The sequence below is a fragment of the Globicephala melas genome, chromosome 1 (genome assembly GCF_963455315.2).
Source record: "Globicephala melas chromosome 1, mGloMel1.2, whole genome shotgun sequence".
In the NCBI taxonomy this organism is placed as follows: domain Eukaryota; kingdom Metazoa; phylum Chordata; class Mammalia; order Artiodactyla; family Delphinidae; genus Globicephala; species Globicephala melas.
In genome coordinates, this window is record NC_083314.1 from 42,176,593 (window position 1) to 42,238,157 (window position 61,565).

The 61,565-nt window shown below is 40.1% G+C and overlaps 1 long non-coding RNA gene across 1 annotated transcript; it reads right to left on the bottom strand.

Annotated features, from left to right (window-relative positions):
• Positions 1 to 31,266: 31,266 nt before the first annotated feature.
• Positions 31,267 to 60,300, bottom strand: LOC138842814 (uncharacterized). Its single transcript, XR_011377716.1, has 3 exons — positions 60,163 to 60,300; positions 55,603 to 55,702; positions 31,267 to 31,489 (listed from the first exon to the last, which is right to left on the bottom strand). It is a non-coding gene; the product is annotated as an uncharacterized lncRNA (long non-coding RNA).
• Between the last annotated feature and the right edge of the window lie 1,265 nt (positions 60,301 to 61,565).

Genomic DNA, 61,565 nt, shown 5'->3' on the forward strand with positions numbered 1-61,565 from the left:
AAGATCTGAAAGAGTGATAGATTCCTTGGCCAATCAGCCCCTTCATGTCTGAAATCCTTAAAAGAGATCTACCTAAAAAAAATATTTTAGTTGAGTTCTCTGAGGACCTCCATGAAATGCATTTAAATAACAAACCCAGTTTAAACCAAGCCCTCCAAACTGTCTGATATCACTTAGTGCTCATCCGTGCAGTTGACTTTCCACTTGGACATAAGGAAGAGGACAGGAACCATATCTTCCCTGCACTCCCAGCCCTCTGTGTATCCCATAGTAGGTACTCAATAAGCATTTGTTGAATGAATATTGAAAGTCATCAGAGAGTCTCATTTGGCCTCCAGGAATAAAGTATACTGAGTAATAGAGGATAACAGAATAAAGGCACCCATGTGGTCCCTGGCTGTCAGTGGAGCTAAGCTCTTAGTACCTAATAAAAAGTAACAGGGCTCATTTGCAGCTACATGGATGGACTTAGAAATTATCATGCTAAGCGAAGTAAGTCAGAAAAAGAAAGACAAATATCATATGATATCACTTATCTGTGGTGTCTAAAATATGACACAAATAAACTTATCTATGAAACAGAAATAGATTCACAGACATAGAAAGTAGACTTGTGGTTGCCAAGGGAGAAGGAGACTGGGGGAAGGTGGATTGGGAGGTTGGGATTAGCAGATGCAAAGTATTATATATAGGATGGATAAAAAACAAGGTCCTATTGTGTAGCGCAGGGACTTATATTCAATATCCTGTAATAAAGCATAATGGAAAAGAAAAAAGAATGATTAAAAAAAAGTAACAGGGCTCTTCTGACGGGACCCTTTGGCTTCTTGACAATTACAAGTGAATTTTGGGAATAAATATTTTGACATCTAGACCCGAAGCACTAGTCATTTGAGGACAAGTGAGATTGACAATCTATGATGGGACAGCAGAAATTAGGAACTTGGCATTAGGTTGTGAGAATGCAGTTCGGTAGGAGTTGGATGAGGCATGGAAGCCAGAAGACCAGCTTCAGACAAGAACCTTTCTTCCAAGTCTCACCAAAATCAGCCTTCAGCATGTAGCTCCAGTGCACATGGGCTGAGGGTGAGCCTTGCTCCTCAGTGTAGTTGCTTTATTCCCCTTCGTGTACATCTTGGCCTGGCAAAGTCCCCAGCTCTACCCGGTCCCGTTGAAACCTAGTCCCAGCTCTACCATCCCATTTCTGTGGGGCAAGTCACTCAATTCCTCATCTATAGAATGGGCACAATTCATATCTGCTGTACTTGACTCAGTGTTCCTGAGGGAAATCATATGAGATTATTCATTCATCCTCTCAACAAATATTTATTGAGCAGTTGCTAAATGACATCATACTGTGAGTGAGATTGTGAGAGACACAATGATGAATCAGACTGGCTCTTTCCCTCGGGGATCCAGGCAATGTGCGTGGCAAGGCAGGTCTATATTCCAAGGTGGAAATCATTAGTCCAAGAGAGGTCTCGATTCTGGGCTATGGGAGCTCAGAGGGAAGATGGATTATTCCAGAAGGAGGTATGAAGGAAGGCTTCAGAATGGAAGCTGCAGCTTTTGAGCTGAGTCTCAAGAGTTAAAATGGAAGCAGTTTGGAAACAAAATTCCTATGCAAACATTGGGCATAGGTTATAAATAATAACTAATTTATGAAATTCACTGTGTTCCAAAGTAACACCTGACTAAACTTACGCAGACTTCAAGCAAATGATAGATAGCTTTTATCTAGAGCTTGCGAGGCACCAGTTACTGTATCCTTTACATTTGAGAGCTCATGTCGTTTGAGCCAAAACCCTGTGGAGCAAGGTCTAGTATTATCCCCACGTTACAAACAAGGAAGCTGCGGCTCTGAGAAGTTGAGTTCCTTGCCCATGGTCACACAGACGATAAATCGTAGAGCCAAGGTTTAAACTCAGGTGGTCAGAATTCAAATATTGCCTCTCCGACAAAGGAAAAGAAATATCAAGGTGACTGCTCAGATAATTCAGTCCCCTCAGAACTGTGATTTTGAGAGATATGCATGTTGGATCCTGGTGAATTACAGCACAACCTATCCGGGAAATTACATTTCAGACTGGGAAGGTACAGGAAGAAAACGTCCTTCCTCATGGGTATAATCTCAAGGAACCCCGGAGTAATTTGCACTGTGGCCAGTAGATGGCAGAAAGTGACAAGAAAAGGACTGGAAACCACAGCGGGACACCCAGCTGGCTCCCAGTTTACACCACAAAATGTATTTTGCCTACAGTACGGTTTGTTTAAAGTAACAATTTTTTTCCTCAGAGCGAGCTAGCTCCCGAGTACAAACTGTAATTGATTGAAACTCTCCAGTCACGGAGTCCCAGTACCATGAGGAGGGACTACCTCAGCAGCTTCCTCTATAAAACTTTCATCCACCTCTGGTCAGTGCTGACCAAGCCACCCCGGGCATCATCCCCAGCCTCTTTTTTTCCTGCAGGAAATCTTGGGGCTGTGCAAGTGATAATGCCTGGAAAGTACTTGGCAACATCTGAAGAGTTTTATGCCTGCTGAGTTAAGACAAAAGCCAGCGGCGTATTCCTTCAACAAGGTGTGTTAAGCCCCTATTGCGGGCCAGGCTCTAGGTTCAACCCAAAGCTTGCGGTTGCTATATATCTCCTCCTGGTTCCGCAGCTGCTCACTATTGCAAAATGAGCTAGGAAGGTCAGTGCTGTGGATTCATTTCCTGAGTAGCTCTGCCACAAAACTAGGAGAAACCAAAGATATCCTGGAAACTTGAAAAGAATTACAAGATATCTGATTGTCATCTTAGAGGATAGAAGACCTAATTATTAAAAAAAATTAGCATTCAGAAGCTATAAAGGAAAGTATACTATTAAACTTGATTACATAAACATTTTAATCTTCGGAACTGCAAAAAGCATTTTGAAAGTTGAAAGAAAAAGACTGCAAAACATATGACAAAGAACTAATATTCTTAAATACAAATATGCTAAGAACTCATAAATTAATCAAATTTGTATATCAGTAACCCTTCTAAAATCAGTAATATGGGAAAAGGCAGGCAGGTCACAGGATTTTTTTAAAATGAGAAAACAGCCAATAAAACGTTGGAAATTGGCTCAATTTCATTTATAACTAAATAAATGCACATTTAAATAGCTTACTTTTGGGTGTAGCCCTCTCTCAGGCTATTGATAAGTATAAATTAGCAAAACTTTTCCAAGAGCAATTTGACAGCATTTAGAAACATGTCTGCATGGCCTTGACTCAGAAATCTCAGTTTTCTCTGCTTCCCTCTCTCCCTGGGTGCACTCACCCAGTCCCATATTTTTAAACATGTCCTATAAGCCAATGATGCCCAAACTAGCCAGCCCTGACCACTCCTCTGCCCCAGGCTCCTTTCTGAACCGGTCCCCCAGCTGTGTGATAGACACAGAAAACCTCAGTCCACACAGGGACTCTTCTTCCCTGCCCCACCTCCTCAAACTTGTCCTTCCTGTCCCCCCTCTCCCACCCCTTCTCAAGTAAGTAAGCATTTTAGCAAAGTCTCCAGACCCAGGAGTCATCCTTGATACTCCTTTCTCTCTTTGACCATGCCAGAAACATTTTCATCTTGGGACCTTTGCGCTTGCTGTTCTAGAATGTTCTCTCCCTTGCTGTGTGATGGAAGCTCAGATGTTCAGCCCAATGTTCAGGTCTCTCATCAGAGAAGCCTTCCCTGACCACTCTCTCTGAAACAGCAACGCTATTGCTCTCCACTTCCTCGCCCTGCTTTGTCATTCTTAGCACACATTTTGACATATATATGCCTATTTATTATCTTTCTATCCACTAGCAGGTAAATACCATTAAAACAGGACCCTTATCTGTCTGCAACACAGTGTTCCTAGTACCTAGAACATTTCCTGGCACATAGCAAGCTCTCAAAAATAGGTGTGGAATAAGTGAATCTAGGACTTTATCCTATAGATGCTCATTGCAGACTATATATATATATATATATAAAATATTTATAAATAATCTGTGATAATATTTAATATGTATTCAATTAAATGTGCCTTAATAGGGACTAGTTAACAATTAAATGAATTATAGTTTTTTTTAAAAAAACTTCAATTTCCTCATATGGAATATAGAGGGGATAGAAGTTCCTACCTCCTGTGGTTTTTATGAGACTAAAATAAAATGATGCCCAGTAGTTGGTACATAGACACACCCAATAAATGCCAGTCACTGCTTAGCAGACATTTTCTTTAAATGAGTGAAATCAAATGTTCTGATGTGGAAGACGTCCACAGCATGTCGTTAAATAAAAAGACTAAAGTTGCAAAGCAGTCTGAATACTAATATGATGCTAGAAAAAAGCCCAGAAAATATCTGGGAACCACCCCTCAAGCCGATGATGACTGTGGCAGCTACCTATTGCAAATAAAGTTCTCAGAGAAAGACCTGGGGAAGAGAGCAGGAACCAGGCACATTACTGTTTTATTTAAATATACTTCTGTATTGTTTGAATGTTTTGCAAAACATATTTACTACTTTTACAATACATTTTTTTTAGTTTTGAAAGAAGATGGTACATGGAAACCAGAGGAGTGAGAGCTTCTCAGAGAACCACTCCATTGTTAGGCTGCAAGAGGGAAATGCGTTGACCTTCCGGAGAGCTGAAGTCAGCCAGTAAAGGGATTTTGACCCCAACCTGACTTGCATTTTCAGAGATGAAATCTGATACTATACTAAAAGTTTGAGACAAATGCATTCCACTCAAGGCTGGTGAGAAAATTTTAATTGTTAGATTTGAATTTTAAGCAAGCTCACAGGATGACGATGAGGATTAAATGAACTAACAAGTTTGAAACACAGAGCCTTGTATATAATGAATGTCCATTAAACACCAGCTGAGTCAGAATCTGATGCAGAGAGGAACATGTGTAAGGACCGGAGAGAGTTATTAAACTACATTTACCGTTTGCTTCTTTCACTGACCAAATGATAATTGAGCATCTACTATGTACAAGGCACTGGGGCAGGTATAGGATAGAGCAGACAGACTTCTTCTTTGCCCTCTGGAGAATGCCTTCTCTTAGTTCTTACACAGCTGCAGGGCTCCTGGGGTTAGCCAGGACTTGGGGAAGCTTGGTTATTCACGTATCATGCTCTATTTTTTTGTCTACAATTAAGTATATAAAGCGATAGAAACTCAATGGCTATCTTTAAGCTTAGAAATTTAATCTGTGTCACAAGTGCGTTCTTGAGCAATGAAATGGCATGAAAGTTGTCCCTAAACAGCAGTATTTCAGAAGGGTAATTTGGATGAAATAACATACTTCACAAATGTCAACAGGTTTATTGAACCGTTCATGTAGCAGAAATGGCAGCTATGAGGGCTCTAAGGAGACAGGTCCACACTTTTGGTGCAAAGTAACCCATTACCTAAGGAGGGGACTCCCTACAAGTAAAATTGAAACTCACGTTGCTACACTCATGTACGAGAGTCAAGGTTCCCATGGACCCTTCTGGAACATTGTTTACTTGAAGAGGCCCACGCATCCCAAACACCAGCCCAGGGAGGAGGCATCGATGGAGGGAGGCAGATTGGGATACAATTTCAACATAACCTCCCTGAGCAGCTTCCCAGGTCCAAACTTGGGGGACTCTCCCAGAAAGAGCGTAGTCCGCACAAAAATTCATACACATTTGCAACTGTCTGCTTACATGAGTTTGTTGCGTTGGCCATCCATCCATTCATTTCACAAGAATTTCTTTAGAATCACTGCCATTCACCTTTTTTTTTTTTTTTTTTTTTTTTTTTGCGGTATGCGGGCCTCTCACTGTTGTGGCCTCTCCCATTGCGGAGCACAGGCCCCGGACGCGCAGGCTCAGCGGCCATGGCCCACGGGCCCAGCCGCTCGGCGGCACGTGGGATCCTCCCAGACCAGGGCACGAACCCGTGTCCCCTGCATCGGCAGGCGGACTCTCAACCACTGCGCCACCAGGGAAGCCCCATTCACCTTTTTGACTCCTCTCATGGGGAACAATCCAGCACCATGCTCAGAGAGGATGCTCCCCAAACCATCTGTAGATGTTCGGAACAAAAACAAGTGGGCTTGAAAAAGATTTAGATAACTCCTTTGAACAGAAAACATTCTAGAGCTTTTCTCTGTGTTTCCTCCACACTACCTTGTGCTCAAGCAAAGCACTGAACGGAGGACACGGCAATAGCAAGGTTGGCCATGTTATTGATATTTGTGGAAGGGGGCTGAGCAAGACTAAATTGAAGGCCATTGAGACTCACAATTCTGGGATGGCTTCCATGGAAGCAGGAGACAGGAAGAAGCTAGTTCTGGTTGCCCAGTTTTGGTGACGCTTCAGAACTAACCTAATTCCATCAGCTGCTGCTCCTTATGGGGTGTCCTTTCTACCTTTGGTTTAAACTAAACCAGATCTCACCAAAAGCTGGTTTTGTTTTAAATCTTCTCCCTCCTTTTAAATAATGAGCTAAGTCCATATCACCTGATGTAGGAAGTTGGCCCCAAAGACACTTGGTAAAACTCAACAATAAGAAAATAAACAACCCAATTAAAAGATATACACCCATTTGGTGTATGCTTTCACCAAAGAAGACATAAAGATGGAGTACGAAAATATACTCTATGTCATATGCATCGGGGAAATGCAAATTAAAACAACAATTTTACACACCTATTAAAATGGCTAAAATCACTGACAACACCAACTGCTGGCAAAGATGTGGAGCAACAGGAACTCTCATTCATCGCTGGTAGGAATGCAAAGTAGTACAGCCACTTTGGAGGTCAGTTCGACAAGTTTTTTACAAAATTAAACATGCTCTTACCATAAGATCAAGCAATTGCACTCCTTGGTATTTACCCAAAGGAGTTGAAAACTTATATCCACAGAAAAAAAAAAAAAACCTGCACATGGATGTTTATAGGAGCTTTATTTATAATTGCTAAAACTTTCAAGCAACCAAGATATAACCTTCAGTAGGGGAAAAGATAAACTGTGGTATACCCAGACAATTGAATATTATTCAGCACTAAAAAGAAGTGAACTATCAAGCCATGAAAAGACCTGGGGGGAACTTAAATGTATATCACTAAGTGAAAGAAGTCAATCTGAAAAAGCTACATGTTCCATGCATGACTCCAACTACATGACATTCTGGAAAAGGCAAAACTCTGGTACGATATTGTGACTCATAAGAAAAATATATATTTGGTAGTTCAGATGACAAAAAGATATTTCTCATATATATTTGGGCTTTGGCCATGGTTCTTGGCTCATAGGTCCCAAAACCTTTAGAATTTCCTAAATGCTGAGAGTGTTCAAGGTGCCTTTTTTATGTTAATGAGGTGACTTTGGGGGGATGGTAAGCATCTAAGGATGGGGGCTGATTGCTAGTGGAACCAATTCTGTGATTAGAGGGTTGGAACTTGCAGTCCCACACTCCTGACCTCCAGGGAGGGAAAGGAGGTGGACTTTGAATCAGTTCCAAATGACCAATGGTTTAATCCCTCATGCCTACATAATGAAACCTCCATAAAAACCCAGAAGGATGGGATGCAGAGAGTTTCCAGGTTGGTGGAAATGTGAAGAGAGCATGCCCAGAGAGGGTGTGGAAGCTCTGCACCCTTTCCTCATACCTTGTCCTCTGCATCTCTCTCATCTGACTGTTCCTGGGTTATATCTTTTTATAATAAACCAGTAATCTAGTAAATAAAATGTTTTTCTGAGTTCTATGAGTTTCTCTAGCAGATTATTTGAACCAAAGGAGGGGGTCATGGGAACCTCTGATTGATAGGCAGTTGAGTAGGAGCGCAGTTGATTAGAAGCCGGGGTTTGCGATGGGCTTCTAAGTACTGGGTGGGGGACAAGTTTGTAGGACTGAACCCTTAATCTGTGGAATCTGATGCTATCTGTGGGTGGATAGTGTCAGAAATGAGTTGAATCGTAAGACACCTAGCTGGTGTCTCAAGAATTGCTTGTTGATGTGGGAATCCCCACCCCTACATTGGAAATTGGGTCCAGGATTCCATTTATATGGATACAGTAAAAAAAAAAAAAAAAAAAAAAAAGTCAGTTGTTGTCAGGAGTTACAGGGGGAAAGGATGAATAGGCGGAGCATAGAGGATTCTTAGTGCAGCGAAACTATTCTGTTTCATACTATAATGGTGAATTCATGCCACTATAACTTTGTCCAAAGCCATAGAATGTACAGCACCAAGAGTGAACCCTAATATAAACTATGGACTTTGGGTGACTCTGATGTATCGCTGTAGGTTCATCAGTTGTAACAAATGTACTGCTCTGGCGGGGGATGTTGAGGATGGAGGAGGCTCTGCATTTGTGGGGCAAAGAGTATATGGGAAATCTCTGTGTCTTCTCCTCAATTTTGCTGTGAACCTAAAATTGCTCTAAAGAAGTAAAGTCTAATTTTTTTTTTTGTAAAGTTTGTGGTTGGTGAAGGGGACCCAAGGAGAAGAGAATGGGAGACAAGTCCTTGGCTATTTCCTTAGACATTAAAGAATACTTTTCAAAGTCAAGCCTGCTGTTCATTTACAGAAAAGTATGCCCAGATCCCAAAATTCTTTAGAAACATTTCTGTTCATTTCCTCCCAGATGTCTTACTTATTACTAATTCTAAAATTAAGTGCAGAACTTTGAGGGTGAGAATGATATTTCTGTTCATTTTTTAAAGAAGATATTTGAATATTCCTCTTCTCTATAACCATATACGTTTCAAACGTAAATCTTGAGTTAAAAGATAAACTACCCCTCATAAGCATCCCAAAGGATTTCCATTTAAATTAAGCAATTCCTGCATTTAACCTTCATTTCTTTGGATTTTCCCGACAGGTCTGCACATCATTTCCGGCCCTACCCTCAACTCAAGTCTCTCCCAGCCATCTGTATCTGTCTTAGCAGGCAGTTCTTTCTAAGGGCAGGTCAGACAGGAAAAGCTTGCATCAACTCAGCAGGAAACTGGTGGACTCATGTTCTACCTCCTTCCTTGACCACCACTTTCTCCCCTGCCCCCAGCATGGAAAATTCAGCATAATTGTGGGAAGAGATAGAGAAGGATGAGTTAGCTGTGGAGGAATACTTCACGGGAAAGTTATGGGAGGTCTGGGAGCATTCATATTACGAGGTAGTCAGTCATTCTACAATCTGCCTTTACAGAAGCCTTAGATGGAATAAGGGGTCATCAACTGAGTTAGTCACTCAATACTCTGATCATCTATCTTGTGCCTTTGCTGATGCATGTGAGAAGTATCATCACAGATTTTTTTTTTTTTTTTTTTTTGCGGTATGCGGGCCTCTCACTGTTGTGGCCTCTCCCGTTGTGGAGCACAGGCTCCGGACACGCAGGCTCAGCGGCCACAGCTCATGGGCCCAGCCACTCCGTGGCATGTGGGACCTTCCCGGACCGGGGCACGAACCTGTGTCCCTTGCATTGGCAGGCGGACTCTCAACCACTGCGCCACCAGGGAAGCCCCATCACAGATTTAAATTGGAAGACTTAAACTTTGCAAGAAGCTTATTTCAATTGGATTCATTTTACTACAATTGTTGAGTACCATTTTAGCAAACGCCTAGTGCTATTGCTAAAGTGCTGGCAGTGTAAAGATGAATTTAAACAAAAAGTTTTTGGTTTTTTTTTTTGCCTTATGGAAACTAAGAAACTCCAGGCTACTGTTCTGAAAAACAGTCTCTTCCGGAGGAAATCATCATAGAAATAATTTAGAAAATTTAGGACAGTAGAAGAAAATAACCAACAGGGGCTCATCCCGGTAAAATTTCAGAATACTGGGGGCTAAGAGAAGATCCTAAAAGTGTCTAGGAATGGGGGAAAACAGAGGATGTATTTATAATGTAATAATACTTATTAAGAAGGTTTAGGAATCATTGTAGGACAGTAGTATAATGCTTCAAAATTCTGAGGGAAAAATACTTCCAGCCCAGAATTCTCTACCCAGTTTGAAACTAACAAACAGATATGAGGGTAGAAGAAAGACATATTTAGACATTCAAGGTCTCAGAATTTTCCTTCCATGCACCCTTTCTCAGGAAGTATCTAGATCAAGGAAAAGGAAGATGATGGATCCATGAAGAGGGGGATCTAACTCAGGAGGGACACAAAGGGAATCCCCAAGATGTTGGTGAAAGAAAATTCCAGGATGACAGCTCTGCCCCAGCTCAGAATGCAGCAGGTCAGAGTGCCCTCAGAGAGCTGTCTCCTAGAAGAAATGGACAGAATTCCTGGTGTGTTTGAAGGAAAACCAGTAACACAAGAAAAGAAACATAATAATGATATACTATATAGCTCATGTGTGAATGCCATTCGTATAGTCAAAATAATGTAAATACTGGATGTGGATCTAACCCGAAGTGTGATTTAACTATACTGGGAAAGTGAGTGGGCAGGAAGCAATAAGTGTATGATAGAAGTGAACAGTCTTCCATGGTGAGAATTCACTGGATGATGCCTAACTGAAAATTAAGAAGTCGATGAAAGTAAGAAAGGAAAAGCCAAATAAGCTGAAAGTGGTTCACAGGGAATGGTAAATAAAGAGAGAAATGCGGAAGGCATTGGTGGCTTTTGTAATAAGCTTTGCAGAACCATTTGACTTTTACACTATGTGTGTGTATCTTTCGTTAAAAAGGTAAAAATATTTTAAAGACACATTGTCTTCTAGAGAAATTTCCATCTTCAATGGCCTAGAACCACTGCTATAGTTTTAGAAAGACCATATAAAGTAGCAATTAAAGCATGAGTTTTGAGTCAGACATAAATCTTGGACTCAAATCCTAGAGTGGCCAGCTAGTAAATTGTGACCTTAGGAAAGTTAGTTAACATTTTGAGCCACAAATTCCTCATCTGTAAAGTGAGGATATTATTATTGTCACTGATAATGAAGTGGGTAAATGAATAGAGAAGATCTAAATAATGGAAATAAAGTCTTAGCTGTGAATTAATTTATCTGACTCTCTGAAGCCTGCTACCCTTCATAATTCAGCACCTAGTACCTTGCCTGGCACAGAGGAATGGCTCAATGAGTATATGTAGAACAAATGAATGAATGAGTGAATGAATGCATACATGTATATAACTCAGCCCCAAGCCTCTCTGGATATCCTAGAACTAGTTCAACCACAGGGAGAGGAAATGCCATGAACGCTAGACTCATGGACTTAGTACCTGGGGCAGAATTCATTAGTTGCCAACAAATAATGTATCTTTCATTCCTTAATATTTGAATTTCAAGTTTTAGCCAGGCACGTGGTTGCCCTTGTGGAGATTACATTTCTCTCCTGCTGGCGTTTCTTATCTTCTGCTATTAGGACTTCCTGCAACACTGCTTCTTCTTTACCTGTTTAGTCTCCTTTTCCTGGCCTCCGAAGGCAAACTCATCCCACTATTGACTGAGCCCTGTTTTGATGTGCTGCCTTTGGCTGTCAGTACAAGTTGTGATGGGGCCAATATAGTGGGAAGATAAGCAATTCCAGGGGAAGTGGACATCTGGCTGGTGCCATTGGGGACTTCTAGATTCAGCCAAATGTTGTTGTCTATCCCAACAGATTTTAAAATGTCCTTTGGAGGTGTATGGCTAAATACAGTAATCCAGGTGACTTTTACCCAAAGTAGAACTAAATGATCTAATTCCTTCGTTGCTTTACTGGTTTGTCTATTGAAAAATCTCTATTCCTAAAATTTATTTTAAAATAGGCTAGTTGTCTAGGAAGGTTTTGAGGATTTCTCTTCCTCACACATTGAGAATACTAGGATTCAAGTTGCAGGCCAGCTCATGCACCTACCAACTCAAGCCTCTGGAACTCTTCAATATATCCATGATGGTAGAAGTAATAAAACTGATAAGAACTACAAAATGGATAGAATCCCCATGGGAAAGTGACAAAGAATCATTTTAGGTAGGAAAATCTCTTCATATAAAGCTTTCCTACATCAAATCTCAAGACAAAAACCATAGAAAGCTACTAGACCCTTCTGTGTCATTCACTAGATACCACTTTCAAAGAATAGATTCTATTTAAAACAGAAAACTTTCTTCTCCACTGTATTAGTTTCCTAGGGCTGCCATGACAAAGTACCACACACTGGGTGGCTTAAACAACATAAACTTATTTTCTCACAGTTCTGGAGGCTGGAAACCCAAGATCAAGGTGTACGCAGAGTTGTTACTTCTAGGCGTCTCCCCTTGGCTTGCAAACAGCCCCTTCTTGCTGTGTCCTCACATAGTCTTTCCTCTGTGCACTCACAACCCTGCTGTCTCTTTGCGTATGAAAATTTCCTCATCTTACAAGGACACCAATCACAATAAATTAGGACCCACCCTAACAGCCTCATTTAACCTTAACCTTAATTATCTCTATAAAGGTCTTATCTCCAGACCCACATTCTGAGATACTGGAATACCTGAGGGTTAGGGCTTCAACATTTGAACTGGGGAGGGGACACAATTCAATCCATAACATGCACTTTTCCTCACTAAGTGAATAACTGGGATCATTCACCATATGGAGAAGCAAGAAGGTCATTTCACTTACAGGAAGCAGTGAGAAAACCTTGAGCACTAGAATGTGAAATGTTGGAGTCTGTGTGACAAATGACAAGAAGTGACATGCCCAGAGTATCAGATGCCCGAAGAAGAGGAAATCATGGGAGAGAGGAGTGGTTTGTAACCAGATCCTGGAAGGTAAGGAACTGGAACATAGGTTTTTAGGCCAGGAGTGGTGAACTCAAATGTTTGTGAGGCCCAGGGAGGTTATGCAAATGAATGGAGCTGGGAAGTGATGCAGGTGCTTGTGTACAGTTAGAGTATGATGGAGACAGTGGATGCACATCACACAAAAAGGCGGTGCCCTCACTAAACAGGAAAGGACCTGCTCAGCTGCAAGCAGGCCCAGTGGCAGCCATTATCACCAGGTCTTGATATTCTCCTAAGAAGCCAAAATCCATGAGAATGTAAGTTGGGGCAGTCACTGTGGAAAACAGTATGGAGGTTCCTCAAAAAACTAAAAATAGATTTGCCATATGACCTAGCAATCCCACTCCTGAGCATATACCTAGAGAAAACCATAATTCAAAAAGATACATGCACTCCTATGTTCATAGCAGTACTATTTACAGTAGCTAAAACATGGAAACAACCTAAATGTTCATTGATAAATGAATCAATAAAGAAGATGTGATATATATATATATATATATACACACACATAAATACATACACACAATGGAATATTACTCAGCCCTAAAAAAGAACAGAATAATGTCATTTGCAGCAACATGGATGGAACTAGAGGTTATCATACTAAGTGACATAAGTCAGACAAAGACAAATACCATATGATATCACTTATATGTGGAATCTAAAATATAACACAAATGAACTTAACTATGAGACAGAAACAGACTCACAGACAGAGAACAGACTTGTGGTTGCCAAGGCGAAGGGGGAGTAGAGGAATGATGGATTGGGAGTTTGGGGTTATACTATGTAAACTATTATACATAGGATGGATAAACAACAAGGTCCTACTGTTTAGCACAGGGACCTATATTCAATATCCTGTGATAAACCATAATGGAAAAGAATATATAAAAGAATATATATATAACTGAATCATGTTGCTGTACAGCAGAAATTAACACAATATTATAAATCAACTATACTTCAATATAAAGAAGCCAAAATCTAGATTTTCATTTAAAATAAAAATCTAGATTTTTATTTTTATTTTCCAGATGTTTAAATGATAGCTTAAAATTTTTTAAAAATATTATTCAAGTCAATCAAAACTCATTTGCTGACCAAATTTGGACCACAAATCATGAGTTTTAATCTTACTCTAGATGCTTCTGAATTAGAAAGTAACATGAGGGGAAAGAATAAATACTTGTATATACCTAGCACTGTTTCAGGTACTGAAAAAAATTTATTTTAATTAAGCCTTACATTTCTAATAGGGAGGTATTATTTTCCTTTATTCTAATGGATGAGAAAACTGAAGCTCAAATAGTCAGGAGCTAAGGCTACCTGGCCAGTCAATGGAAGAACCAGATTCAAACCCAGGATGTATTGGCTACAAGGCCCTTGCACTTCCACACCATCATTCCATCTTCTATATTAGCTCTTCTCAACCCTGGCTGGCACATGGAAATCACCTGGGGAGCTTTTAAAACTCGCCATGCCCAGATCACACCTAAATCAGATAAATCAGAAGCCTTGGTAGTAGGACCCAGGCTACAGAATGTTTTCAGACCTCTTCAAGGTGATTCAAGGGGAACCAAAAACAATAATCACCTGAGATCTTGTTCAAAATGCACCCCAGATCTACTACATCAGAATCTGCATTTAACAAGAGCTCTATGCAATTTGAATGCACATTAAAATTTGGGAAAGATGGATCTAGGAGGGAAGCAATGAGAGCCTAAAGTAGGCTTCAAAAGTCTGGCTTCATCTTCAATAGTTTGCATTTATTAATTATGCAAACTTGGGGGCTGGAGGAGAGAGAGGATTGGTGGGGGAGAACAGGAAAGAGAGAAGAGGAATTTACAGTACCACAATGAGTAAAACACACCCTTGGGTCTGAATGCTATGCTTTTACTTCTAGTGAGTTCTCAGGTGCCTCGTTTCAGTTCATTTGCTTTTGCTTTTTCCTCAGATTATCAGAAGATAACTGGCCCTCTCTTCTGTGAAAGAAAAATTTATTCATGATACTAAAACAACAGGGCAGACTTTATTCAGGGAGCCTATAAGATAGATATGGGGACTATTGCATTGGGGGTTTTGCAGTAGGGGAGAGAGATGAGCTCACCTCTGAATGCAATAAGGAAAATGGAGATTTTCTAGTCAATGAGAAGGAGGTGGAACAGCGGGGAGGGGGAGGGGGAGGGGTGGAAATTTACTAAGAGGAAACATCACAGGTAAGAGGGGATTCTGGCTAAATCAACCTAACAAGGTTCTTGCTGAAGGCAGGTCAGGGTAATCAGACGTCACCTGGGGGATGGTGGGGACTAAGGGATTTGGTTAGATATCAGGGGTGATCAGATGGGGGATTCTGCTAAACCAGCTTGACAGGAAAAGTCCAGGCCTAGTTGGGAAGAGAATTCAGAGGAGCCTGTCTAAAGTTTAGTCAAGGAGAGACCGTCCCTTTCCAGCCTCAGACTCTTGTCTTGAGAATAAGAAAGCAGAGAAATGACCATCAGTTAGGTTTCAGCTAACTGTGGACCCAACTTCATACGAACAACTGGCATCCCACAGACATTCGCCACTCTCTTCGGGCCACTTAATCATCTGGGAGGCAGGTGAAAAGAGAAAAGGATAATGGCCTGTCCAGAGCAGGCAATGCGGCCCAGCTTTGCAGGCCCTTCACCTCTTCAGCCCTCTAGGTTTCCCACGTGGATGTGGCATAAATGAAGTCTGGAGCACATGTGATTCTTGGGCTCTCCTCTCCGTTACAGCCTCACTCACACGGCCCAGCATCCGCTCCTTGCTCCCCTCCTGATACCCCTGCTTGTTACCCCTCACTTCGCCCTCCTCATCCTCCTTTTCCTCCTAGTTAGGGGCCAGGAGGCCTGGCTCTGGGGAGGCACCCGTACTGTGTGTTTTCACCTCTTTAATCCTGCCATATTATCTGCTGTTCCTACCACCAAGATCTTTGACGGCTGCTTTCATTGTGTTGTCAGGTTCCCCTTTGATGCCTAAATTAATACTAATGGGAAGCCGTCTCAGGCTCTGTGAGCTGTGTGCTTACTTTCCTTTCTGCTCGGTTTCTCCCAGTTGAATATTCCTCAGTCTGTGCTGTGTGCTCATCTGTCAGCCCTTTCTTGGCTCCATTTTAAAAGAAACCTGAACGTCTTACACACACGGTTTGCCACTCTAGGGCCTGGTAATTCAGAAAGAAAATTATACTGAAACCTACCTGATTAGCCATCAGGACTCAGCCCACTTGAAACTGCAGACCCCTGGCTTTGCCCCTTTGCCTTGGATTGAATGAGTGTGTCCTCCAAACTTGCTAGTGTTTCTTATTAAAGGACTCTTCTAGGGGTCAATCCCTGTCATTTGAGGAGCTCACCAAAGGCTCACCTAACCCCAAATACTTTCTTTCGTGTCTGATAATACCTGAAATTTTACCTCTTTAGAAGATGTTCTTTTAGGGTTGTTTTTGTTTGTTTTCATTTTTGTTTTTATTTTTTTAGATTTGAACCAAAGGAATGAACACAGTCAGCATTGGGATGGTTTGCATATGAAAGTAATGCTGAGTATTTATTTGGATTGGGGGACTCTGTTGACAGATAGTGAGAGCAAGATAGAGGAAGAAGTTTTTGTTTTGTTTTTTGTTTTGCTGTACGCGGGCTTCTCACTGTTGTGGCCTCTCCCATTGCGGAGCACAGGTTCCGCACGCGCAGGCTCAGTGGCCATGGTTCACAGGCCCAGCCACTCCGCGGCATGTGGGATCTTCCCGGACCGGGGCACGAACCCGTGTCCCCTGGATCGGCAGGCGGACTCTCAACCACTGCGCCACCAGGGAAGCCCAAGGAAGAAGTTTTGAGTGCTAATGTGGGGATGGGTGAGTGGGTAAGTGGGGACCAAGTGCCACTTCACAACTTTGCCTGTGAAGGAGGCAGCTGTGACCTTAAGGAAAAATATATTAGCCTCTCCCACTCCCCAAGATCATCTCTCATGTTTTCTTTCCCTCCCCAGGCAGCCAATATTCAATAAATACACATTAAAGGCTGAAAGTTATGGCCAGAAAGTGAAGAGAAAGTGCAACAGAGGGGTGAAAGTGAGAGTAAATTGGTCACCAATCTTAAATACCTTCTAGGTTCAGAGATACGAGCCACCACAGAACACAAAGATACAGATCTTGCCTTTAAACTTACAGTTCAAGGTAGGAGGAGACACAGAAGTGAGACAGGGAGGGGAGAGCATACAAATATATATATATATATATATATATACACACACACACACACACACACATATATATACACATACACTCACATATAGTAATACATATTATATATGTATATTTCTCCTCAGATGTCTCTTCATACCTTAGACTGTAAGTTTATACACATACATACACATAGTGTTCAATACATAGAAAGTCAAAATAATCACCTCTCTATCATTACTGATCAAAGTCTGAATCTCATGGGCTAGAGGAACTGCCCATCACCCACCATCTCCTCTTAGATTCCTTCAGCAGTCTCAGCTCAGCACAACTATCTCCTATTGTTTTATTATTGATTCTCCATCTCTTCTGTTTTGCCTTATATTCCTTAGTAACACGTTAACCATCCAGGATCTGTTCTCCAAGTCTCTTATCTTTTCCCTCATGATTGTCTTTTCTGTGTTTTTGTTTTAGTTGGTTGGCTTTTATTCTTTGCTTTAAGATTTTTTTCTTCCACCTGGTCTTCCAAATTATTCATTTGAATATCAACAGTGTCCATCCTCTCCTTCAAATTGTCTACCTAGCATTTTGGCTCACAAATCACAGTTTTTAGCTGGAAATTCTCTTTTGAGCTATCCTTGAATTCCCTTAAGTGGTCTTATCTTCTTCATTAAAGTGGGTAAATATCTCCCAGGCTGCTCTGCTTTGCTTGCATTGTTCTATTTGATCTTCACTTATTTGACTGAGGGGTGCCCTTGGATGTGTTATTTTTCTTTGTCTGCTCTTTGGGACCTCTCCCAGTTGTTGGAACTCCCATGGAGACTAAGGTCTCAATTGCTCTGAGCTGCCTGCCAGTCTGGCAGCTGTTTGAATCAGGACTGACAGCTAGGTTTAGTGTTGGGAATGATGAGGAAGTGGGCTGAGGTCAGGTTGCCATCTGCCCCAAATCCCCTAGAAATCTAGGGGAACTGAGTATTTAAATCACACTCCACTGTATTTTCAAGAATCCTAAACTTACAGTCAATGATCTGGATTTGAATGCAGTGTTTTCTTCACCATCTGAGTGATCTTGAGTGTGTCCTTCAAAACACAGGGTTGCACTTCCTTATGTATAAGTTCAAGATTAACCGTACTGACCTACTTGCCTCTAAGGGTTTGTTATGAGGATCAGGTAAACTGGTAACTATCAATTGTAAACAATGATATGTCTTTGTGCTTGTTACTCTTCCCAATCCTAGCTCTTTTTTCTTCTTTGACTAAAGTAATAAGGATGGAAGAGTAAAGCACTTGAAAACAACTTGAAATGCATGCAGCTCCTAGAACTCTATGGAGAATTGCCTATGAACAGAACAATCATAACATGTTTTTCAGGGAACTACTAATTTACCTCTTTAGCACAAACTGAAGACAGGGAGAAGGCAGAAGAAAGGCAACTGCAGAAACACACCAATGCCTGCTCCCTCCCCCCTTATAAAACAGGGAGCAGGAGAGATAAGAGGAAGTGGGGGAGAGGAGACGACAGAGATTAGTATAGCAGTTTGGGGATCAGAGAGATGATCTTGCACACCAGTTACCATTTATGTGAACTTGGGCAAGCTGTTTTATCTCTCTGAACCTATTTTCTCTTTTGTAAAAAGGGCAAATAATATACTAGTATTGCCATAAGGGTTTTGTGAAAATAAAGCCAAATTCCTGACATCATTAAATTCTCCATAAATGGGATTGAATCGTATATGTATTTCCTTTTTCAGACTGCCCCCACTACATATGTTTGACTTTACAGACTGACCTTTTTTCCTTTTTTTTAACTTAAACCCTCAACCCATTAGTTGCAGTCTAAGGTGGGAGTGGGGGGTGGAGAGGATCCCTTTCTTAAGTTATAAAACGACAGCCCTTCTGTGATGGGCTTCTGTGATGAGTCTTTCCTCTGTCAAGAATAAAAATAACATGAAATGAACATTCCCATTAGCTGAATACAGGCCCCAGAGAGACTGGCATCTGTCACTACGTCATTGTGAGGACACATTGACAAGCAGGGACACAGAGTGCCTGGTGCAACACTGTAGGTCTAATTATAGAATCTTTACTTCCCTGGCCTATTTTGGTAGGGCTGGCCCCCAGCACAGATCTGTGCAGACAAATAAAGCTTCTGCATCTTAACACTTGGCTTGACAGCCACGAGGCTTACTGAACACCTGCTTAGTGCTAAGTACCGAGCATTAGAGAGATGCTTTCATTTCAAAAGAAATTAAAGAGATGGTCAGTGCCCTTGAAGAGCTTATGGTCTGCATGGTCAAATTGCTTCTATAGTCTTGCCTTAAAAAATATACACATACATATTTTTCACACAAGTTGGATTTTGCAGACGCTTATTTTAAAAACCTTAAATGTTGTTTCTCGATCCTCTCCATTTCATAGTTTAGGTAACTATGAGGCCTGCAGAGTATGTGTAGCTTGTTTATGCAAAAATTATATTATTTAAGGGACTAGAATAACTAAATGATATTTTCTGAGTACAGACCTAGTAGAGTTCTTAACAATCATATTAGCATCCTTCAGGCAGGCTGAATGGGGCCTGTGACCCAGTATTTATCACATCTTTGTTTTCCTTTGCACCACACACAGATACAGAAGAAGACTGGCTTAAAGGAAAAAAAGGAAGCCTTTTCCAAAGGTGACAGTGCGTGAGCCAGCAGCCAGCCCCTGTGGTGGTGGTGGGAGATGTGCTGACCCCTGGGGTCTCAATCAGCAGCAGCCTGGCATCCACGTCCTTCCCCACTCGTGGAAGAGCTTCATGGAGTTGCTCCATCTTTGACCCTCTGAGCAATCATCCTTGAAAGAGCAGGTAGAGGGCAAGCTCCCTGAGGAGGGGGTCTATCTTATGAACTTTTCTGGCTGAGGCATTAGAAAAAGATAATAACAATTTTTTTGCAGAAACTCATCCAAAGCCTTCAAAAGGTTTTATTTTATTTAATCCAAACATCTGTACCCACGTTAACTCCCCATCCTCAGAACTCTCCACTTTTCCTCTCACTCGGGCTATAACTAAGTACTCCAAGCAATGAGTGATGCCTGCAGTAGGATAGACGTTTCCACACCGATTGGTCCTGTGACCAATTGCTTTAGACTCATCACTGAACCACTCCCACCGCAAGTTTCCTGGTCTGTAAAGTTGAGATCACAATTCCTTCTCCAGGGACATTGCCTTGAGGGAGTAAAGGACCTGGCAGGAGGAGGCATTCAGGGAATGGCAGGACTTCTTTCCTCTTCACCTTGGTTTTCCCAGGTGACCTTCGTGTTGTGAGGGAAGTAGGTTCCTTTCTGGGGTCCTTAGTAGAAGCGTGCAGAGAAGTTCCAGGAAACCGCTGCAGACAAGGGCTGCCGAGTTCAGCCTTTTGCTCAGAATCACAGCCCTGGGTGGCACTTAGCAGTCACCTGGACTTTTCCAGATGTGAAACCTTGGGCAAGTGCCGTAGACTGAATGTGTGTGTCCTCCCGAATTCATGTGTTAAAACCTAACCCCAAGAGGATGGTATTTGGAGGTGGGACCTGTGGGAGGTGCTTAGGTCATGAGGGCTCTGCCTTGTCATGTCACGTCCCATGTCATGACGGGATTGGCGCACTCATAAAAGAGCCCCCAGAGAGCTCTGTCACTCCTTCCTCATGTGAGAAGACAGTGACAGGAAGGCTGTCTGTGAACCAGGAAGCAGGCCCTCACCAGACACTGAATCTGCTGGTACCCTGATCTTCTACTTCTAGCTTCCAGAACTGTGAAAAATAAATGTTTGCTGTTTAAACCACTCAGTCTACAGTATTTTTGTGATAGCATCCCGAACAGACTAACGAACTTTCAAATGGAGAAAGTACTAGCGAGACTACATCAAGGGGTTATTACAAGGGTTTAAAGGAGTTCACTTACGCAGTGTTTAGAACAGTGCCTGGAGCAGGGCACTTGCCAGGCCAGTGTTTACTCTTAGTGGCATGTCTCCAGGCTCAATAAAGGGAGCTGCTGGTGGAGATGCAGCTGTACACAGATCTGATTTCTTGCCCAGTGCTTTTCCGCAGACCCTGTGACTCAGCTTTCCTAAAATGCACATTCCTAGCTCTTTCTCTTACCTTGGAGAGGAATTAGATCTATTTCATGTAGCAGGGTAAATCACCAAGTATAAATTTCCCATTGTCTGCAAATCTATGGTAAAATGTTAGCCCTAATCTGAATTAAGATTTAATCTAATTACATACAATGTTTTTCAAGACATAGTTTTGAAAATATTTAGATGGTAATAAGAATTTAAGCAGTATACTGTGGAGGACAGAATGATGTAGCTCATATCTTATGCAGGTAGCCAGAAAGGAATTATAACACCTAAAAATATGATCAAATTAGTACCCTGAAGCCTTAAGAGTTTGGTTAATCACCATTTGCATTAAATTTCTCTTACGGAAGAGAGTATCAGGTTCAGCCCAACTTCTTCATGTCCAAGTAATGGGCATGACTGCCTTGGCCTTGGCGTTGGTTTGGAAGGACAAACCAATTTAAAAATGGGCAGAGGATCTGAAGGACGTCTTTCCAAAGAAGACATACAGATGGGGAACAGGTACGTGAAGAGATGCTCAACATCCCTAATCATCAGGGAAATGCAAATCAAAACAACGAGATATCATCTCACACCTGTTAGAATGGATGTTATCAAAAAGATAAGAGAAAGGCCGGGAGGATGTGAAGGAAAGGCAATCCTTGTGCACTGTTAGTGGGAACGTAAATTGGTGCAGCCACTATGGAAAACAGTATAGAGGTTCTTAAAAAAACTAAAAATAGAACTACCATGTGATCCAACAATTCCACGTCCAGGCGTTCATCCAAAGAAAATGAAAATACTAACTTGAATAGATATATGTACCCCCAGGTTCATTGCAGCATTATTTACAATAGCCAAGATATGGAAACATCTAAGTGTCCGTCAATGGATAAATGGATAAAGAAAATATGGGGTGTGTGTGTGTGTGTGTGTGTGTGTGTGTGTGTGTGTGTGTGATATGGAATATTATTCAGCCATAAAAAAGAAAGAAATCTTGCCATTTGCAACAAACTTGAGGACATTATACTAAGTAAAACAAGTCAGAGAAAGACAAATACTGTATGATCTCATGTATATGTGGAATCAGAAAAAAAAAAAAGGCTTATAGATTCAGAGAACACATTGGTGGTTACCAGAGGCCCAGGGGGGAGGGGGCAGGTAGGTGAAATGGGTGCAGGGAGTTAAAAGGTACAAATTTCCAGTTATAAAGTAAATAAGTCATGGGTAATACTGTATCGTATATTTGAAAGTTGCTAAGAGAGTAGATCTTAAATGTTTTATCAAATCATTACAATGTATACCTTAAACTTGTGCAATATTAAATGTCAATTACATCTCAATAAAACTGGAAAGGGAAAAAAATCCTTATTATGGACTAAATTGTGTTTCCCCTCTCTACCTGCCCAGTTCATATGTTGAATCCCTAACCCGCAACGTGACTTTATTTGGAGGTAGTTCCTTTAATGAAGTAATTAAGGTTAAATGAGGTCCTAAGTGTGGAGCCCTAATCCAATAGGACTTCTGTGCTTATAAGAAGAGGAGGAGACACCAGGAGCACATGCAAAGGCCCTGAGGACACAGCAAGAAGGTGGCCATCTGCAAGGAGAGAGGCCTCAGGAGAGACTAAGCCAGCAACACTTTGATCTTGGACTCCCAGCCTCCAGAACTGTGAGGAAAGGAATTTCCATTGCTGTAGTCCCCCATCTACAGTACTTTGTTATTAGCTGACTACTACTAATCCCACCTGTGCCCTGAACTCTTTCTCTTCCCTGATCTTGAGAGTAGAAACACTAACATACATACATGTATCACGGAGCAGGAACCATGAAAATAGTCGCCATTTCCAGCAACATAGAGTGTTTAAAATCATTTACATTAGCAAAAAGGAAAAAAAGAAGTTCTGCCAGGTCTTGCAAGTTTTGTGTAAGGAAGGAGGAAGTATAACTGAGGTATCTATCGCCTCCTTTTTTTTTTTTTTTTTGCGGTACGCGGGCCTCTCACTGTTGTGGCCTCTCCCGTTGCGGAGCACAGGCTCCGCACACACAGGCTCAGCGGCCGTGGCTCACGGGCCCAGCCGCTCCGCGGCATGTGGGATCTTCCCGGACCGGGGCACGAACCCGTGTCCCCTGCATCGGCAGGCAGACTCTCAACCACTGCGCCACTAGGGAAGCCCTATCACCTTCTTTTTAAATTCATTTGAGTAACAAATGAAAAAGTCCATTTTGATGTTCAGAGGTGAAAAATAAATTGTTGTTTTGCACTGTGTTTCCTGTTATATTTCCAGTTAGGATGTAAAATCTTGGGAATAAAGTGTTGGTTTTCCCAAGTGTTCATTTCATTCAAAGCAAATTAGTCAAAGAATCACAACCTGTATAAATCCATCATCATCAGGGCCCTTGATCTCAGAACACTACTGTGCTGAATCCTGAGATAAATCTTCATGCCAGAAATCCTATTATTTAGAAGTACAACAAAAATAACAATCGGAGATGACATCAGGACGGTGAGAACATTACACTCTTCTTTGCGTATCAGAAGAAGCTAACATCCGCTCATCACTGGCTGAAGCAACAGTACAGGAGCCTGAGAAATATCTAGTTGGCTCCCACATAAATAATCTTCTGTCCTCTGGGAAACAAATCTTTTTTTCACTCCATGGCTTTAGAAAGACCATTGACATGGGCACACAAACATCTTCTGGAGATGGCATGGAAATATCATTCAGTGAGTTGAGGACAGATAAGGATGTGTGTTTACACTTGTGAAGTAGGTCCTGCTTGGAGGACACCCAACACTTTTGTCAACACGTCCCTTCTCAATCCTTGGCCTCTGGCTTATTTAAAGGCTTTAGAGAGAGTATTGGTTGAGGGTGAGGGAAGTGAGCAGTTAGGTAGAAGAAATTGGCAAGAGTTCAGTACAGATAAAACTGAAGAGATGAGGCAAGGCGAGAGGAAACATCTGGAGCACCTGGCAGGGGTCGTTTCAGGCTCCTCGCCTGAAGTAACTCATTACTGACTCTTCTTCATTGTTGGCGTGTAATCTGGTCTTTCCTGCTATTGCAGATTTGTCTAAAAACAATAGGAAAAGAGCAAACATTACCCTTTGTTTTTAAGATTCACAAGATATCCTCTCATATCTCACATGGAGATCCTATTTCAGTCATTCACAGCTAGTTGGGGTTTCTACTTAAACTGCCTCTCAAAATAGCACTTAACTTGGAGAACATGGAACAGGGAAACTACTCAGGGTCTCTCTGGGTCACTCATACCTGATCCCAAATCTATGAGAAATCCCTGCAACTGTGTTCCTTGGGCCTGACTAGGCTGAGTCAAGAGACAGTACATTTACCTGGAATGTTCAGAGTTGTTTAAAAATATATATATATATATTTTTTTTTATTGTGGTAAGAACACTTTAGCCTCTTAAATTTTAAGTATACGATACAGTTTTGTTAACTGTAGATACAACGTTGTACAGTAGATCTCTAGAACTTAATCATCTTGCTTAACTTAAATTTTATGCCCATGAATTAGCAACTCTCCAATTCCCCCCTCAATCCAGCCCCTGGAAACCACCTTTTCTCTCTTTGATTCTATGAATTTGACTATGTTAGATACCTCATATAAGTGGAATCATGTAGTAGTTATCCGACTGGCTTATTTCACTTAGCATAATGTCCTCTAGGTTCATCCATGTGACTTGAAATATGGATGTTTCAATCGATAGAATCAAGATCCATTGGATACTGAAGCCCTGTGAACACAGGTAGACCTCTCCAGGCTCATCTAGCAGATGTTTTTAAGTCTCAGAGAAAGTCAGGCTCTAATGCTGACCCTCAGTTAACCATGGAGCAATTACATAGAAATAAGTTTGGTTGACTCATCATAGACATTGCTTTAGAGAACAAGTTTCAGATGTTTTTTTGTCATCCTGTCATTTTTATTTACTTTCTAAAAAATGAAAAATTTAGATACTTTTGTGACCCTTATCCCTTCCCTCCAATTCAGTTACCAATTTCTGTGGACATTTCAAGCCCAATATGTCAACCCTAATATATATATATATATATATATATATATATATAGCTCTCTGGTGACTAAATTAATTAAGTGGACACTTTATTAATAGCAAGAATAAGAAAAAGGAGTTCATGGGGGTTTCAGTTTCAACCAATATCACATTACACTTAATTACACATAGAGCCAAGATGAAATTTATACCTATACATCTTTTATCATATGTTTTCAAGGCATTTCTTACAAAATATTCTCTATACCACAAACAATTGCTATTTATAAATTACTGAGTCAAAACAGGTCTCAGCAAATTCCCAACTCTCTATTTCATTGGAATGTTAGTATACAAAAGAGGTCCTAAAGTAAGTGGGCAATTAGCTTACACTTGAAGATCCATTTTGGAGATCAGAGATGCTAACCTTAGTCTTATTTGTTGTAATAGCTCCAGTTGAATTTTTCTTTTGTACAGATACCATTTTTATGGAATAAGTCATTCTGTAAAAATAAACTTTATTTTTTAATGAAAATTAAATGATAATAAAATACATCAATGTTCCTCTTTAATCTGCTCATAAACTATAAAAGTATTAAATAACTGTTATGTTACCTTCTTTCTCTGTCAGTCTCATTTATTTTAGAAGACTGGCTTTTTTACTAAAACAATATTATTTTACTTGGAAATGAGTGGTAATTGTGGGGATAGAACAGGCTGGATAGGACCCCATTAGGACTGATTATACAACACTGTCTGGGTACAAATAACCCCTCCTCTGCTACATAATGATGCTGGTGGGCTACGACTTCTCAGTCAAGGACACAACCCATATTAATAACAGCTATCCACGTTGAGTGCTCACCTGGAGCCATGCAGTGGTATTTATGTTAACTATTCATTGAATATTAACACCAAGCCTACAAGAAGACACTATTATACATACTTTAAGATGAGGAAACTGAATCCTAGTGAGATTAGGCAACTTGGCCAGTTAGTAAGCGACAGAGCCAGAATTTGAATCATAATAACAGGGGTTCTCATTATAACAATGAGCATCTCTGTGACCAAACACTATTTTCATAATAGTAATACTAATACTTTTTTTTAACTTTCTTTCATGAATATCCAGGCAAGTTTTCCAGAAGCTATGTATGCACTGACAGCAGTACCCTGACAGCTAATAGAATATAGACTTGTGTATTCTTGTATGTAAAAATTATCAGTTTTAATTTCCAATATCCATTCATAGAAATAACCCAAAAAACAAAAGCTCTTTGGAGACCTAAATAATTTTTAAGAGTGTGTAAAGCAGTTCTGAGACCAGAGAGCTTGAGAAACAAAGAATTATATTGGACCACCTTCCACAGATCAAAGATACTCCAACTTCAGATTTCAAGTAGCCTAGTAAAAAACAGTGATCAAACTAAGGAAACCTAGTCAATAAGGTATTACCAAAATTAGCAAACAAACAAAAACACAAGGGTTTGTGTTACATTTTATGTGGTGAGAATTTTTCATTTCAAGGTTGAAGAGAACTGGTGGGTTGCTTCCCATAGTTTCATGGCAGATTTTCATCCAATCATTGATTCTCATTGAGATGCCAAATGAGCTATCCTTGTGAGCCTCCACCTTGATGTCTAACAGAGCATTCCCTCCTCCTTGGGACACAAGTATAAAGCTTAGCAGCCAAGGGGGAGGGTGGGGAGGGATAAACCAGGAGTTTGGGATTAACAGATACACACTAATATATATAAAATAGAAAAACAACAAGGACCTACTGGATAGCACAGGGAACTATATTCAATATCTTGTAATAACCTATAATGGAAAACAATCTGAAAAAGAATATATGTGTATATAAGACTGAATCACTTGGCTGTACACCTGAAACTAACACAGCATTGTAAATCAACTATACTTCAATATGAAAAAAGTATGCAAGGGGAAAAAAATTTTTTTAAAAAAGCCTGGTTAGGGATCCAGACTCAGACTGCCTGGTTTCAAATTCTGGCCTATCAGCTATGAAAGCAGAGGCAAGTTATACTTACCCTGTCTTAACCCATCTACTCATCTACAATGTATAATAACACATATTATTACAACTATAATAATATGTTATGAGGTTATTAGGAGGTTTAAATGAGATAATGCTTCTCAAAAGTGAATGAAATAGGGCTTCCCTGGTGGCTCAGTGGTTAAGAAACTGCCTGCCAATGCAGGGGACTACAGGTTCAAGCCCTGGTCCAGGAAGATCCCACATACCGTGGAGCACCTAAGCCCATGCACCACAGCTACTGAGCCTGTGCTCTAGAGCCCACGAGCCACAACTACTGAGCCCACGTGTCAGAACTACTGAAGCCCATGTGCCTAGAGCCCGTGCTCCGCAACAAGAGAAGCCACCGCAATGAGAAGCCTGCGCACCACAATGAAGAGTAGCCCCTGCTCCCCACAACTAGAGAAAGCCCACACACAGCAACAAAGACCCAACACAGCCCAAAATAAATAAATTTAGTTTTTCAAAAAGTGAATGAAATAAAAATCATTTAAACTGTTTAGCACGTAGTAAACAATCAATGCATTTCAGTTATCATTACTGTTATTTTTGAGTCAGTTGGTAGCTACAATGTGGTCTTATTTTTTTTCTTAAACTCCATGCGGGCTTCAGTGAACAGTTGGTTCTTTCTACAGCAAGGAATTAATTCTTCCTCTTCTATCACATTTTTAGCAATAAAGTGACAAAATAATCAGAAAAAGTTTCAAGAGGCAGCTTAGCTGGTTGCTTCTCCCTTTTGAAGAACCATCTGTCAAAGATGGTGATTGTGGAGAAGATATAAATTATGGGCCTCACACTAAGACCACTTGCTGAGAACTATGGGTATGATGTACAGTAGATCTCATCCTCCTCTGAGCCTCATTTTCCCTTATGAAAAGGAAGGGTTTTTTGTACAAAGTTTATAAAGATCTTTGCCACTGCGTCCTTCCATGATTATATACTTTCAGAGGTAAGCATTATTTCCCCCCTTAAAAATCAACAGACTATCCAATGTGTTCATGGAATTATTCTATGATATTATATTTAAATAAAATTGAGTAAAATTTGCAAACAAGAATTACAAGTATTACGAAATATCAACATAAATGTATTGTTCCTCACATTTTCCAGATAATACACAGATTTTAATATGTGCATGGTGTTTTATCTATTTTCTTGAGAATTTCTGATTTATCATAGGAGCATAATCTAATCCTAGACATTTCCCTAAGGGATTAGTCAACATTTATTTTAATGCCTTTTAAATCTTTAGGTTCATAAAATCTTACATCTCTCAGTTTGAATCCAGTCTTGATTTCCTAGAAATCCTGGTTAATGTCAACAATCCCTTGAGTCCTTAAAGAGTAGCTGATAACTTGCGGAAATATTGGAAACAGATTAATTCTTAGTGACCACAGCTTTCCCACATGGAGAGCAGTATGTATATATTTTTTTAATATTGATTTTTTTTTTAATTTGGTTGCACCAGGTCTTAGTTGGTGCTCCCTGGCTCCTTAGTTGTGGCATGCATGTGGGATCTAGTTCCGTGACCAGGGATCGACTCCAGGCTCCCGGCATTGTGAGTGCAGAGTCTTATCCACTGCACCACCAGGGAAATCACCGAGAGCAACATATTTTTAGCTTTGTTTATTCACACATTTTAATGAGGAAAACAAAAACAAACTTTTCAGTAAGTTAGTCATCAAATATTCATTGAGCACTTTCTGTTTTATGATGTTACAATATTAATAGGCTAATTTATTCAATTCCTAATCCCGTACATCTAAATGGTGTAAATCTTTCCTTTGTTTTTTTCCTCCAGACCATTGTTATTTATGGAGATTGCATTTAGACTCATTCATTCATAAATGTTCTTTGGAGCATTTCTATTCCAGCTTTCTATCAAGCTGTCTTATATTTATTGTACTACTTCCTCCCTCCCATCTCTCATGGGATAATAATGTTGTGCACATTGGGAAATGAATAACCATCACTGACTTATTGCTGCCATTTTGGATACCAGAGCACCATTGCTAAAGAACTGAACCCAAAATCTATGACATTTAGCGGGAGGCTCTGGTGGCATTAGGCAGACGTGATGGGGTAATAAACACTTACCATCATCACCATTACCATCATCGAAATTATCATCAATCAATTGTAGTGATCTAGGAACTCCCTGGGTGGATTATCCTGGGATGACATTTGGGTCTGATTCATTCATTTGTGTTCCTCTATTCAGGGAGGCTATAGGGGCAGAAGATCATGGAAAAGAAGACAACCCTATAGTCAGGCCTCTTCTCCATGGTTTTTAGAAATATCCCCAGAAGCTCCTTTTTTGAGAACTGGTAAAAGCCTGGAAGAGGGGAAAGTGAGAAAACACATAAAGATGTAAAAAAGAATTTGCAAATCAGAATGGCGATCATTTGAACAAGAGAAAAGGAAAAACAGTGAGAAAAGGAAAAGTATGCAAGGAAACCTGGGAAGGAAGTGGACAGATGGAAGCCAAAGGTAAGCTTGCAGGCCTTCTTCCAGTGTCTCAACGCCAGTGTGGATTGGTTTATGCAAAATGAGAATTCTGTGGAGTAATTATAACACCATACCTTCAGAAATCTTAGTTTAGACCTCTAACACTCTCTTCTATAGACTTTTAAATAATTTTAAATAGAAACTGGGTCTAAAGTTGTACAAGAAAATGTTTGGAGATTTTGACTTGCTGCCTATAAATAAGAAAAGCCCCTGTTTAATTAGGAATTGTCTACATGGCCAACAGGGCCAATCAGATCAGAACAGAAAAACCACCCATGCAGAATTTCCCCAAGGTAACATGGGTCTAAGTTCTTAGTCACCCCACAAATGTCTAGGGCCTCTTTGACCTTGAGAAAATGCTAGACCTCCCCTCACCGCCAACGTACAAACCAAGTGAACTATGGCTCTCCAATGAACAGCAGCTTCGATGTCAAGGACCAGCCTTAAAGGCGGCATCAAAAGATGCAGTAGTTCTTGGCTGATGATAAACTATGCCTGGAAATAGGTATCAGAGCATTCTTGTTTCATGCCCTAAAGCATTATGTAGATGATAAAATAGAGGGTGAACCAGAATTTCCCATGTTGCTTATTGAAGCTGAAGATTGCTTAGAACTCCCTGCCCACTCGCCAACCCGTCCCCGAGCTACTGATTCCTCAGGTCTGGAGTGTGTCTAAGAATCTGCACTTTAATCAACCTGTCCAGGTGATTTTGATGCAGATGATCTAAACACTTGAAGAAATATTGCAGGCATAGCCCCAGCATCTTTTTTTAATGTCTTGCTGTCTTAATGTTTGCCACATTTTAGGTTTTTCAAATCTATAAAGCTTAACCCTAGGAAATCAAAATCTTTACCATAGACACTAAACCCTCATGTCAACTTCAAGGAAAATGTGTGTGTGCGTAGAGAGAGAGAGAGAGAGATTAGTGCAGAAGATAAACCATTCAGAGTCCCTTCAATTGGGTTCCTTGTGACTTCACATTTGGACTGTTCTCTAGCTGCCCCTGGTGTTATGGGAGGAGAAATACACTTCCCAAAGTGATAGCTCTGCATGAGGGAAATTAAAGCATTATTGCCCGGGCATGGAACCACATTAGTAATTCAAAGTGATGTCAAAGGGGAAGGATTATGACTATTTCTATTTCCTGAAGGTAAACAAGCTAATTTACATTAGAAAAGAGGACTTTTCCCAAGGACAGCCTGAAAAAATATATATCTATAAAAACAACGTGTTGGCTTCCCTTCATTCATTCACACTGCACTCAGAGGAAGAGTGCAGGAAGTCGGCTGCGGACATGTCTGTGGGCCTCAGCTCTGTGGCAACAGCGTGTGTCTCCAGGCTTTCTGTGGTCAGGGCTGAGGACCCACCTGGGAGAAGCTGGTGTGTCTGCCTAGATGAGACAGAACAGGGAGCTTGGGCACTGCTGCCTGCCCAAAAGCTGGGAAAGTGCCCGGCACATAATAGGTTCTCAATCAATATTTGCTGAATGAATGAATGAACTCTCTGATTCTTTGGTTGTTTATGTTCTTTTTAAAAAGAACTTAAAATTTTAAGATCTTTGTACATGTACACATACACACACACACACACACACAAGAAATTTGAAATTTTTTATACCATTCTAAAGTTCCACCACTGTGTTAGTGTAGACATAGATATTTTCATATGGTTGTAATTGAGTGTGTGCTATTTACAATTCAAAGGTTATTTCATGAATCTGGGTTTCTTCTCCAAGAATGTTCTCCATGGGCTCCAGGAGGCCTTTTGTTTCTCTCATCCATCCATGACATCCTCTTCCACCTCCAGGACGATGCTGCTCTCCTCCAGACCTCCAAGAGGCTCATGTCCACCTGCCCACAGCCTGTGGCTTTCAGAACACTTCTCCATAAAACCGTATCTACAGAGAATAAAGGGGAAAGAGCTTACTTCAGTTGCCTTAGGGCTGCCTGGGAATTTTCCTTGGGTACATCTAGCCAAAGTGATTATGTAACCCTTTCCTCCTCCTGTGAAGCTATGTGAGTTTTAAGAAAGACTGATCACCCTCTCTCCTCAGCTCAGCTGCTGTCCCCCAAACATACGCATGCACACACACACACACACACACCCCATAACTGTCCAAGACAAGGTCTGATTAATTACCTCTGGGAATATCCCCCCAAACCTTCATCTTTCCTTCAGAAATATCCTCACCTGATCTTGCCATCAGTGACAAAAACTGTTGCCCCAATTTAAAACAAAAACAAAAAACCCTTCTGTTTCCTGTTTTCTTGGCTGTAGCTCCTTGCTAGTTTTTATTTTTTATTTAATGTGGTTTTAAATCCACAGTGGTCCACACTATATTCATTTAAAAAGAAAGGAAAGTGACTTCCCTGGTGACTCAGCAGTTAAGAATCCGCCTGCCAATGCAGAGAACACAGGTTCGAGCCCTGGTCCAGGAAGATCCCACATGCTGCAGAGCCAACTGAGCCTGTGCACCACAACTACTGAGTCTGTACTCTAGAGTCCATGTGCCACAATTACTGAAGCCCGGGCGCCTGGAGCCCGTGCTCCGCAACAAGAGAAGCCACCGCAATGAGAAGCCCACGCACCACAAATGAAGAGTAGCCCCCGCTCACCTCAACTAGAGAAAGCCTGCGTGCAGCAACGAAGACCCAATGCAGCCAAAAATAAATAAATAAATTAATTAATTAATTTATATATATAAAGAAAGGAAAAACTGGCATTTTCATCTTAGATTGTATATTTTTAAAAATCTTCATTAATAGTAATTTCCATCCCATGTGACTTTATCAGGTGCTGTCTGCAATCTTGCCCTCTACCTGTCACAACTGCCCAGAAGGCCCAGCAGTGTCCCTGTGGTGAAAACAATCTAGTGTGACTCCAAATTTTCCTATTTAAGAAGGACAGAAGTCACCATCTCATTATCAATGATGGCAAGAAAGCAGCTGGGTAAACGTGGCTCATTCAGGTAAGATGAACAACTACAAATTTCCACATTACAATTAGCTAGAAGACTAACAATATGAGAATCCCATAATGACCAGAAGGATCATATATGCTACCTCTTACAGTTTTTTGCTCTGTGTTTTTATTTTCTATTTTTTTGCGGTACGCGGGCCTCTCACTGTTGTGGCCTCTCCTGTTGCGGAACACAGGCTCCAGACGCACAGGCTCAGCGGCCATGGCTCACGGGCCCAGCCGCTCCGCGGCATGTGGGATCTTCCCGGACCGGGGCACGAACCCGTGTCCCCTGCATCGGCAGGCGGACCTCTCAACCACTGCGCCACCAGGGAAGCCCTGCTCTGTGTTTTTACTCCTTTGCTTCTCTCCTCTCTGACCTGTCAGTGTGAGTCTCAGAAGACAAACATAATGCGGATGGGGAGAATTATTGTGAAAAACCACACAAGATAATGAGGCAAAGCCACACAGTACACAAATGCAAGCGATTACAACAACAGTCACTGCTTCCTCTGAAAAGTGTATGAAACAGTATTGTAAACCAAGCATGATTTTTTTTGCCTTACATGATCATTTCAAAGATGCATTCTCTGTACTTCTAACAGGTAAAGTCTTGAAAACTCCCACGTCCTTACTTAGCTATCAGCGAGTTAATGCTAAGTAAACACTTAAAAGTATTAAAGGAGCTTTTTACCTTAAAGATTCTTGAAGACGGAAGGGTCTTCAGAGCTCATCTAGTCCACTGGTTCTCAAACCTGCTTTTGCTGGACCCACAACTAGAGATCTGATTATGTGTACGGGGCAGCAGCCTGGGAGTGAATTCATTTGAAAAGCCCAGAGTTGATCTGATATCCAGCCAAGGTGGACAAATTGAGTCCAAACATCTTATTTTTTTATATGAGAAACAGAGAAACTAAATGAATTGCTAATGAGACATTTGAATCTCTCCTGAAATAAAATGAAGAGTTTTCATTATTCAACAAACATTTATCACATTCCCACCATGTGCTCTGCTCTATATTAGGCAATGATAGGATGAAGACAAACAAGATGTGAACTTTGCTCTCAATCATCTTACCTTGTCAAAGCAAATAATCACCCTCTAGTTATTAAATGAGTTAACACATTTTAAAAGCATTTGCACACAGTGAATGTTAGGGAGATATAATGTGTAATTATGGCTTCTCTGCATTTGGACCCTGGAATTCTATGTAAAGCAAATAGCTCTGCACTGCTTTTCCTTTGCAGGAAATTGTGGTAACCGTTTTAACATGTAACAGAACACCTAAGACATCCATATCGCCAATTTCAGAAGATTGATAAATGACTTCTGTATAGCCACTGAACTAACCAGCCAGAAACCACCGTGGTCTTACCCCAGTTGACCTTTGTAAATAGACTTGCTCATCAACACAGAGAAGGGCAAATGAAGAGACTGTAGGCTTCAACCTCTCCAGAACTGTTCTGCTGCCTCTGCCTGCTGTCCTCTGCAGAGGACATACGGGAACAACCATCTCGGTACGTGTTGAGATTCTGAACATGGATGTCTTTCCAACAACAAATCAATGCTTCTGCTCAGTACCGTCATCTCAACTGCCCCATTTCTACTAACAGGCTCCACTGTGGAAACTATGCTGCTTTGGGTATTGAGCTGGCCAGCCCTTGAGTCACCTTTCCATTCCCGTGGCTAGTGCGGATGCATTTACTCCCTAAGAGAGTGCTCTGGAAGATTAGGAAGGCCGTTCATTTTCCGCTAACCACACAGAAACACTGCTGAGCCGGCTCGGGCTCACCGATGCCTCAGACAGTTCTGTCACCCAAGTTTGCTTCTCACTCTTCTACGTCTTTTCTTGTGCCATTTGGCACAGTGTCTCAACTCCATAGGATTGAGAGCCAACTAACTTTTGGATTTTTTTCATTTATCTTTAGATGCTCTTGTTTTCCATGTGGGGCAGAATTTTCCTAATAAATGCTTAAACAGCAACTCCAGAGTTTCAAGTGACTTTTCTATGCCGGAATAAACTCTGACCAAGTAGTTATATGAGTAGGTCCCTGACTGGCTTAGGAAAAATCCATTTTATTGTTAAGAACAAATGATAGAAGGGAAATTGCATGTTGACAGAACCATAATGCTCAGTAAGGGAGCCTTAGGGATATTATATTTTGGGGTACAATGCTAACATTTTGAGAACAGCATCCCAAAAGACAATGATCACCCTCTTCTACAAATTATCCTTGTGTTCCATTTTCTACGAAAAATCTTGAGAGGGATGGACCGTAAGTCTCACTTAAAATTGCCCAATGTGCTTGTTTTCATGAAGGAATATAGATACAAATATGGACTTCAGGCTCCCCAGAGGTGAATGACTTATAGGTTTATGAGGTTCAGTTACCCTACAGTTGACTTTGCTCACTTCTTTATTCTTGTCTGTATTCAAGATGAATTAAACATAAATGAAATTACCCCAGACTAGGATGTGGTGGAAAGTTTAGCCTCATGACAAGGAATCCTTTTCATAGCAGTTTTTGTTTTTGTTTTTGTTTTTGTTTGCGGTACGTGGGCCTTTCACTGCTGTGGCCTCTCCCATTGCGGAGCACAGGCTCCAGACGCGCAGGCTCAGCAGCCATGGCTCACGGGCCCAGCCGCTCCGCGGCACGTGGGATTCTCCCGGACCGGGTCACAAACCCGCGTCCCCTGCATCGGCAGGCGGACTCTCAACCACTGCGCCACCAGGGCAGCCCCTTTTCATAGCAGTTTAATCATGCATTCCCCCCTAGAGTCAGAGTGTGGAGATGGAGGAGCTTCCTCAGTGACGATTCCTCCATCCGTCACTCTCTCAGAGCCAAGGTCTTATCTCAACTTCGCTCTACAACACGACGTACCAAGCATCCGTGGCCATCTTTCAAGCTCTTTTCCTGTTTATTGCCTTAAAACTGGGAAATGGCTCGCCGAACAAAGGCAGTTCCCCAAGGCCAAGCAGTAATAAATATTCAAGCCAATGTCTTTCAAATGCTATTGTGAATCATCTTTCCCTCCTTCCTTCCCATGGTTCAGTCATCTTGCTGGCTCCAAATGTTCACCTTTTGTGTCAGGCCTCAGCTGCCTTCAGTTTACTGCCTAGGACTGCAATTGTCTTTGTCTCCTTTATCCGCTTCACTGTGTCTTGTTTTCCTAAAGTATCTGGCACCCACTTTTCCACAACATTGTTCCTTTGTTCCAGGAAAAAAAAAAAACAATTTGGGGAGGCAGCAGAAATACAGTTCCAAAGGCCACAGGGTGACATCCTCTCTCACCTGATCTTTATTCATATCTGGGTTTTAACTGCATTTTTTTTCCATTTCTCAAGCACCAGACACCTCCCTTCCTCCCTGACAGGAAGGAGCATTTTATTTCTCATTCAAAATGCTTTCCTACTGATCCCTATTCTTCAGAAGCTCCAGAGGCCCCTTGTTACCTGTTGGTTTTTCTCATATTGGTTGATCTGTTGGCCTTGCTGTAGTTTATTACCTTTTCAACCTTTTTTTGCCTCTTTCCGAACTTAGGCCAGAACTTACAACCTGCTGTCTTTTCTCATCTTCACTATCATTATCCCCAGACCGAGTCTTCCCAAAACGGATTTTTTTTTTTTTTTTAACCAACCCCGTGCTCTTTAAAGAAACAAAGAGGAGAATTATGCGATGGTTTCCACCGTCCGAGTGTCTGTGGCTTTGTTTGAGCGAGAGCTTCAAATCCAAAGCTAAACCTTGACTTAACACACAAACCCAATTGAGGAGAGGAGTACCCGTGTTGAAGCCCACCCATTGGCCAAGGACACAATCAGAGGGTTATTGGCAGGTATCTTCTTATCTCCCTGGTGCACTGAAAAAACTCAATTCATTAAAATAATAAAAAAAGATCTTGGTCCCTCATGTGAGCGGCATGTGATTTTTCCATGAACGTTCGGCTCAGAAGGCATCGTGCCTATTATACATTCCATTTATAAATCAAACGCCCCTCGCCCAGCGGCTGCACGCTGACATGTCAGCGAGGTTTGGGTCAGCCGCATACACTTCCACGTGCACAGTAGATTAAGGCAAAGAGACAGGGAAGCGGCTCTTTTTTGCCCCCCTTTTCCACCAGTAATAGGCAGCTTGAACGTTAAAATTGGGCTGAGACTCCAAAACCAAAGTCCCATGAACCATAGAAGCAAAGCGACTTGAGATAAAAGAATCTGTCTGTTCTCTGGGATCCATCACCTTCCTTTCTCTCGCCTTCATCATGTTCACTGGAAAGGAAAGGATACGCATGTGTGTGAATTAAAGAATATATCTAGGAAAAGATGGGATCAAACCCAGCCCAAGAAAGACTTTGGTTTCTAAAGCTTGGGAAAGTGGTTTGGAGCCTGGAGTCTAGGTCTCTGTCCAGGCCCGGCAATGAAAACAGAAAGAAGACTCGCAGGTGGCCCATCGGAAGGCCGCGAGGGCCCCGCTGAGTAGCTCCACCATGAAGGCAGCACCTTCCAAGTCAGCCCTGCCAGCTTGTGAGTCACTCAGCTGTTCCTCACTTCACGTGGAACCAGTTTCATCTCGTAGCCTCCCAACCATGTCAAAGGCAGGCGATTCACCAAGACCTGCTGGGGAGATTCTGTTAAAAAATTTCCTACCCAACAAAGTCCATCAAAACTTTCCAGGGTTTGCTCCCTTGCCTTCATTCCCATCACCCATTTCCCTATTACCTTTCGTCATGAATAATAGAAAACAAAATGAGAGGCGAGCAAAGGAGAAGAAATCTACCTGTAATCTATATTTCCTTTGGACTTTTTTACCCACTGTACTCTGAATGAACAGGGAAGAAATGAGTTCAGGGGATTTAAAAATCTACAAAAAAAAATGAGATTCTGAAATTGTACAGTATCTTTGGAAAATGACTACATATGGTGGGCATTGATCCTACCTATAAATGAGGGAAAGCCAAAGGGGAAAATGAGATATTGAAAAGTGGTGGTAACGTAATTTATTACCTATGTTTTTCATATGTCATGTCCTAAGACATGGATCTCCCTGTTCCCCATGCTTTGAGGGATATAGAATAAATAATTCAGTAAAACCTCTTAAAAAGGGAAAACAATGAAGATGATTAAAATAGACTATAACAAGTTATTTTCCTTAAAACAATGAAATACTGTCAAAACAAGTAGCCCATGGCTTGGTAAGCTAACAGGGTATATCTCTGACATTTCCCTCCCAAAGACCCTAGAGTAGTGGTCTAGAATTCAGATAGATTTTAAGGTAAATTGGTCATGTCAGAAATGTTTCATTGAAGAGTTTAATTATCATATAAACCAGTCTTTTTCATCTTTGGTTGACAGTGGAACCTGCATTTAATGTAGTTTTCAAAAAATATAGATTGTAGACAGGTTGAGCAAAACATCAAGGGATAGGGTGTGGGAAACATGAATTTGATAATAAAAAACCTCAGACTGTTGCAGTGTATATCAAAAGGTGAAAACCACTGAGGTAATGACTTGACCTGTGTACAATTTAAGGGCTTTAAATAATAAATCATGTGTGATTACTTGAACATGTGGTTGACATTTCAGGTTACTTTTCCTAGTAACAGGAATGGATCAGTGTTTTCACCTGGTTCCCTTTTATGGCATGACATTTGCTAAAAGTGGTAGAACTGAGGAAGGAAAAGCTGGTTGTCCTCTAACTGTAGGTCAACTCCCCGCCAGCAGAGAGAGATTATACAGCCTGGACTCACCAAACAAAGCAAGCACAGTATGGCCTGCCTCATCCTTTAAGGCCTTTTAGAGCCGGCATAACTCTTAGTATTAGAGGCAATGTTTATTACTGTTTTCATTAAATACAGTAACTGAAATGAGCATATTTTTCTTAGATGGTACATTATGTATATCCACCGAGCATTTTTATGTTATGATCTGACATCATTTTCAGGATAGTTTCTAATTCTTTAGTTAACTGAGTATAGATGATTTATGTTTTCAAGGCAGGTATTCATCCAGTTTTGCAAAATCAGCTTCTGACTTGGCCTACAGTGTACAGTGTGTTACATCTGGTGTATCATGTCTGCCACTAGAAAATTATTCTTGAGATTTTTTAAATGTCCAATAAGACTTGTAAACTTCAAAATAGTTTACTAAGAATGGAAAATTATGTTAGCAATCCTTGTGTTGCCACTGATTTATTTCAAATTTAAATTTTATATTTATCAAAGTTATATATACATATTCTAATATTTCAAATTCATAGTTCAAAGCCTTACTATTTTTAAAAAAAGAGTCCTCTGACCCCAGGACTGCTATCCAGAGGCAACCTCTCTCAAATCTTTGAGCTAATATACGTTAATATCATCTTTCAATAACGTTTACTTGTATGTCATGAATTTTCAAGATTAGGCATAAACAATTGCCTTCTCACCATAAAACTTCAGGATTTAGCTTTTTACCAACAATGATGCACCCATCACCATCATATATATCATCATATGTATATACTTTCCCTTCCCCATTCCTCCAATATAGTTACATCTTAACTTTTGATTAGTTTATATTCAGTGTTTATAGTATTATTACTATGTTTATCCTAATCACAGCTGAACTACTTTATTAAATAATTTTTTCTCACATTTTAACATCTCTGAAATCTGGATGTGTCTTTCATTTATGGTTAGCCAGACAGCTATTGTAATAATTGTCACTGTATATACACAAGTCTGGTCAAAGCTGTTGATAATGTCATCACTTCAGTTGAGATTGTACATGAGAGGAACTACACATGCTGAGTTTAACTGCCACACAAAATATCTTCAAACTATTACAGTATGAATTGACATTAAAACAAAAAGTTATTGTGTACCTAAAAAGGCAAAAAAAAAAAAAAAAAAACCCAGAGTAGTGGAGCATAAATTTATTATTAGTGAAGCAAATATCTGTCATTGGAAGAATGACAGCAATTCAATATTTTCTTGCAAAGCATAACCTAGTGCTTTGTGTAGATCTAAGAAAAAAGATGCCTACAGGTAGATAAACCATGTTATGTTGATTAATAAGAATATGGGAAGGTATCTTATCACGGTAATGCAAATGAAGACAGGAAAATATACCAAATCCCTCCATACAGAAGGAAGAAATTTCAAAGCAACAAGAGACTAATGTCATTGATTCATACCTCACACAGGACTAACACTAAGTAATTGTGTCATCATTTGATTGCAGAGATTTTTCTTTCTTAGTAGTCTAAAATGTTGGTGGATTTTATAATTTATAGCCTCTTAGAGTCAACAAAATATGGAATGTAATAAATTATGATGATATTTATTTTTTTGAACATTTTGTTTTCCTTAGAGTTATTATTTCATTGTTTTCATTTGTATTGTTTTCTAAATGTTTATTACAAATTCATCCACAAATTGTTCTCTAAAAGTATAAATCTCTGAAAGAAATCAAGATCAGAAATACTCCCAGTTTCATCTGATTAGTTGCAGTCTGAACTGGGTGTTCTGATGTCTATTGCACAGCTGATGTCCTATGATCCTACATCACTAACCTCCTAGGAAACTTCTTTCTCCTTGAGTATGTGTCCTAGATAACATATCGTTCCCTTTGATTTATTTCCTTATTTTGGTATACCACATCCCCTAGTTAGTTCTGGGCAAAGGATTTATAGACTTCATATTTTTTGAGAACTTCTATGTCAGAAAATATCTTTACTCTGAATGATAGTATGGCAGGATATAAAATTCCAGGTTGGAAATCATTTGCCCTCACACTTTTTACATTATTCCATTCTCTTCTAACTTCCGGTTTATTATTAACTCAAATGCTATTCTGACCTTCTTTGTATGTGACTTGGTCCCCACCTTCCACTCCCTCTGGAAGCTTTATGGTTTTCTCTTTGTCTCCAGTGTACTAAAACTTTAGGGTGATCTCTCATAATGTAGATAAATCTATTTTCATCCATTATGCGAGGCTCTTGGTGGGTTCATTCAGTTAATAATAGAAAATTTCATGTTTCTCTGCTGATTTCTATTTCTTATGTTTGTTCATTTTCTCTTTCTGGAACCCCTATTATTTAAACATGGGAATTCCTAGACGGATATTCTAAATTAAAAAAAAAATTTCTATGTCTTGTCTTTGTCAAATTGTTCTACTTTATTAGAAATTTCCACTATTTCATCTTTCCCCTTTATTTTTTTATTTCTGCAATCATATTTTTAATTTCAAGGATTCTTTTATAGTTTCTGAATTTTTTTATAGCATCATGTTCTTATTTCATAGGTATAATAACTTCTCATATTTCTGAGACTAATTTTTCTCCTCACAGCTTTCTTCTCTACACATGGTCTCTATTTCCTCCACATTTCTTTTTCAGTTATTTGGTCTGTCTTTCCTGTTAGAAGTTTTCCTCAAATGTATCTGTTCATACCTTATGATGGAGAACGAAAAAAAAAAAACAAATTGGAAGTTGTAAGAGAGCGAGGCTTCATGAATGATGGACTTCAATCTAAGATAATTTTCTTGGTCTTTTCATTACTGGATGCTATAAATACTTTTGAGTCTGTGCTCTTGGGCTAGTCAGATTCCTCAGAGAAAGGACTTCCAATTTCCTGCCTGGCTCCTGGCATTTATCCCCTGTTGAGGGGATAAAGTTGAGATTCTCTCCTTTTTTATGATCATTCTAATCATCTGATTTTAGAGGTTACCCCTCCCCTCAGCTGTGCTGGTGTCCTCCAGTCCAGAGCTCCTTGGGTTCACCTTTTCAGAAAATAAAACTCTTCCCTTCATATTTTGGTGTGGAGGAATGGAGAAGGGGAGCAATTGCCAGTATGAGAATACTGATCTGGGGCTTAACTGATTCTTTAACAGCCTTGCAAACAATTCCGTTCTCAGCCCCATCTATACCTTAACTTTCAAAGACACCTTGTACTGCCAGCTCCTGCACCTTTTGTGGTTTGGAAGTTCAAATCCAGTTGCTTCTGTGCTTTTTTCCACCGCAAGCTTTCAGTTTTCATGGTCTAATACCTGTGCGTTGCCTTTCTAACTTCCAACATTGCGTCATTGTTGTTATCTGCTCTCATGTTCTCTTTGTCCTTGATGATCTATGCCTTTAAAAACACCTTTATTTTCATTTTAGTATCATTTTTGGAGGAAGCTGTGGTAATCACATATGTTCAATTCATCAACTAGTTGAAGTCTCCTCTCTCCCATTAAACTGTGACATAAATATGATGTCTTTCTCCGAAACACCCATATAATGAAACTTGAAGGTGTTAGAAATAAGCTTCTCTTATAAAAATTTGTTAAAAAACATCAGTGACAGAGAAATGTTCATATAAAAAGGATTTTATGTATCTGTTGCTCTGGTAACAGAAAAAACAAGGACATTATACATGCAACAAAGACATTCTCTAGAGATGCAGCAAGACATTGACTGTTTATATTGACTAGCAGATGAGGAAAAGGAAAAGTTTTTCCTCTTGTCTATGTCTCCTGAGTTTTAGTTAATTTTTTTTCATAACTAGATATAGTCGGTTTTCTGTCACTACCAAGTGGAAAAAGGCCCTGAGCGAGAGCAATATAGTCAAGGTTAGGAAGCCGAGTCTCAACGATAAATCAAAGTGGAACATCGGTCGAGTTTGGATCTCTGCATGATTCAGGCCCGTAGATCTTCTGTGATGGCTGTCTCCCCAACAACATGCCACTCCACCCCTGCTGTGTAGCAGCCCACGTGCTTCAAAGGGCATTGACCCTTTGACATCTCCAAAGATGTAAGCGAGTCAAGGGAATCCGATCCCTGGGTCATGGAGTGACCTGGGCCTTAACACCATCCTCACATGGCATTCTGCTGGTCACAAGGATTGACACTAAGCTCAGATGACTTGCCTACTAACCGAAGAAGGCATTCCTTCTCCTGAGGCATTTTCAAGAAAGCAAATAGCCGAGCTATCATGGCAGCCTCTCTAAGCCTGTCAAAGCCAGCTTTGGGTTGAAGACAATATATTAGATGGCAGAGCAGAGAGGCAAGAAAAACCCCAATATTAGAGTTTTGATAAACAAACCCAGAAGCCTGACTACCTCCATATTTTCTATTATATACGAGTCAGTAAACTCCCTTATCTTTAAAGTTGGTTGAGTTTGGGTTTTTCTTTATCTTATCACATGCCTATATTTTCTAGATTGCCTAACCACTATTATACAGTTCACTATGAAAAAAAAAATGCTCCTGAGCTTGCCCATATTTACCCAATTAACTATAAAAGAGTATAAAAATAGTTCTGACATTAAAATTCAGATCTTGACAGAATGCATTTATGCCATGGGCTTATTTGCAGTTGAGTGAACTCTTCATCTTCATGAATTGTCTTTATTAGATAAAACAACAAATATGTTTACATATTTTTATCTTTGCCTGGAGACAGCATTTCCTTCTCTCTCTCTCTCTCTCTCTCTCTCTCTCTCCTTGATTAGTAGTAGCTCCGCTCAGGCAAAACTTTTAGAAGACATTTACTATATCATCAAAATGAGAACTGTCAAGTCATAAGCATTAGAAAGTGAGGAAACGATAATCATATTCCAACAAAACATTTTATTTAAATTCAGAAAATAAATACAGATGAGGATTACTCCACCTCAAGGTTTACTTGAAAGCATTTTTGAACTTTACTGCCCTAAAGATGAATACATTATTGATTAAATAACACTAGTCTAAAGCAGCTCAAATTGTAGCTGTCCTAGTATCTGAATAATGCAGACATTTATAGAAAATCAAACAAGATAATTGATGAAAATTAATATACTTTGCAAATGTGATTATTTGATGGACTGCCTTCAGTAATTTAGGTAACTGTCAATTTTCCCTTTTATTTTGGGCAGTGTAATATTTTTCTAAACAAAATGAGAAACAAAACAAGTATAAACACATAAAACAGAATAATTCCAAGGCACAGTCCGTAATATTCTTCTCTTCTCTATTCACACTCACTGTCTTGGTGATCATACCCAGGCTCATGGCTTTAAATAACATTTGTACACCAATTATGAGCAGTTTTAAATCCCCACCCCCGACCTCTCTCCAATCTCACAACTTCTATCTCCAAATACTTTTTTGGCATCTCCATCTGGATGTCTAATCATTTAAACTCAGCATGACCCAAACTCAACTCTTGCTCTTCCCCTCAAAATCTGTCTGACTTTCGTCTTCCCTAGTTCAGTGCAAGGCAACTTCATTTTTCCAGTTACTCAGGACAGAACACTGAGTCACCCTTGACTCATCTCTTTCTCCCAAACACAACATCTAATTTATCAGCAAATCTCTCCTGTTGGCTCTACCATCAAAACATACCCAGAATTGGATCACATCTCTCCACCACCAATTCCATTTGCCTATGTGGAGTCACTGTCACTTCTTGCTTGGATCATTGCAATAGCCTCCTAATTGGGGACCGTCTCCCACCTTTGTCTCATAACTTACAAGACAGATCCTTTTCAATGTTAAGTCACGTCATGTCAATTCTCAGCTCAAAATCATCCATGGCTTCCTATTTTTACTCAGCATGAAAACCAGCACCTTCATAATGACCACTATGAATAGCCCTCTACTCCCTCTCTGACTTCATATCCTTCTATGAATTCCCCCTTGATCACTCAGCTCCAGCAACACCAGGCACACCCTCACCTTTGATGGTCTTTCTTCCCTTTCTTCCACTTTCCTTCCAGCTCAGTGTGAGGTCATATTTGAATGAAACCCACCCTGGGGAGCCTCTTCAAAATTGCAACCCTCTTCTCTGCAACCACCTGTTCCAATTTCCTGCCACACTGTTCTATTTTTCTACTTTTCCTTGGCACTATCACTGTCTAACATTCTCTGCACTTTACTTAGTTATCATGCTTATTGTCTCTCTCTCCTGTCAGAAGATACACGCCATGCATTTAGGGATCTTGGTTTGTCCACTTGTGTATCTCAAACACCTTGATCAGTGCCTGGAAGATCATGAACATGCAATACATATTTCCTGAACAAATAAATAGGAAACATAGACTACTATACATGCCTTACTTGTTGGAGACAAAAATGGAACAATCCTAAGACTGAAATTAGACCTTTTTTAGTTTTATAAAGGACTTTACAATTCACTTTATCTATTTTCCATTGCATGGAAACATGAATTTTTTTGAAAATACATACTGATGCATGTAATACTAGTACTAATAGAAACTCATTAATAAATAAGCTTTCACACCTCATACACCCACACATAACACATGTCTACAGATTTCAAAGCTTGCCTATGGGTTCCAACCCCAGCACACTTCTCTCATTTGTCCTAACTCAGTCCAGGCAGATATATTGGCTATATCCTTGGCTGGCTTTTACCTTGAGATGAAGTTTATTTCTCCTCTAATTTTTACTCTCCCAATTCTAAACCTACAAAAAAGTTTTAAAAATAGTATATACCCCTTTATTGTTGTCAATTTTTAATATTTTGCCACATTTGCTTTCTTTCTTTCTCGTACATATTTTAATTTTTTTCCTGAAACTTTTGATAGCAATTTGCTGATATGATGATATTTCACCCTAAATACTTCATTGAGCATCACTTAAGAACAAGAACATATCCTATATCACCACAATAAATGAATCATACTCAAGGAATTTAACATTAATATAATATTTTTACCCAATATAGTCCATATCGAAATTTCCTCAATTTCCCAGTAATGTTGTTTGTAGTCTTGTTTTTTATATTTAGGATATAACCATAGACTCTGCATTATATTTAGATGCCATATCTTTAAAATAATTCCTCCTCCCTCTCGCCTTCTCTTTCCTCCTCTGCCTCTCCTCCTTCTTTTTCTGTCTGTGATGTCATTGACATTTCAAAAGTGTCCAAGCCAGTCACTTCCTCATTACTAGATTCAGGTTAAAGATTTTCAGCAAAACCTCTCCCTTAAAATTAGGCTCTTGATGGATACTTTAATAGCTATAAAAGTGGCAGTTCAATGAAGTGGTTACAAGCCTAGCCCATGCAGCCAGACACACCTGGATTTAAATCCAGCTCTACCACTCATGTACTGTGACAAATATTTAATAGTTTTTTGCTTCAGCTCCCCTATTAGATGGAGATGATCATATTACTCATAGCGTTATGTAGATTAAATAGGTTAGTGTATGGGAAGCACTTAAATAGTACCTGGCATTTGGCAAATGTTCTGGGTTAGCTCTACTTAGTTTTCAAAAAATCTGGACTGATTTCTATTTAGTTGCTGAGAGGGGGACACAGGAAAACTATGAAAGGCCTAGCTTAGAATTTAATTGTCCCATTATTGTTTCTGGAAGTTCAGAGTCTTTTTTACCTCATCCCCTCTTGACAAACGGCATTGGTTGGAGATTCAGAAAGGAGAGTAAGGGTGGCCTCTGTGTGCAACCCAGGGGAAAGGTTCAGAGATGAGCTGTCATCATCTGACACGCCTCTAGAGGGCAGCAGAGGCACTAGCGGCTCTCGGCTCGTTGCAAGTGAACCCCACGTGAGTCACTCCATAACCGGGGTAGGAGGTTGGCTGTACTTAAGAGAATAAAGAGGTGTGCGATTCTTTACTTGGGAGATGGAGCAAATAACCACAAGTAACACCGACGTACATTATCATTTTGGTAAGAAAGCTAAACTTAGATTTAACTGTTTCTGAAGACTAAATATATCACACTAGTGTGCCTGCCTCATCCAAACCATGGTAACATGAAACTCACTAGGTCTGGTTCCAGCAATTTAATTCTTAGCAAGCAGCTGAGTGTTGAGAGTGACTCTGATATAATTGCTGCCGGTGCCAGCTCCCCATGGGCAGGGAATACCATCCTCTCCCAGCAGAACAGAGAGCTCATCGGCACGACTGCCACCTCTTCTTCTTCAGTTTCCAAACACGTACAGGGGTTTTCTACTTCATATCAACTTTGACCTTACGGTTAATGTTTCTAACTATCAGAATTCAAGTGTTCTCCTATAGCTTAGCTATTTCCAAGTGTTGAAATGGAGGTCTCCTAAAAATCTTTCAGAGCATTCAAAAATTGATTAAACTACAAATAATTAATTATCAGCAACATTGTTAGCACATCCACAACATTTCAGATGGACAGTACAGGGTCATGGGTAAGGTCATGGACTCTGAAAGCAGATAACCTGGGTGTGAATGCCAGCTCCACAACTAACTAGCTGTGTGGTCTTGAACAAGTTAATCTCTCTGTACCTCAGTTTCCTCTTCTGTAAAATGGGGATATTGATAGTACCTACCTCATAGTGTTGTTAGGAATATTTAAGGAGTTAATATATGTAAAACTCTTCGAACAGTCCCTTGTACTTAATAAGCACCCATAGAAGTGTTAACATTTATTAGCTAGGGTCTCAGGATCTTTGCCAAGCATTCAGGCCTTTCCCTGCCCCCTTCTCCCCTTCTCAACAACCACGGTGGCAGAGCAGCAACTAGGATTCAACGCACCCACAGAGCATTACTCTGCACAGGTATCAGCAAAAAAGGAGCATTTCTCCTTTCACCCAAAACACACGGGAAGAAACTGTACAACTTCAGCATCTCCTAAGCCTTCTCCTTTAAGTGCCCTTGATCCATCTAGTCCCTTTCTATAGGCTCTGCATCATCTTCTCTGGACCAGCAAGGTTCTGGCTGATTTTCTTGATGGAGGTTTGGTTATCACTTATTTCTCTCTTGATCACCTGCTCGAGCACAGCCATTCTAACCTCTTGAAGGAATACTTAATTGGTCACCCACCACTACGCACTAGCTTTTCCCCTCTTTTAACCAAGCAGAAAGAGATAGACAAGAATTATACATATTCCCCATGTTAAAACAGAAAAATAGAGTTCCTTTTGTAAAAATAAAGTGAACTCCTTTAAAATTTTAAAAAAAGAATTTAAAAATGTTTTGGAAAACAGATATTGTTACACCAAAACCAAAAAAAAAATCACTTTAGTGATTCAGAGAGGAAAATAAACTTTGTTTAAAAAATGGGAGATTAAGAGGATGATGAATATATAGAAAATCAGATCAGCATTTTGAACTGACATTATCTTATGTAAAAACAGGATCTGTGTGAGTACATCTCGTTAAGAAAGACTTGTGGAATCACTTTTTACATAATTTTCTGAGAACCAGGCAGGTTCCAATGGTTAGAGTGGTTTGGGAGCAATACAAATACACCAATTATCTAGGGTTTTGTTTTTCGTTTTTTGTTTTTTGCGGTACGCGGGCCTCTCACTGTTGTGGCCTCTTCTGTTGCGGAGCACAGGCTCCGGATGCGCAGGCTCAGCGGCCATGGCTCACGGGCCCAGCCGCTCCGCGGCATGTGGGGTCTTCCCCGACCGGGGCACGAACCCGTAGTCCCCTGCATCAGCAGGCAGGCTCTCAACCACTGCGCCACCAGGGAAGCCCCCAATTGTCTAGTTTTTTAGCTTGTCCTCTGAGCTTACCTTAGGCTTGGGGGCTTGGGTATCTGAAGCTTAGCTCAACAAATTATTGATTGCTCCTCAGATATACTTTCAGCACTTCTAGAAACCCAACAAAATCAAAATAGTTTATGCTATATAGTCCATTGTGAAAATTGTAGAAAATTGTAATAATACCATAGCACACTGTAAAGGTATGATCTTTCCATTGCAACATAGTGGTTTAAGCACGCGGCATTTGGAATCGAACTGCAGCGTTTCAAATCCCAGCTGTTCCACTTACAAGCTTTGAGATCTTGGGCAAGACGCAGTGGCCTCAACTGTCCCATGGAGATAATAGTACAGACATACCTCGTTTTATTGTCCTTTGTTTTGTCGTGCTTTGCAGATACTGTGTTTTTTACAAACTGAAGGTTTGTGGCAACCCTTCGTTGAGCAAGTCTATTGGCACCATTTTCCAACAGCATTATTACTATTTTTTTTTTTGCGGTACGTGGGCCTCTCACTGTTGTGGCCTCTCCCGTTGCGGAGCACAGGCTCTGGACGGGCAGGCTCAGCGGCGGCTCACGGGCCCAGCCGCTCCGCGGCATCCTCCCGGGCCGGGGCACGAACCCTCGTCCCCTGCATCGGCAGGCAGACTGTCAACCACGGCGCCACCAGGGAAGCCCTACAGCATTATTTTTAAATTAAGGTATGTATTATACGTTGTCTTTTTAGATATAATGCTACTGCACACATAAAAGACTCCAGTAGAGTGTAAGCATCACTTTTATATGCACTGGGAAGCCAAACAATTTGTGTGCCTCACACTGTTGCTATATTTGCTTTATTGCAGTGGTCTGGAGCTGAACCCACAACATCTCCGAAGTATGCCTGTACCTACCTATAGCAGACAATGTAGACATTTCCGACCCATCGCCTTTGGTAAGCAGCTGATGCCCTTCCTTCATGGATTCTCCCTCCACCACACATTCCCTGCCACTCCTGTTGGTTGTTAACCAATAACTCTGGGGGAGGGTGGAAGCCAAGCTCCCTTTCCTAGCAGTTACCCCAGAGTTGCCCCCGAAAGACTTTGGCCTGGGCTTCCCTGGTGGCGCAGTGGTTGAGGGTACGCCTGCTGATGCAGGGGACAGGGTTCGTGCCCCGGTCCGGGAAGATCCCACATGCCGCTGAGTGGCTGGGCCCGTGAGCCATGGCCGCTGAGCTTGCACGTCCAGAGCCTGTGCTCCGCAACGGGAGAGGCCACAACAGTGAGAGGCCCGCGTACCGCAAAAAAAAAAAAAAAAAAGACTTTGGCCTGATATTCATCCTTACTTGGCTCAACTCCATTTCCTGTCCTGCTTCCCCCATTCCATACTGGTCTCTTCTGGGGCAACCTCAGGGATAAATCCCTTCCATTTGAACCTCATCTCAGTATCTGCTTCTGGGGACCTAGGACTTCACATTTAACACTCGTAGAGTTTAGAAAGGTTAGAGGGGGATAATACACCCAAAGCACCTAAAACAGCATCTGGCATATGGTGAGTGCTGTATAAGTGTTAGCTATTGTTCTTATCTGAGGTTGGACCTCTAGTACCAAGAAGAGCCGAGGGAGCCATACAAGGACTTCAAACTAGCATAAGGCTACAAACATACAACCTCTTGAGAATTGTTGAGGGAACTGAATAATCCACATAACTGCTTTCATTTGCATCACTGGTTGCACCCGTGGCCTTAATTACAAGGGAATAAGTGCTTCTGGCTGAGTTGTAATATAAAGAGGCTGCCACTGTGTGCTCCCATGAGACCCACCACAGGCATTCAATTTAGTTAATAAGTATGGGTACTGAAGACTTGAACGTTCTCACTCCCATGTGCTACTTTTTTTTTCTTTGTAAGTGAAAAGTCTTTGGTTCCTCCTTTAACTGGGTTTCATGGAGTAGTTTCAAGGTTGCTTGTCTGAAAGTAAACAGCAGGAGTCTTAAGAACTTAATTTTAAGAAATTCAAAGAGCAAAGGATGCACTTTGTTCTTCGAGTTTCTTAAACCTATATTTCATATCCTTTCATAATAATTTGTCTTTTATGGATAAAATATACACAAATCACTTAGAAAAAAAGACATCTAAAATGACCTTGGGAGACCAAATTCTGTTTTTAAATGGCAGGCACAGGGTATATTATTAAGATTTCTAAATGGTAGCATTTCTAGCACAGCTCAGAAAGAGCATTTACCATTTCTTTATTATTCAGTTCAAATATAAGGGCAAAGAAAGTTACTCATAGGATTTCTTTTTTTATGGTTTTCATTTATCAGCTCCTGGAAAAAAAAAAAAACTGATATAGGCAAAAATTCCAACATGATAAAACCAGAACTAAAGTAATAGTGGTTGGGGGGAACCTCTAAGTGAATTATTATGATCCTAGGTCCTAAAAAAAATTATTCTTCTCTGGTTCTCTCATCTGACCCCACTACAGACTGGCTTTTGTCCACTTCACAGCACTTGAGCCATTAATGATCTCTTCCAGGACAAATGGAATGTTCTCTCTTCTACCCTTATTCACTTTAATCTATCTGTAGCCTTTGTTCGACTCAACCACTATCTTCCTCCTCCTCCATAAGCCTCTCCTAATTTTGTCTGATCCTTTAGTATTTCCTTTCTTTTCAATTTTATTATATATTTTAAAAATAAAAATGAAAATGACAATAAGAGGTGAGGGGGAAAAAAGCACCACCTCCCCGAAGCCAAACACTGTTATTTCATTGGATTCCTCAGGTTTTTTTCTTATTGGTTTTCACATACTATGTATAGGATTTTGTAATCTTTTTCTACCAAATTTTTATTTTAATTATTTCACATATTGCCATATAATCTCCATAACCTCCATCCTTAATTGCTTTGAATAATTCCATCTCTTTCTTTGACTCGCTCCTCTCCCCAACAAATCTGCTGACGAGCCCAAGACTACTTTATATCCCACATTCTCCTTTTACATTCAACTGTCTCTTTTGTTCTAATGAGATGAATACTATTAAGGAAACAAAACTCCAGGGTCCCACCAAAATACTTGTACCAAAATACTACTTATTCTGAAACTTAATCGGGCAATTCAGATCAAAGATGTAATCTTCTGAAACACCTAAAACATAGGCATTTCTTTAAAAAAAAAAAAAATCCCAAGATTTTTTCAGAGTTCCTAGAAAAATGACAGGTAGGTACAGACACTTAATTAGTAGTTTTTAACCAGATACTAGATTAGCATTTTCCAAATTCTGCTCCAGATAAAATCAGTGAAATACTAGTAGATGTTCTATTTTACAAAGGGGAAGGGAGTGAGAGACATTTCCATTATTAAAAAAAAGTTGGAAAATCTTAAATTAAAAAAAAATTTAAAGGGTTTCCTTACTGAGAGAATTTTCAGAGTCTTTAATATATTAATCCCAGCACCTAGCACAGTTGGTAGGTGCCCAATAAGTATTTGCTTAATACATGAATGTGCACTGTGAATCTCCAAGAAATAATACTACATGTGACATGTAAATTGCTAAAGAAAAGCAATTTATTTGAGATATTTAAACAACAATTTAAAAGATTGTTTATTGCGGCATTGTTTAGACTAATTAAAAACTCCAAACAACCCTAACGTCCATCAACTTAGAGGTTGGTTGAATGAATTATGGTGCAATAAAAGGCCATGTAGCCATGACAAATTATAATATAGGTTAATATTTATTGACACTAAAAGATGTCAACGACATATGAGAAAAAGTAGATTCTAGAACACTGAAATTTTGTATGCTATCTGTCTAAATAGACAGATATATCATATATACATATTATATATATATATGATGACAAGGATATATACCAAAAAGCTTATAGTAATTATTTTTGGTTGGTGCAATGATTTTCACTTTGTATTTTATATCTTTATTATTGTGTATGATGCTTTGTGCAATGAACATGTCTTATTTAGTCAGAAAAAGCAATAAAGCTATTTCAATATTTAAACAATAAATAAATATAAGCAGCATCGATTGAAATTACACAGCACTTTGTGGCCATCAGTATAAAACTGCAGATAATAAACCAACCTTTTAGAAAGCTCTTCCAAGCTGAAAAGTTTCATCACAAAATTATTTTTAAATACTCTATCTTGCTAATAGCAGCAATAACAAAATTGGTGAAACTTATACTTAGAATCTATTTACTTCCTCGCATCCCAATTCTCAGTGTTACTTGAATACCTAAAGAACAATTTGAACTTCATGAGCACCTTGGGAGCAGAAGACAGCACCTGGGGCCAGGATTGGATTGGCTCTCTCCTTGTTAACTATTACTGTGAAGAGGATCTGTAACAACTTTAGCTTCAATTTCCTGAACTCTAGAATAAAGCTTAGGGACTAGATGATATGTAGGATTCCTTTAGCCAAAGTTGTATGATTTTATCTAAGATGTCTCATCTTAACTGTAATGAAATGCAGGGAATGCTATACAATGATTTAAATTATTTTTCTATCCCCTTCACCGATGGTAAACATTACAATAAATCATCAAATAAATATATACACATATTTTTACATCAGTTTCACACAATGTATCAGAAGTTTTATAAATTTGTATGTGCTTTACCCAGCAATTCCACTTTTAGGATTTATCTTAATTAATTGTTCAAGAATGTATATAAAGATTTAATTTGACAAAGATGTTCATTTCAAGATTACAATAGAAAAAAAAACAACGGACATCGACAGTATCCAACAGGAACTAGTTAAATAGATTACTGTACATTATAGAATAACACAATAGTCATTAAAATGATGTAGAAAAATATTTGTCATAGAAAGAGATTTACAACACGTTTTTAATTTGAAAAAGCAGGTTATAAAACAGCATTTACAATATAATCTGTATTTGTTGTAAAATATTTATATGTTCATAAATAAAGGTATGGAAGGATCTACAACAAAATTTTACCTGGCAATCACTGGGTTTATATGTGTTTTATAAACTATATAAAGTTAATATACATTGCTTATGGAGCAATAAAATCAGTGGACTTACGAATTTTTTCCATAGTTTGTTTCCCTTAGCACTCCAGATAACATAAATAAATCACTTATTGTCAAAAAAAAAAATGACTCAATAAAACTATATCAGTAAATTCTTGCTTAAAATGGTAATGTTAATAACACCATCATCAAAGATGCCTAATCACTTTTCTAAAAATAATAAAATTGTGATAAGCACAGAAATGAATTTTTAAAATGCCTTTGAAGAAATGATAGTTTCAACTGAATGTGGCCTTACATTTCTTGATCCACAGTAGTCTGTACATTAGATGGTACAGACAAGCCCCAGGGTTCATGACCAAGAGGAAAAAAAAGAAAATCAAGGTGCCGTAATTCTGCATACTTAGCATTGGGTTATTTGAAGACTCACCATTCTGCACTAAGGAATAATTCCAAGTAGTCTCTGAAATGACACTGTAAAGCCCTTCTTAACATTCACACCTCTAAATTTCACAAAATAGTATAATTTATTAAAAAGCTGATGGGATCCCGAGAAGACTGACAATTTTTATTTTGCCTAGAATATTCTAAAGAATATCACTTACAAATATTTGCAAATGAAGCAACTGACAAAGGATTAATTCCCCAAATTTACAAGCAGCTCATGCAGCTCAATATCAAAAAAACAAACAACCCAATCCAAAAATGGGCAGAAGACTTAAATAGACATTTCTCCAAAGAAGACATACAGATTGCCAACAGACACATGAAAGAATGCTCAACATCTTTAATCATTAGAGAAATGCAAATCAAAACTACAATGAGATGTCATCTCACACTGGTCAGAATGGCCATCATCAAAAAATCTACAAAGAATAAATGCTGGAGAGGGTGTGGAGAAAAGGGAACCCTCTTGCACTGCTGGTGGGAATGTAAATTGATACAGCCACTATGGAGAACAGTATGGAGGTTCCTTAAAAAACTAAAAATAGAACTACCATACAACCCAGCAATCCCACTACTGGGCATATACCCAGAGAAAACCATAATTCAAAACGAGTCATGTACCAAAATGTTCATTGCAGCTCTATTTACAATAGCCCAGAGACGGAAACAACCTAAGTGTCCATCAACAGATGAATGGATAAAGAAGATGTGGCACATATATACAATGGAATATTACTCGGCCATAAAAAGGAACGAAACTGAGTTATTTGTAGTGAGGTGGATGGACCTAGAGTCTGTCATACAGAGTGAAGTAAGTCAGAAAGAGGAAAACAGATACCGTATGCTAACACATATATATGGAATCTAAAAAAAAAAAAAAAGGTCATGAAGAACCTAGGGGCAAGATGGGAATAAAGATGCAGACCTCGGGCTTCCCTGGTGGTGCAGTGGTTGAGAGTCCGCCTGCCGATGCAGAGGACATGGGTTCGTGCCCTGGTCCGGGAAGATCCCACATGCCGCGGAGTGGCTGGGCCCGTGAGCCATGGCCGCTGAGCCTGCGCGTCCAGAGCCTGTGCTCCGCAACGGGAGAGGCCACAGCAGTGAGAGGCCCGTGTACCGCAAAAAAAAAAAAAAAAAGATGCAGACCTACTAGAAAATGGACTTGAGGATGTGGGGAGGGGGAAGGGTAAGCTGGGACAAAGTGAGAGAGTGGCATGGACATATATACACTACCAAAAGTAAAATAGATAGCTAGTGGGAAGCAGCCGCATAGCACAGGGAGATCAGCCAGGTGCTTTTTGACCACCTAGAGGGGTGGGATAGGGAGGGTGGGAGGGAGACGCAAGAGGGAGGAGATATGGGGACATATGTATATGTATAACTTATTCACTTTGTTATAAAGCAGAAACTAACACACCATTGTAAAGCAATTATACCCCAATAAAGATGTTAAAATATATATATATCACCTACAGCCTCCATCGTTTAAAAAGAAAAGATATTCTAAACTTAAAAAGATCCTAATCTCAGATTTTTTTTAAGTCCTTTAGGAAAAGTCACTTTAGCTTTATAAATATAAGCAGTACATTGTTCGTGTTTGTCTCATTTTACTGTAGACTGGTGAAGGTTGAGCAGGCACTACCACTGCTTTTTGAGTCAGTTATCTAGTAAAGAGGTTCCTGTTTAAAAAAACCAAAAAAACAAAACCCAGGACAAACACTATGTGTATTTAGTCAACTATTCAGAAAGTTGTTGAGAAACGATTCAGAGGATTTAAGAAAGTGAACTAAGTTTAATATTATTTAGGTTAGGTAAGGACAATTTTTTTTCCACTTGAAGTTCATTTAAATAACAACACAGTAAAACTAAAATGAACTTAATCATCTTTCTTCCCATTTCCCAAACATGTCATTTATGTGTTGTATTTACAAGGTTTGTCATATTTGCATAACACCTCTACTATTATTTATTAAATATTTTTCCTTTCAGCCTCTCTCCTAGGCAATAATACCTATGAAACCAGAGATCTGATGGGCAAGTGTACACATTTAACCATTCTGCCATCTAAAGGATCTTGCATATTTGTCTCCACAAACACTCACGTAGTCTAACTTCCTCATTTCACTGAGGAGCAGCATGTTAAATAGTGTGCTTTTTACTTACGTGTTCATGATCTTACTTGAAGAGGATGGCAGAGCAGTTGATGGACTTGAAAAACAATAGCAATGCACAGAATCTCTTCATGGCCTGTCAGCTTAATTGTCTGTAAGATACATGTATAATTTTAAAGATACTGCAAGTTGACCTAACTCTCCTATTACCACTTTCAATTTTTTTTATGGTTCTTAAATGGCTCAACACTCTCTACCTGGTATTATCCATTCATCCAACAAATATTTCTTGGGTGCCCAACTTGTATCTGGCACTGCCTGGGTAAAGCAGTGGGTAGAACAGACAACATTCCTTGCTCTCATGAGGCTTACACTCTAGTAGATTTTTGTTGCTTTCTAAGCGTATGTCATGTTTCCTCTTCTAGATTCTAAGTCCCTAGAGAACAAGATCTGGGTCTAATTTAACTTTGACTCCTCCATAGCACCCAAGGGAGTGCTTTGCACTGTTAGATCAGTAAATAATTGACTAGGGAAAGGATGCATAGCTCTTTGGTTTGTTTGACACTTTGACCCTGAGAACCACACTTATTAATCATTTTCCCTTTTTCACACATCTTTTTTCAGTTTTCAATTTTTCTGATTTCAATTTACAAAATCCTGAAGATGAGAAAAAACAGAGAGAAGGCTTGTGGTGGAGGAAAACTAGCAAATGATGGAGCAAACATGCACATTTCATCTGTTGCATTCAAAGTGCTATAACTCAGAAATGTGTCAGTGAAATAAATGCCTGAATGTTTAAATTTGCATAAAAAGTAGCCTTTAAAATATATTCAGATAACACAATGTTTTGACCTGTGTATACTTTCCAAAATCATTCAAAAAATTATTGGGGTCTTAAATTTGCTGTATTTAAAAACACTGTTGCATACATTCATTTTGTATCAAGTAAAGTCACAAATCCTGTTTTTCCAGCTTAAGAAAATATATTGTATTTAACTTAAATTTTCATGATTTAATAAACATTTAATCTTACTAATTTTTAATGCTTAATAGGAAAGAAAACTAAATCAAAGTTTTTTTTCAAAGTGTTGCCATAGCTCGCAGTTGAGATGATGACAGTCATTTTTGCACGGATTCTTCTTCAAGAATTCAATTCACAGCTATCGACTTTTTTCCTCCTGTATTTTTCTTCCCTCTTATAAAAGAAATAAACTATACTGATATATTCAAATTCTGTGTAAAGATTAAACCTATAAGAGGGGTAGACTCAGGCTTTAAGGCTTTAAATATCATCTCTCATCTCTTTTTTTGGTGGAACTCTTCTGCCCTCACATAAATCGGTGGGGGTTTTACACGTAGCACAAAACCCTGAAAATCTGGCTCCAGGGAGTTGCTCAAGGTCATGGGCCTTTGGTAACAAGTCAAATTCTGTACCCAGCACCCCTCCTCCAGCCACTTAGAGACACTGCTTCCCCCAAAATAAGAAAGTTCTTAACAGTTCTCAGTAAGACGGAAGTATGCAAAACCTCTAAACTTTGTTACAGTCAGTAATTTTTTTAAATGGGGAAAAAAAGGTAGCAAGAGATAAAGGAAAGAGTTTACAAGTCTAGATCAGGACCAACAATGTCAGTAATGGGCCTTTTCTTGGGTCTTTGCTGCCTTTTTAAAAAATTATTAATTTTTTTATTTTATTGAAGTATACTTGATTCTTAACCACTGCCCCACCAGGGAAGTCCCTTGTGAAGACTCTTGTGATTGCATTGAGGGCCCACCTGGATAATCCAAGCTAATCACGCCACTCAAGATCCTCAATTTAACACAACTGCAAGACCCTATTAAACCACAGAAGGTAACATTTACAGGTTCCAGGGATTTGGGCCTAATATCTTTGGATGCCATTATTCAGCTACTACAGAACTGCTTGCATGTGTGTTGGTCTTTTCACCTTTGTATAATAAGGGTCTCTCACAGTGTAAGCACATCATGTGTCCTCAATAAATGAAATACACGCAGAGGTATAGTGGTATAGGCTAGGGGTCCACTATCAGTGGTCATTGGTATTCCTGCTTTGCTAAGGCTTTATTTCCCCAGGCCAGAGTTATTTCTTTTATGTGCTAATCTGTGGTTGGAAGGATATTTTACTCATGAATCAGATCAACTTATAGGTTAGAGAAATTAAGTGAAAGGGGCCTTCATACTCTCATCGCTTCTTCTGAGCTATGGTGAGGCAAAGTAACCAAAAAACTCCATTCAAACTCCATTCCTTTCAAGCCGTGGGGTGAGAGGTAGTGGAAAAGGTGGAGGGGCCCTGGCAGCTGAATGGCGACTTTCCCAGAATGTGAGAATGCGGCGTAGCTGGCTGACAAGCATGAGCTGCATTAAGAGTTGTCATCGATCTACAGGGCTGGTGAGTTGCCATTCCTTGGCCGTTTATTTTAAACACAGTATTCTTCATAAGGTAAGCTCCTAAATTCATAGCTATTACTTAACTGACCATTTCTCCATCTCGAGTCATTTGAGTTCAGTACAGGCATTTTTCTGAAATGAGGCTGTTTCTTTTTCAGTGTTCTTAAAATCATAGCCACCTTCACCATAAGAATAAGTCTGTTCCAGCCACGACTCAGTTGGAAAGACAACTCAGCCGTTACACGATTGTTTTGCTCAGCTGTTGGAAATCTTTTTCAGTGAAAGAGGAAAAAATGACTGCAATAAAGTGAACAAGCAGATTACTGTGCACAAGTAATCCCTGAAACAGTCAATTGTTTACTGCATTATAATTGTTTGTTTACTTCTATGTTGGTTTTTCATCTTTGTGCTGGTTAGAGCCGCCAGGATTCAGAAAGTTAAAAAAACTATAGAGTCCCCAAATATATCCAAGATTTGCCCAGGGTGGTGTGTATTTGGAAATTTCTGAGGCTTGAGAAAATTCTTTCATTAACATACAACATCCATCTGTAATAAAACACAATTGTCAAAATCGATTTAGATGATGGCGACTGGCATAAAGCTCATCTAACGTAGTCTGGCACCTGCCAGAGGTTTCTTTGATCAGAGAGGATTCCTTGTAGGTTGTCCAACAGGACCTACTTACCTCCTAAAATCATCTAGAACAACACTCTCCCTCTAGCCCTGCTCTAGTCACCCTTTCATGGTGGTCATATTTCTTGCAGTCAATGAAACTTTGGACATGTGTTACTAAACCAAACTTGGATCTGCTTGCCCATGCACCGTAAAGCCAATCTACTGCCACTGGGTTGTGGTGAAGGAAAGTGCAGCATTTATTGCAGGGTGCCAAGCAAGGAGTCTGGGTAGCTAGTGCTCAAAAGGCCTGAACTCCCCAGTGACTTTCAGGGAAAGGTTTTTAAAGACGGGGGCATTGGGGTTGTGGGGATGCATGCTAGTGGACATTCTTCTGATTGGTTGGTGGTGAGGTAATCGGGAGTCAACATCATCAACTTCCTGGTTCCAACCAGTCTGGAGTCCATGTGCTTGTGGTGAGCATGAAGTTAATTAACTTCTCCCTGGTAGGGATTTCTGTACCTGCAAAGCAGCCCAGAGGATATGGCTCAGAATATTATCTATGTTCCTCGAGAAAGAACTAAAGATCCTTGACTTTGTTTAACGGCTAAACTATTAGTATTTTGTCTTGCTTGACTGTTTTCCTTTCTTTCTGCATTTTCTCACTTCTCTGATTAAGTTTACTGGGGGAAGGCCTAGGAGGCTAAAGTTTTTCTACAGACAAGAGGCAGGCGGGGGGCCCTGTGGGGGTGGGGTCTGTTCTGAGAAGGCGCCATAGGGTCCTGCTCGATTACACACACTGCTCCCTCTGCTTAGAATGCTTGTCCCTCCTCCTCTTCTCTCAAGTTCTATTCATCCTTCAGATCTTAGTTCAGTCATGACTCTCTGAGAAGCATTCCTAGATTAGGTCATATCCTCTAAGCACTGCCCTAGCACTTGAGACTGTTGACAGTTTGTATTTGTTTATATGATTGTCTGATTAATTCTGCTTCCTCTGCCAGACTGTACAAAGCTCTGTGAGGACAGGGAATAAGTCAGGTTTTTGTTGTTGTTGTTGTTACCGTTATATCGCCAGCCTTTATCACTGTTGCTGGAACAGAGTGAGCATATCATAAATATTTAAATGTTGAACGAATATGTCATGGAATCTCACACTAGCTCTGCCACTGGGTTATTAGGCAAGTTATTTAACTTCACAGGGCCTCACTTTCCTCATTAGCAAGAAAATGCCTCTTACATTCCCCAAACTCTAGGATATTTATGGTTCCTGTTTTGAGCCTCCAAGATTTACTAGGCTAGAAAGCCAGCACTGTTAATTGCCTGCCGTGGAGAAGCCATATGCCAAGCTAGAAATTAGAATTACCCTCGACACCTTTGCCTTTTTCCCTAATGCCACCGCCTTGATTCCAGCTTTCCTCCACTCTCATTTAAAATACTGCAACTGCCCTCTTTACTGGTGGTCCTGTGTTTGGTCCTCTCCTCTTCCAGTCTATGCAAAGCTGGCAGCAGAACTGTCTGTAACACTGAACTGATCGTGGCACCCCTCTGCTTAAACACTTTCAGTGACTTCCACACCCCCTGGGACAAAACTCACCTCTTGAGGAGATGCCCTTCCACCGCTCCCGCTTCACCTCCTGCCCTCTCCTTCAGAACTCATGCTCCACGCAGAACTCCTCAGGGGGCTGCAACTAGACACCTGTTTCCCATGCAATTCTCTCAGCCCAGAAAACTCTCCTCCTCTCCTGCACTTACAAAGTCCCATCTACCTTTTAGACTCAGCTCAAACGTTACTGGAATGTGGCCCCCGCCTTGACCAAACCCTCATTCTCCAGGCAGAGTTTGTCACTCCCTGCCTGTATTCCCACAGAACACTTTGTACAATCCACCATAATAACACTTAGAGAGCTGTCTTTGTTTGCAGAGGGACATTTGGGTTAAGTGCATGGGCCTCAAGTTCAGACTGACTGGAGCTTGAAACCAAATTCTGCAGCCTAGTTGTGTGGCCTTGGAAATTATTCTGAGTTTTAGTGTCCTAGTTTTGGAAATGGGAGATATGTAACACCTAACTCACTGGGCAGTTGGAATTACAGATTAAATGGGATAATGTGTTTAAGGCACTTAGCACAATGCCTGGCCCGTAATGTTCAATAACTAAGGGTAATTGTTGTTGGATTGTAAACATGTCAAATGCAAAGAACCAGGCCTACATTTTGCCCATCTTTGTATCCCAGTGACTGGCCATAGTGGATGCTCAGTGAATGCTTCTTGAAGTGCCTAAATGGGAAAGTATCCATTATTATTTTTTTTTCAGGTAGGCCAGAGGCTTATTCATTTTAGGAATTTTACTGACGTGTCAAAAATTCTCCTAACCTTATGACATACTCCAAATCACATTTATCTTTCCCTTTGCTAAACCAGTCCTTAACTTACACATGCAACATAATGAGATCAAACTTGAGTTTTAAGTATTAGTGTTTTTTGCTAAATTCTCTCTTCATACATTGAGTCCTTACTGCACGCATATCAATTTCAGCCTTTACACATTCCTCGGTGAAACAGATTATATCCTTCTTTCTCATATCGCATGCAAGTGTATAGGACTTACGTGCTCAGCCCTGTTCTATGAGCTTTGCGTGTCTTAAATCCTCTATGAGACTTATAACCTAATTGACTTTTCTAAGATGACAGTGCGTGGTCAAACCGATTAGAACCACCGCAAATTCTAGCCGTGTGTTCTGGCCACAGCATGGCATCGCCCCCAACAAGTCTAAGTCCCTTGACTGCAAGGTTGTCTCCTTCCTTCTCCGCATCGCTGCCTGTATGCAGAGACTGAGTGAGCAAGCCTGACCAGTGCATTTCCTTTTCCGTCTACGTAAGTAACTTCCACCAGAGGGGCAGAGGCAGAGTAGGTTCACAATGAATACTTGAGAGACTCTCTGGGAGGTCTGAAGTCTCACAGGGTTTAAACACCTTTAACCTTGGGGAAGCACCCTTTAA